The sequence below is a fragment of the Pleurodeles waltl genome, chromosome 6 (assembly GCF_031143425.1).
Source record: "Pleurodeles waltl isolate 20211129_DDA chromosome 6, aPleWal1.hap1.20221129, whole genome shotgun sequence".
In the NCBI taxonomy this organism is placed as follows: Eukaryota; Metazoa; Chordata; class Amphibia; order Caudata; family Salamandridae; genus Pleurodeles; species Pleurodeles waltl.
In genome coordinates this window covers 1161276022-1161348110 of record NC_090445.1, presented here as the reverse complement: position 1 = coordinate 1161348110, position 72089 = coordinate 1161276022, and positions in this window count along the sequence as shown.

Sequence of the window (72089 nt, the reverse complement as noted above, 5' to 3'; positions counted from 1 at the left end):
CGGGTGACCGCCGGTTTACCCTTTCTTCAGCCGCGGTCAGAATGCCCTTCGGAGCACCGGCCGCCAGGGTCAGAATGAGGCCCAATGTGTTGGAAACTTTAGATTTAAGTACCTTAAAACCTGCATGTTCGATTTATAGTGCCTAATTCTGATGGCCACTCTAATTACACGTGTTGTGGGTGATTTAAGCAGCGAAGGCAGGTGAGATATGGTGATAGAGGCACAATCGAAAATGGAAAATAACAATCCAATAAAAATAGTGAAAATAAATAAAATGGAAACGAGACAACTATGGGCCTGATTCTAACTTTGGAGGACGGTGTTAAACCGTCCCAAAAGTGGCGGATATACCACCTACCGTATTACGAGTTCCATAGGATATAATGGACTCGTAATACGGTAGGTGGTATATCCGCCACTTTTGGGACGGTTTAACACCGTCCTCCAAAGTTAGAATCAGGCCCTATGTCACCAAAGCTATCAACATAGTAATGGCGAACAATTTTTTCAAGCAATTGAAGCAACAGATATGGCAATGTGTGGTATTTACCATCACTACATGGTTCTCGCACATTATACTTCTGGTGGTTCAAAAGTGCCATGAGACCACTGTGAATTAAAGTTTTTCAAGTGCAATATTGATTTCTGAGAGATGAATCATCGATCAAATGAGTCTTTCTGTTGTTGGTGCAGCTTATATTATACCTTTCAGGTACCTTAACTATTTACACTAGTTCTGAGGCTTGTGTTTAAGCCAGAATCTGGCAATAGTTTGCATATGCAGATGTTTTGTAAGATTTGTACATCTTTCCCAGCACTGTTGTTCTTTGTGATCACTTCAGAAATAAATGTATACTTCTTTCCTTTCACAATTATGGAACCCCAACTTTAGTCAGAAATGCTTCTTATTTCCCCCACAATTTTCCTGATGTGCTAAGGTTTATCCAAATATTCTTTTGTTTACAATGCTCTGTAGATCAAAATGTCTTTTCTCTGGCAAGAAAAGATCTTCATGTCCTTACACGATCTATTGATCTGGTAAAAATACCTGCCTGTAGTTACTAGAGTTCAAGATAGACATAACATACAAAACAGAGTGTGCACATCATTAGATCCTCTCATAATCAAGCTACATGTCTGAGAGTGCACAGAAGGGTTATTTTCAATCTCTCATCCTATTGATCTTCTTAAGTTGACTGAGACGCCAAGTAAGTTACCAATACTAAACTATTCAAATTTTGTGAAGCCAGTTTGTTCACACAGTGAGGACCAGAAATCTGTGATTAAAGTTAAGTGTTTTATTATTAATCAGTAAGCAATCCAATGTAATAAAAAAACGATGGGATTACAGCTGTAAGCCAAAATTTTACAAATAGGTCAGTCTCATTAAATTAAGATACAAATGAATAACAGCCACTGCGGACAGAAATTGATAATTAGAAATAGATGTCCCATAAAGAAATTTAGTTTCTCTCTCCTGTACATGAAATTATTCTAAAATCATCTAAGTAAATATTAAGGGCATTTGGAAATGCGAGAAGGTATCAGCATAGTGAATACTTCTGTAAAAGTCTTCCAGCAAAGGAATAAGGCCCTGATTTATACTTTTTGGTGCAAAACTGCACTAGCTCAGTTTTGCACCAAAAAGTTTAGCGCCGGCTTGCACCATTTCTGTGCACTAGCCGGGCACCACATTTATGTAATGGTGCAAGCCGATGAAAGGGTAGGCTAGCGTAAAAAAAATGATGTTAATCAGGTGGGGCTGGTGGTATGGAACCAAAAAATGACGTTAAACAGGTGACAGTAAAAAAAATGACTCTAACCTGCCTAGAGCCATTTTCTGATGCTAAACCATCCATACCACATGACTTCTGTCTTAGAAAAGACACTGGCACTGAGGCCATAGAGTCATGCCCACCACCCCAGGGGCAAGCACAGGGCACCATGGTCTCCTGGGCATGGCCATTGCACCCAGTGCCATGTAGGGGGGCCCATTTCAGGGCCTCCAATGGTACTTTAAAAACATAAAGAATACTTACCTGTATTTACCTATACTTACCTGGGACGGTGTCCCCCATCCTCCGCTGTCCCTCTGGTGTGGATGGGGGTATCCCTGAGGACTGAGGAGGGCACCTGTAGGCTTATTCCATGGTGTTCCCTGCCCTGACCCAGGCATTAAAAAATGATGCCAAGCAAGCTTTGCTAAATTTTTTGAACCCTCCTCCCTCCCGTGTGTGATTTTAGCAATGGGGGATAAAGATGGCACTGAGGCCATAGAGTCATTTTCTGCTTGGGAATGCCCACTTTGCAACTCATTGATGTAAAGTAGGTTTCCAAGTCCAAAAAATGACTTTAACTCCATATATTTGGTGCTACATGGGTCTAGCGCCAAAGTATAAATATGAAGTATTGCACCGAAATTGCATAAAAAAATCTTAAGCAAACTTGGCGCAAAACGTATGCCCCTAAGAGTTTAGCATGGCGCTTCATATTTGCAAGAATAAAGAAAGCTGAGTTTGGTACCTCTCAAAGTCTGAGAGAATCTACCTTAACTTTTAACAGTGTATACATTCATCAAAACAAAAAGAACCTTCAGCATTAATCGTATCTCTTCCCTCCCAGCCAGGAACCGATCATCTCCTTGTCCATGAGTTACATTTGCAACATCAGTTGAATTTCTTATTCCACAGAACTCAGACAGTTACTACAACCTTGAACATTCCCAGTTATTGATATGTGACTTCAACTGCTTATTAGGTATGCATGTCGCGTGCCAAGATTTCTCTTCCCAGGCCTTATTATCAACATAACTAATACATATAACAATAGTCCTTTAACTAATGTATTTTTCAAATACACATGTAGAAGAAAGAGCACGTTTACCAAGCAAAATACATTTTAAAATCAAGGTCTTTAGTCATGCTAACTTTACCTAAACATTTCATGTGCATTTCGAATAAACGATCATACATGTACACATATAGCTTTCAGAATAAATGCAAGAAATGAATAGGACAAAGCAAATTTACTTATGAGATGTAAATATAAAATGTGAATTATGAATAGATGTAAATGAATATTTCTGCATACATTTATAAAGTGTCAGTCTTTTAGTGGTTACATTTCATTAATGAATTAAAGTGTTCACACATGTTAACTTTATTTAAGGCATACAGTAAATAAAGTGACAAATGAAGATGCGTATTTGCCCAATGATGATGTGTAATTGATTGAGTCTAAACAGCGTTGCTCCAATCCCCTCTTTGATAACGGTGTTAGCCATAACAATAACACACATGTGAATCTGTATCAGATGAGGTCAAGTCAAATCCTTGAAGTTTTCAACAACTTTAGTGTAGTATTTTCTAGGTGTTTCATATCATTATAAATTTTACACTGATTCTCCTTCATTTCCATATCTCTTCTAGTTCTTCTCAGTCCCTCTGAAAATTGCTTTCCTTCCTTGCCTTTACATATTTATACCTTGAAGATAATGAACAGACATATCGCATAGATGGCACTAATGTTGAAAAGTCTCAAGAAAGAACCCTCAATTCCTAGACTTCTAAACCATCTACCAATTCCAGATAACGCATCTCCAATTGCTTCTCAACCACTGGTAGCTTCGAATTTTTTCAATTATAATTTCAGATCAGTAATGTTCTTAATGTATTTCTTTAAGTCCACACTCTTGTCAGGGAAATAGGTGCAGCATTCCTGGACCATTAGCATTTTTCATATTCCTCCCTCTTTTGCAAGAAGGTTGTCTACTGCAAATGATTTTGCAAAACCATGGATTTCATAGCTATCATTTCAGTATCTTCTGCCAATAAGGAACTTGGTGGACTCATGGACAATTTATCTACTGTGGTAGATCATTTTGTAATCTTGAGATCATTCAAGATTACACCTACAGTTGGAATCACTGTACCAGAAATGTCTCCTACAATTTCATAACCACTAACACACTACTAACACACTCTTTTAGTTCTAGGTTTCACTTTCCACATAGGATCATTTAAATGTTGAAAATGATAGATCTTGCAGAAAATCACACCTAAATAACATACGATACAAACAAAATAAACTCCAGGAATAACAGGATCTCGCAAGAACAGAAGCGACATATCTCCATATACGAAAATATGGCCACAATCACTTTTACCTATGAACATAGTTACAGGTTGATTTATTCTTTCCCACATATAATTTCTCTTTGTGTAGCCAATCTAAAAGAAGTGCAGGCATTACTCCTAAATCTTGATGTTTCTCTTCTTCCTCATCCCACAGTCCTTTATATCGCTTTACCCATCCTGTTTTTCCCCTTTCATCTATTGGCCTCCACATGTCTTCTATTGAATCTAAAATTTCTTCTCAACCTCAGTTAAAGACCATGTCAAATTGTTTTAATGAGTATACACTGTGTCCAATTTCATAGCTGGTCTAAGGAAACTGCCAACCGGGTACATTTTTCTTCGAACAGTAATGATGTTTTAATTTCTTTAACAAAGGAACTTTAGAAAATACAAAATCATAATTTGAATAATAATATTGAAAATGTTACTCTCCATAAAACAGATATAAGAGGAATATGGTAATCGGTAATTCCCTCTGAGGCTGAAGCAGGTAACTGCGTTCAGATGTAACAGTCCTTTGCATCCATAGTGTCAACATATTCATAAATCAAATTGAAATAGGCATTCAAAGAATAATCTCGTCTAGATCCATCTACATGCCAAGGTTTTAGTCTGTGCAAACTCTTATCTGTAGGACTCAAAGTCTTAGGGATAACATTAGGTGTAAGCTCATTTACTGTGAAAAATGTAGGTGAAGATAATCATAAAAGGAGAATAATAAATACTGCAACAATGGCAAACATCACCCCTATTACTATATATCCATGTCTATTTGTGTTATTAATTTCCATGACTTCTCTAGGATCAGCCCGTTGAATAGAAATTAGCAGCAAACAAAGTCTTCTCTGCATGTTTCTACTTTTACAAATGACAAAACAAAGTTCAAATGATGTACAATGAAATTATTTACAATCTTCATGAATCTTCCCTAGCCCTACTCTTTCTTCTTCTAAATTACACCCTTGCGCTCCTTGTGCTGCCTTGGACCCGGAAACTCTTCTTAGTTCTTTTTAAACAATAAAATTTACAAATCAAAATTCAGCTCAAATGATTATGTCAAATCAAATAAAAAATGTTTATTTTAAGTTCAAGCGTCCTTAAAAACCACATAGAATACATGTGCAAAGTACATTAAAAACAAGATAGAATATTAAAAAGTCAGCACAATTGATTGTTTCTGCATCAAATAATAGGTTGGTGTTTATACATGGTATAGACTAATAATGATGGTGTTAATTAAAAGCTAATTCATGGAAGTGGAAGTAAATGGTACCCAACATTGCAGTATTGCCATCATCCTTCAACTAATAGTCACATTCAATCAGTAAAGTGGACAATTCTTGGGGACCCTATTACAGCCATCCAGCACCATCTTAAAAAAAAAAAAAAAAAGAAAACAGTTGCATTCCTATATCAAAAAACACCATAGTGCACCAACAGCATGTTGGCATAAAGTGACTCGTGCCTTAACAGACAACAAGCCTAAAAAGCTGGCTAGCGTGACTCAATATTGAAGCCTAAATCTACTTTGCCACCCCATTAAGATTGCCCAAAGAGAATATATACAATTTTGATTCTCTAACATAGAACAATTATTTCAATGAAGGGGATAAAGCAACCAAGACTATAGAAGCTCTAAAAAAGTTTCCTTGTCTTTGCCATTTTGCAGCAGAACAGCCATGTCCAAGCAAGAATTTGGAGACACAAATGTAGATCTTCCTTGTCAGTGTCCAACCTCATTATTCTCAGTGTGTGGTCAATTTTCTGTATACCTACCAAAAGGTACATGGGCCTCATCCATTTCTTGAGGGCAAATACATAGACTTGGCAAAGAAGAATAAGTGGTGTGGTGTTCCTATTCTTGACTACACAACAGGCTTAAAGTGCTGGTGCTGTACTGAGAAACCTATCTTATGCAGAAACCATTGATTTGTAGTGTACCATATTTAAAGCCTAAAAACTACTGTTTTGCTAAAGCGGATGATATCTTATCAAGAAATAGCTCAATCTAAGGAATGTGCTTATAATCCAATAAAAGTATCAGTACCAGTCCCCTGGTTAGATTTGCTGATCTCCACTTCCCAAAGAAAGAATTTCATTTTTTCTTTTAACATAGACCTAGCTATAATAGATGTGGACACTGCTGTATACCAAAAAATTTCCAGGTTTAATTTTGGGAGCATTTCCTCAATATGCCTTACTGTGAGATCTTTCTAGAGTTATTAGGGCACATAAGGTCCTCCAAAGAATTTCTGTAAGATGCCCAAGTTCTTTCTTTGACCATAATCTGCATCAGTACAGCAAAGGCCGCATTTTACAAATTAAGGCAATTGGAAGTATACTTATATCTATTAGCTGTGGAAGATGAGGGGTACTCTGGGGAAGATTCAGCAGAGTTCTTACAAATGTATTTCCCATCAAAGAAAGGCTTTCCACTACTTCCTGACCCCAAAGCTCCACACCATATAAGGCTGAGCCCTCAGCCTTAACATTGTACACCTCCACAAGTGGGGAAAGTGGTCTTGCTTTAGTTTTCACGATCCTCGCAAGAATCAGCCTTGACTCTTGCTGTCACTTGAGGAAACTCATGTTTGTGCATGTCATGATAGTTTGCTGGTAAATATAATCCCAAATATTAAAATTCCTGCATTTGCTTTAGCACGCCGTTCTGATTCTAATGCTACACATTTGATAACGTTCCAGTTTAAAAGCCATGAACTTGGTCTTTTGAGTGTTGAGTTACAGCCCTCCTTCTTTGCTGAAGGGTAAATACCTGTTCACTAAGGTATGCAGACTTGAGGGTGTCTTTGAGATGAGCAGGGTATCCTCCGCAAATAGCAGAGTTGGGATTGTTGTTCCCCGATTTTGGGTACATCAATGTCTGGAAAATCCAAATAATTTACTAATTCATTGATAGACAGCAAGAAGAATGTGGGGCTACAAATCAGCCCTGTTGCGCTCCCTTCGGAATCTCGAAAGGACTTGTCAGTTCTCCATTCCTACTACGTCAGACCCAGGCATATTTCTCTTCATCCAAAGTTACATTGATTGATAAAATCTCTTCTGAGGAACCCATTCTTTCCAAAATCGACCAAATTGTATATTTAGGAAGTAAATCAAAAGCCGATACAAGGTCCACAAATAGCACTTATAAGTGTCCCTCCTCTTTAACCACTGTCTTCCAATAGAGAGTACACAACATAAAGATTTGGTCCATAGTGCTTACATTCTGCTGGAATCCCCTTGAAAGTCCTAAAGTTTGTTATGTTCTTGGATCCAGTTGGCTAGCTTTCCTAGAACTTGCCAACAGAAATGCTTTTCTAGCCCATTGATCAAACTGATCGGCCTAAAAAAGACGATTGTCATCCTCTGTTGCCTTTTACATATATGAACACTATCTCTGCTGATTGCCATGACTTAGGTATGGTGCTGTATCTCAAGATGGAATTAGACAGAAATTTTAATATGGGGTTCTGCAACAAATAGTTTACCCTGGATGCAATCAGATCTTGGGGCTTAGCCAGGGATTATGACAGCTATGGCCTCAAGCAACTAACCAAGAGAAAATTTAAGAATGTTTTGCTGGTCCCTAGAAGTAGATAGACCCAGGTAGAAGGCATAAGTTAAATATGTTTCCTTATTGGATTAGAGCTATTCATTTTTTATTGTTGGAACACACAGCGGGTTACATGTTTGCAACACAAAAAACATGAGTACATCAATGTTGTCATACAGGAGAGAAAACGCATTCTAATCAATAATGATCATAGTTTGTACTTTTAGTGATCTCATATAAGATTCCTTATTTAGCTAACATATTCTCGGGGCCCAAGAGCCATTCAGAAAAGGGTGCCCAAGCTCTAGTGAGTCTTTTACCGGCCGCGGCTCCTTTTAGTTCATACAGTGTATTCTCCAAGTGATACATAGATAAAAGTCGTGAAAGCCATTGATTAAATCGTGGGGGGTCTACATCAAGCCATAAAGATGCTATGCAGCTGCGAAATACCGACATTGCTATGAACAGGAAGTATCTATCTCGACTATTACAGACTGAATGATCAACTCCCAGCAAAACCATTTGAGGTGTCAAATAGATAGCCTGTTTCAAGATTTTCTTCAATATATCAGATATCCCGGTAATCAAACTTTCCAGTTTTTTACATTCAAAGAACATATGACAGAGATCTGCTTTCGGGCAACCACATCGTGGACACATGATTCCCACCGTTTTACCCCAGCTCGCAATCTTAGCAGGTGTGTAATATAGATTATACAATACCAAAAAATGTTGAGCTTGCGGGCCCGCAGACAATAAAACAGTCCGTGCCATTTCCAGGAACTCACAAATTCCACGCTCAGTTCCTCAAATGATTTGAAGTGGCTGCCAGAATGGAAAAGGTCCCCGACTTTATGAATGCCACGATTACTCCACCTCAAACAATAGTGGTCTTTAAATATCGATGGAAACGTAGGAGTAATCCACAGGGGAGTGTAGTAGCAGATTCCTCCTATACCTATCTTGCGTTTAACCTGAGTCCATACCTTAAATGCAGCATAAATTACCTTAAATTTAACCTTTTTGTAGTAGCTGGGTTCCAGAATCCGCAGAAAGACTGCATCTGCTTCTTTACCCAAAATCAGGGTATATATCGAAGGGAGAACATCTTGCCCAGATCTATCCGTAACATAAAGTGTCTGTGCTTACTGCAGCACTGCTGCCAGATAATAAAGTTTAAAATTGGGAAGTGCCCATCCCCCTTTCTCTCTTGGAAGAGTCATATAGTGGAAAGCCCGGCGCAGCTTTGTATAGGACCAAATGAAACTATTAACTAATCCTTCTATTAGTTTGAACCAGTTTTGCCCAATCTCTAGGGGGATTGTTCTAAAAAGATAGAGTACTTTGGATAAAACACCAATTTAATCACGTTGCAGCGTCCCATGAGTGACAAGTGTAGATTGTTAATGCGAGCAAGATCTTTTCTAGTCTTCGTTAAGATCGGGGCCATGTTTATTTTCACCACTTCGTCAAGGTTTGCTGTGAGTTTAACACCTAAATATTGTACTTGTGTCAGTACCCACTCATCCTTAAAATCTACTGATTCATTCACCAACATTTGGCATTTACTTTTGTTCAACAAATAGCCAGATCTTTTCCCAAACTGCAGGGCTTCCTGCTCTATTTCCAATATAACAGTCCTGGGGTCCGTGGTCACCACCGCAATATCGTCAGCATATGCTAAGATCTTAGTACATCCCCCTCTCAATGAGACTGGAATGATCCGATCATTCCTGATCATTCTCCTGATCAGGGGGTCAATATATAGCGCGAAAAGCAATGGTGAATACGGGCACCCTTGTCGCGTACCTCTCTGAATACTGATTGAGGTCGACTTTAGCCCGGCAACTTTTATCGTAGCCATTGGTTTGTGGTAGAGCTGTTGAACTGCTTTAACAAACCCAGGGCCGATGTTGTTTTTACGCAGGACGGCCCATAAAAAGGGCCAATGAACCCGATCGAAGGCTTTTTCTGCATCTAACAAGATTACTGCCATGGGAAGCTTGACTGTTGCACTGACGTCAAGTAACATGACGACTCGTCTTATATGATCTGCCGTGCTCTTCCCCGGGATAAAACCATGCTGCCATGGAGATACTAAACCTGAGATTACCAAACTCAGGCGGCTAGCAAGTATTTTAGCATAAATTTTGGCATCGCTATTAATTAGAGAGATTGGCCGATATGAACCAGGCTGAGTGGGTTCCTTGTCCTTTTTCAGAAAGACTACTATCTTAGCCTCCCCCCGGGAGGCCGGTTGAGGAGCCCCTGCTTGTACTTCGACAAATAGGTTAAGCAACTGTTTACATATCTCCACAAAAAAAACTTTATAGAATTCTAGTGGAATTAAATCCCCCCCTGCCGCCTTCCCGCTTGCCAGGGCGCGAGTTGCTGTATCCAATTCTTCCAATGTCATAGGTGCTTCTAGAGCTGCCTTATCTTCCTCTCTTAACTGGTCTGGTATCTCATTGCCCATAGCATCGATCCCTTCCTCTTCTTGGGGCTGTTCTTCCTGGGTATATAATTTTTGATAGAATCGTCTAAAGACTTCCATGATCTCTGGACCGTTGTGTACCATCCGGCCCTCTTCATTCACTAGACTTTTAATGCTCCCAAATACCTGCTTTTGTCTAATTCTTAAGGCCAGCTGTTGGCCCACTTTGCCACTATACTCATAGCATTTCTGGCGATATACTAAGAATTTTGCAGCAACCTTATCCATAAAAATCTTGGTGGCTTCTGCCTTAATGATATTCACCTCACACAGAATGTCTGAGATCTCTACTCCGCTGCAGATCACCTCCCCTAGTCGCTGCTCTGCTATAACCAACTTTGTCTGAACTAATTTTAACTGATCCATGCGTATTTTCTCCTTTCTTAACCCATAACTCAGGGTTTCTCCTCTGACAGCAGCTTTAAATGTATCCCAAACTATCTGGCAAGAAGCAGAGCCCTGATTTATCTTAAAAAATTCCCGGATCCATTCCTTCATTTTTTTGATATACCCTGGATCGGCTAATAGTGCCCTATCAAATGTCCAAGATCTAGGCTGCGGGCCCTTTCTCCCAATCTCCATAGCCAAAACCAATGGGTTATGGTCCGATATGATTCTAGGAAGTCTGTTGACCCTTATTTGGTTTTGTAAAGAGGCTGTCACAAAAAAGTAGTCTAACCTGACTAGCTTCTTATGCGGGGCAGAGAAAAAGGTGAACCCTGAATCCTGCGGGCAACACAACTGCCAGGCGTCGATCAAGCCATGATTAATGGCCAATGACTGAAGTGCCCTAAAAACTTTATTCTTTCTACCCAGGTAGAGTGTTTGTTCCTGAATGGCTTCTTTATTATCTAAATGTATATTGAAATCTCCACACATTATAATAGGCGTTGCCCAAGTCGTAAGTTCTAAATTAAGCGATTCCAGTATCTCTGGATCATCTGTGTTGGATCCATAAATAGAACATAGAGTAAACCTTAGCCCCTTAACCGAACATTCCAACAGAACCAGCCTGCCGAGTTTATCAGCAAATTGTTTATGTATAACCAAAGTTCTGATCCGAGTTAATATCGCGACCCCTCTAGTCGTTGTATGTTGTCGTGTAAAAACCGCTAGATTCCACCCATAAAACTCCAATAGCTGCTTTTGTGTACCTGGAATATGTGTTTCCTGCATACAAATAATATCGACATTCCATGACTTAAAAACCTCTCCTACAAGCTGCAGCTTTTTGTTGTTATTGAGCCCACAGACGTTCACTGTGGCAATACGTATTTCACTTTCCTGCCCCATTTTTATGGATGTTGAACCTTCTAGCTCCCCTGTATGCCCCATTCAATTTTGCTGCTTTCACGACCTGCCCCCTTTCCCACTGATAAGAGCCATCCCCACTCCCCCTGCTGTGTGTTCCATTATCCTTTTTATCCCTGTGACCCCCCGCCCTCCTCTAACCCACCCCCCAACCCTTACCCCTACAAATGGAATCGCCAGGCTCCTGAGCCTGTAAGATGGTATTTGCCAGTCCCGTTAGCCCACCCATACGTAAAACACCTTCACACATCTATGGCTTGCCAATCCGTACCCGCAGCCTCTCGTCTTCACCCTCCCAATCAAAACCCTTGGCCAAAAACAATTAAAAAAAAGGCAAAAAGAGATACATAGATACAAAGAGAGAAAAATAGGGGAGTAGAAAACGGAGAGAAGGGGGAGTTTGCCAACCCCAAATCAGTATCACATACTTTTACATATAAATGGCTATTTACGGCAATCCATCCCCCCCTTCTCCCGTACCCCCTCCACTTGGCCGGTTTTCAGTTGCTGTACATATTCCTCTGCCTTAATTTCTGAGAGAAAAAATCTTGAAGTTATTTTATAAACAACTTTTAGACGCGCAGGGCTTAACAAGTAGGCTTCCGCCCCAACTCTTGGAATTGAGTAATCATCTGCCTGAGTCGCCACCGTCTCTCTACAGTGGCATGTGCAAAGTCTGGCCTGCTAAAAAATGATACACCTTCCACCATCACCTTTGAATTGGGGCGAGCCTTTTCAAACACAGCCTGTCTCAATAAAAAATTACCAAAATACACTATAATAGCCCGTGGATAGCTCTGGCCTCTACCAGTAGAAGTCAAGGCTTGTTTTTTCCTCATTAACGGAAAACGGTGTGCTCTCTGAATCTCCTTTTCCCAATCCCACCCGATCAGGTCTGGGAATGCTTTCTCGAAAAGTGAAACTATGTAGGCCCTAGTATCCTGCCCCTCGAGGTCCTCCGCTATACTCAAAATCCTCAAATTATTCCACCGCTGGCGGTTTTCCGCATCTTCCAGTTTCCATTGAATATCCGAGATCTGCTGCCCTTGTGTCGTCGTCTGTGCAGTTGCTGCTCTAACTTCAGTTTCCAACTCCTCGGTTTGAGTCTCCATGGTGGCAATGCGTACACCAATGTCCTGGCAGGATTTAACCACTTTTTTAATGGATAGTTGTAGCTGTCTGTTTGCTGCTTTCATTTTCCTGCTCTCCCTCTGAGCCTGTTCATGATTCTGAACCATTGTCCTGTAAATGAGATCCAACGAGGGAGGCTCTGCAGGGCCACCCATAGGAAGGGGCACTAGAATACTGCAGGCCATATCGCTTTTCGAAAAAGCCTGTTGGGTAGCCGTATAATCCCACTGCATTTCACCATCCTCCTCTTGAGGCTTAAGCGGGTCTCTCCTAAGCTTAGCCCCTGAACTACTCCTAGCCTCAGTTTGCTCGACTGATTTTCTTCTGCATGTTGAGTAGTTAGATACCCAGATACTTGCTGCGGAGCTGCTCTCAATATCTGAATCTGTTAAAGGAATTTCCTTGTCTAAATCTGAGTCTCTAGACTGATCAGAGAGAGAAAAAAAGCTTTCTGCTGTATCGAATGGCCCCTGGTCACTGTTTGGTGGTTTTGCCTCTTTCCCCCTCTGGACTGAAGCTGGTGGGATAGTCTCATATATCGTTGAGCACTTGGCCATACCCTCAGCCTGTTGCGTGTTTAACTTGCTGCTTAAGGCGCGAGGTTGTACTTCACATTTCTCTGGATTAGACTCCTGAGGCCCCTGATTTGACTCTTTGGGTTCCTGCTCAGATAGTTTATCACACCCCACCGGGGGGGGGACCACCACCTCCCCACTATTTCCTGGACTTATACTGATAGTCTCTCGGCTGGGTGGCTCCCTCCCCCCGCATCGCATATAGGAGTGAGTATTTCAAGAGATATAGGTGCAACAGGTACCTGCTCATCATCGACTCCTGGCACGCTGGATTGCGGGTCACATGCTGCCTTTTCCGTGGACCTTTGCATAAGCCGCATCATACTAGTAAATATTGTTGGAACCGAGTTCCTTGCATCTTTTTCCATATCAGTTGTTTTCTGCAGGCCCCCTTTCACATGCAAATTGCTGTGCTCTTTCAGTCCGGGGACCGGTAGCTTTTTGTCCTTTCTGGTTCTGCCTGGGTCTTGGTTCTGCCGTGCCCGTAGGGAGCGAGGGGTCCTGTTCAACTTCGGCGCCATCCGGACGTCCCGCACGCCCCACACGCCAACTACTATTGCCAGGAAACAGCGGGGATCGCGCTCGGTCGGAAAGAAAAGGAGCGCGGTCCTAGGGCGAGAGCCGCGCTCGCATCTTCTTGCGGGGCCCTCCGGTGCTTGCGGCCATGATCGTTGCGGGAGCCACCAGAAAGCTGTAGAGCGCCCGCAGCGCACGGCGTCCGCGGCATCCGCGGCTTTCGCGGGTGAATGGAAGCCGCGTGCAGTCTGGGGATGGGCTAGAGCGGTAGTGGCGATCAGCCGGAAAATCCGTCCGCCTTCTTGGATTCCTCGGATTAGAGCTATTCAAAGTGGTCAACCCATGATTTAGGTTTCATGAAATAATCAATGTGTTGTAGCAGATTTACCCCCATTAGCTATCACGTTCCAAAAGAGGTTTGTGTCCCTAGCTCTCACTGTGGTGACAAGGTCATCCCACAGATCAGACTCCCAAGATGATCTTGATTACTTTAGTTGTTGTTTATACTCCCTTCTTGCTTTTATTATTAGGTCTCTATTTTTTAATGTAATAGACTCTTAGCTAGTCTACGTTGGTTGGAAAACCATGGATACTTTTTCCCTACCTTGGTAGATGCTTTATGCTCTTTGTGGAAGAAGGTGCCCAACTAGTCAAAAACTTGTCATGGGGTTTTAGATAATCCACTGGGTTGGTTCTTTCAGGTTCTGGTCCAATCATATGCTCAATGGGATCAGTAACCTTTTCATATTTCTGGGCCATGATAGTGGGTTGCAGGAAACTGAGGGCCACTTGTTGTTGGTAAGAGAAAATAATTCTCTCTGCTGCCTAGACAGGGACTATTTTCCCTTGGGGAAAACGTTTACCTCCTCTCCAAGTGCAGAGCATTCTGGCCACTGTCAGACCTGGGGATGATCCTTATATTTTGTACCAATGGCCATAACTTCATGGAATCTAGGATATAATCAATTCTTGTTTAGTAGTAAACACTTAAACATGTGTCAGCTCCCCACATTGAGGGCATTCTGCCATTACATAATCTAAGACCTAATGATAACGTGAGCCTCAAAAGTCATGTTGCCAAGGCAGAGCGTTTCTTCAATAGCTCTACATCTAATTGTGGGATGCCCATTGCCTTGTCCTCATCCTCTGTAATACAAAAATCTTCACAATCAAGAGGTTCATATGTGACAATAAAACCACCTGAAACAATAGTTGATTCACCTGGCAGGATACCTGAAAGACACTCCTCTAAACTATTTAGAGTACATGATTCCTTGTGGTGGCCTCCAGGGTCTGTTACACACATCAATGATGTAAATAACCTTCCCTACAAAGGAAACCTGTTGTAACCCCAAAATGTCAGAAGAACTCAAAGGTAAGCTTAATATTTCACATTTGAGCGCAGCTTTAACCCATATAGGGGGTCATTTTGACCCCGGCGGGCGGCAGGAGCTGCCCGCCTGGAGGGAACCGCCAGAATACCGCTGCACGGTCAAAAGACCGCCGCGGGTATTCTGGGTTTCCCACTGGGCTGGCGGGCGACCGCCAAAAGGCCGCCCGCCAGCCCAGTGGGAAACACCCCTCCATGAGGATGCCGGCTCCGAATGGAGCCGGCGGAGTGGAGGATGTGCGACGGGTGCAGTGGCACCCGTCGCGTATTTCAGTGTCTGCAAAGCAGATACTGAAATACAAAGTGGGGCCCTCTTACGGGGGCCCCTGCAGTGCCCATGCCATTGGCATGGGCACTGCAGGGGCCCCCAGGGGCCCCACGACACCGCATACCGCCATCCTGTTCCTGGCAGGCGACCCGCCAGGAACAGGATTGCGGTATGGGGTGTCAGAATCCCCATGGCGCCGCAGCAAGCTGCGCCGCCATGGCAGATTCCCATGGGCAGCGGAAAGTCGGCGGTACACCGCCGGCTTTCCGCTTCTGGCCGCGGCTGTCGGAATGACCCCCATAGTGATCCCACCAGTTGGACGCTTCTTCCTCAAAACTAACTCATTAGATGAAAAATTTGTGAACCCTGTTCTAAATACAGGGTGTATGCACCATGTCTCTTGGAATATACAAATGTAGAAAGAATGTATAAACTATCCCCAATCTGGATCACCAAGTTTGGATTTGAGCCCAGCAATGTTCCAGGATAAAATGCGCAAATTGTTAGGGAGGCAGACTTACCTAGGGCCTGATTTTGTGTTTGGGGGACGGGTTATTCCATCACAAATGTGACGGATATCCTGTCTGCCGCATTATGATCCCATTTCAGCCTATTGAGATACAGCAGGTGGAATATCTGCCACATTTGAAACCGTCCCACCAAACTCTAAATCAAGCCTACAGTTTTCCCCAGTCGTTGTTTCATGTGTGGAAGTGCACATAGGGGGCCTGGCAGGGATTTTGAGTGAACTTCACATGCTCCAGGGGTACCCTGGGTTTCCAAAACAGGGAGAGTGATTGTACAGCTCAAGGGACTTGTGTTTGTTTGTGTGGTGGCCCTTCTATCCGCAACAGTGGCAAAGTCACACCTCCATATAAGTTGTAAGTCATTGTCCTCCATGTCCAAGAGCATCAGACAAAGGCTGAAATGCATCTTAAAACTTGTTAGAAAAGTGGGTAAAGGCTTGGTTTACATCATTTGTAAACAATTAGAAGGGGCTAGGAGTTTATAAAAGAAGCTCAGGGGCAGAATCTTTAGTGGGCTTGATTTTACAATACCAGCCATGGCTTGTGCCAAAATTTCCCCAGCGACCAAAGGTATTCAGAAGTTTATAATTAAAAAATCTCCAAGGAATAGTCTTGCTAAGAGTCCTTTGCAATCCAACTTGACATACAAGAAGGATTTCTTTTGAAAAATCACAATAGGATCTCACGTTAGTGTTAAGCCAATTTGTCACCTTGCTTTTTAGATCTAGTGTTGACTCAATTGACCCAGCAGCAAGTTTGCCACATTATGTAAAAAAGCTACGTATGGACAATAGGCTGGAGGGATGTTAATCACTGGAAGGGGTTCTGAGCTGTCTTGCCTCCCATTTGGTTGATTGCCTGTTCGTGTTGTGGTTTCAGAATGGCTGATGCCCCGACTTAAGTTGTGTTGTCCCAAAGATCATAACTTGGTATTGGGTGCCTGATAGGCATCCTCTATATTTTTGCATAACCAGTGAGGATTTTGAGTTCCCTGGCTTAAGTTTCCTGTCCTTTTCCTTCTCGGGGCCAGACAAGGGGACAGCAAGCTCAGAAATGTTTAGGCCCTCCCCTTCATTCAGCTCATCTCAAGTGCTACTACCATTGCCAATCCCTTCAGATAGAGATAGTACACCAGCACGGCCATTGGCCAGGGCATCACAGTGAAGATCAGCAGAGGAAAGCAGCATGGGTAGGCAGTATGTAGCTGTGTCACCAGCTATAAGGGAAAGCCTTTGATCGCCCAGCTTGATTCCATTGTAGGTAAAATCAACAGCCTGCACCAAGAAACTATCAATTATTGTTTGGAATTGGGCTTGAGGACCCATAATGACCAGAGAAGTGATCTTCCTTTTCCCTGTTGTGTCCAGGAGAAATACAGAAAAGTTTAAAAAGGCATATCACACAGTACTTTAGGGATCATGGAGGAATCCAACGTAGTAGTGCAGTTGCTGGAGAGCAGGAACTGAGCGGAATGGCCCAATATCCAGTCTATGACAGACTATGAAGGGCTAAGAGGGGCTAAAGTGGTCTTGGCCTGGGCACAAGACTGGGTGCGTCCAGCGTGCATCCGCAACTGCGGTTTTAAGCACTTGATGGTTAGCAGGTGTGTACAGGCAGGGAGCACCAGCCCACTCCTTCAGGCATGAATGCTGGAAGACAGAGCCCCAAAAACACACCATGACAAGAAACAGATGTCTGAATGTCCCACGCTGCAGGAATCACATAGTGCTTTTAAGCAGTTGATTGTTTGCAGGTGTGTACAGGCAGGCAGAGTCGGACCCCTCCTCCAGGCAGCAATGCTGCTGAACATAGTTCCACCCCAGTCACGCACTACAGCAAGAAACGGATCTCTGAATGTCCCAGTCTGTGGGAATCACATAGCTCTTTTCAGCGCTTGATGGTTAGCAGATGAGTGCAGGCAGGAAAAGTCAGCCCCTTCCTCCAGGCAGTAATGCTGGAGGACATATTCCCACCCCAGACAGGCACCACAGCAAGAAACAACGGTCTGGATGTCCCACGCTGTGGGAATTAAATATTGTTTTTAAGCAATTGATGGTTAGCAGGAGTGTGCAGGCAGGCAGAGTCACCCCCCTCCTCCAAGCAGGAATACCTGGGGACATAGTCCCACCCCAGCCATGCACCAAAGAAAGAAACAGAGGTCTGAATGTAAATTGTCTTTCAAATCAATTAATTTAATTAGAGTGGAAGTGTAAACTCAGCTCAGGTTATAATTTCAAGTTGATGGAGGCTCAGCTGGGATCTCATTCCTGTCTTTCAAATCATGCTTCTTTTCACAATCTTTATTAGAAAAGTATGTCTATTCAGGGAATGTATACCCCTGACATGATCTCCCAAGTGCAGGTTGTCACTGTCACTTAGGTCAAAATCTTCTGTATCCTCTGGGGCAGTACTCAGTCCTTGTTCGGTAGGCAATCTTAATCTCCCTTTTTCTTGTCTTCTGGGACAACAGTCCTCAGTCACTACTTGTGTGACACAGCACTAGGCCCTTCATAAGGGTATGAGTCTGTCTCAGGTAGTGTTTCAGGCCAAGACTCCTCAACTGTCAGTTCATCAAGACCCCTCTCAGCCTGAGGATGTGCTGTCCTAGGCTCTCCCGAGTCTCAGTACTCTGCACACCTTCTTCTTGTTGTCTCTCAGTTGTGAGCTGCTTGTCAGGAAAAGGTACTATACAGCATCAAGAGGAGATCCCACTAAATGAGTGTGTGCTTCACGAATCCAGTTGGGAAGGACCCCCCCCACTTAACAGCAGTATTCATCACTAGCATAAACTGGTATGGTCCTTGCGATCTAAGCTTCAGACACAGTTTTTAACATGTTTCTTCACCAAGACCTCCTCGCCAGGACTGAGTTCATGGCACTGCCTTAGACACGGAGAAGCAGTACCAACTTTAACCTGGGTGGGCACAGAAGGGACCACATCAGCTAGTCCCTTGTCAAGAACCATGTGATCCACAATGTTGATCTGCAGGAACTGCAGGCAGTCTCATGGCTCTCGCCGTTATTATCTGATTAAGGGGACAATCCTGTAATTCTGTCAGGAACACTGCAAAGACTCAAGTAGCACAAGAGGCAAGGCATCAGGCCACTTCAGAGATGTTGATGCACACATGTTGGCCAATCTGACTTTCAACATCTCATTTACCTGCTCCACGATGCCAGAAGATACCGAATGTAGTCTCTCCTCCACCTGTAAAGCTGCACACAACATTCTCAGGACCTCATTTTTTAAATGGGTCCCTCTGTCTGACTCCAGCAACGTCAAGAAAACTAATCTAGGTAACAACTCCCTCAACAACAATTTGACTACTGTGAAACTGTAATTTCTCTTATTTGGATAGGGCTCTACCCAATGTGCAAAGATGCACACAGTCACCTGGACATATCTCAGGCTGTTGCAGACAGACATTGTGATGAAGTCCATCTGCATTCTGTTAAATGGCCTTCCTCATCTTCCTATATGGCTCAATGTCACCGGAGTACTTTTCCCTATGTTTATCCGTTGACACATAACACTTCTGAGACACCCTTCTTCAGTCACCTATCAAAATTGTGGGTTAGAACAATGTTGTTTGAATAACTTGACCATGGCATCACCCCCAATATGTGCAGGTCCATGGAAATTTCTTGTCATTGGGGATAGCATGATGTCTGGCAACACTGGTCTGCCTACTTCAGAAACCCACATATCAACATCTCTCTTCAAATATCCTGCTCGGATCCAACCCTGCTGCATCTGATACTTTCTCCTGCTATCTTTTTACTTTCTCCCAGGTATTAGATTTGGACAACAAAAGGTTATAGTTGGTCTCACCTTGTGATTCATTCAGATAGTCACCAATGAAGGTTTGTGACCAATAAGCACAACATTGGGTGACCCCATCAGCATAACAGTTGCCTACGGTCACATCATGACCACTGCCATGAGCAGAGCACTTCACAACTGCAACTTGTACAGGCATCTGTAGTACTTCAAGCAATCGCATGACATGGTACCAGTTGTGAGTTGGGGACCCAGAAGATATGATAAATCCTCTTTGTGACCATAACCGTCCAAAGTCGTGAGCAACGAAGAAGTCATACTGACAATCTGTAAATATAATCACTATTAGCTGGTCAGAGACACAGCAAGCTCTAATAAGAGCTATCTATTCAGACCCTTGTGCAGTGAACAACCCCTCAAAGCCAGGAAGCTTTGACTACTCCTGAGACTGTACATACTGCAAAGGCAGCTCTCAAATTTCCCTCATTGTCTCGTAGACAAAACCCATCCAAAAATAGTACGTAATTGGATTCTACCAGTTGCTCATCTTGTATATCTGGTATCAACTTGGTGCATAGTTCAGTGACATCAAGACAATTACGCTCAACTTTCCCAACATAATTTTCGTTCTCCAGGAGAAGCATTAAAGTTGCGGAATTCAAAATAGCACACAGTTTAAGGGTCACGTTTTCAGCAGCAAGAATAATTTGTTAATAAATTTGTCAAGTTACTGTCAAATGTTGTGCGCGAGTACATGTCAACAGTATCTCAACTGAATGTGGCACAATAATAGTTAAAGGATGTTGCATCACAATACATTCACACTATTCTTTGCTGACAACAACTGCTGTCACTTCTTTAAGACATCAAGGAAGTCCTGTGGCTCCAGGATCAAGAGTAGCAAAGAAGTACACCACCGGTCGCCTTGTATGTCCATGCATCTGTGTAAGCACTGAAAGAGCACAGCTCTCTCTCTCGCTGCAGAAAAGAGTAAACGTTTTATTATAATCAAGCATTTTTCAGTACTGATGCACAACAGAGGCTTTTCCTCAGCTCTGGGAAGGCAATCAAGCAGTCAATATGCCATGGCATCTGATCAGACACATGCTTACATGTTAGCCTTTGTAAAGGCTTGGCCACTAGGGAAAAGTTGAACATCCACTGACAACAGCAGCCCACCATTCCCAAAAGTATACTAACTTCTCTCTCTGTGGTTGGGGGATTGATTTTAAGAATTGCAGAGATTCTTTCTTGTGACACCGTCCTTGCTCCTTTCTCAATGTTATGTTCAAGATACAGGACTTCCTTCTGACAATACTACAACTCACTCAGGTACACTTTGGGGGTTATTCTAACTTTGGAGGAGTGTTAATCCGTCCCAAAAGTTATGGTAAAGTGACGGATATACCACCAGCCGTATTACGAGTTCCATAGGATATAATGGACTCGTAATACGGCTGGTGGTAAATCCGTCACTTTTCCGTCACTTTTGGGACGGATTAACACCTCCTCCAAAGTTAGAATAACCCCCTTTATGTCTATTCTCAGCTAAGTGGTTCAACAATGCAATGGTATCCCGTTTGCAAGCATCCTGCATATCAGACGTCGCTAACATGTTATTGACTTACTGAATTAGGACAGAAGTACAGGACATGATTAGAGCCTCAAAGTTTTTTAGGATGATGTGCTTAAAGATTGAGGAACTCTCTGTGTACCGTTCTGGGGCTCTGCCCCATGCAAAAACACGTTCTCATTATTTTATCAACTGACTTATTCTGCTAACAAATCAAATCATCAAGCTAAACTTAGGTCTCAATACAGTCACAAACAGGGGCACAACATTTCCCATGTCACTCTATATCACAATGTCAAAGAAGGTATTTAAATCCACCCACAAGACTTATGAAATCTTCACAAATCGCTCAACCTGTTTATACCATTCCACTGGTTTTTCTCTCAATCTTGGGAAATCATTCATGAATGATGCAAGATCACTCTCACTCCAAGGCACATGGACATAATTTCCACAAGGGACTTCCCTGATGGGAAATTTGAAACACCTTCTCCATCTTTTAAAGATGGAGGCGGCAGCGTGACCATGATGGCAGCCACCTCAGTCGGGCTTTAGCAAGCTGGCACTCTCCATGGCTGAAGGTGCTTTGAGATCTTGTCCACTGGCCCACCTGACAAGCAGGCTGCTGTGCGGCCTTGGTGGCCTAGGAGGTGAGGAGCTGCACTTGGGGCAGAGGCGAAACCGGGCTGCCATCTGTGTCCCTGTTCTGCTGTGGGCTGCACAAGGCCCTGGGGGGCCCAATGGACTGTGCTGGGTGACTGGCTGGACCTGGTGAGAATCAGAGGAGGGTGTTCTCTGAATGAAGTCATCCCTTCCTGCAGTGCTGATGGTGCCTACTGCAGCCTGCGGCAAGGCAGCACCCCATCGTGAGCCAAGACCGGACTGCCCTCCATGACTTCCTGAGATCATTGTCATAGCCTGCCTGTTGCACTGGAGCGTGTGTCCCTGGTCTGCAGAGATCTTTTTGTTTCCTGGGGGTCATTGAGGGAGATTGGGTGCTTGAAGATGCCCTGATGAGGTGATGGATATTCATGGGGCCCCCCATGCAGCACATTGACACACTCCTGCACTACTGTCCATTAGGCCCTGGGGCCCACTCGGTGCCTAGGGCCTCAGGCCCAGGCCCACCCAACCTGGACATTAGGGAGCTGTGTGGACATTGCCTGTGGTTCTGAGGTGGGATACATTGAAGGACTGGTCTGGCTGCTAATCCCCCTGGAAGTGCAGTGTACTCTATGCTCCCCGGGTGTTTGATGCCTGACTGATCATTCTACTAATGGGACTGCCAACCTCCACCCCTCATCATGCATGCTCATTTGGTCCCCGGGAGGCCATGATGAACAGACTTGGCTGGTAATTCCTGAGAGTTGCTGACAGTTGATGCCACCTCATGGCACAGTTCACCCTGCTTGAGTACAGGGTGGACTGTGGCTGGAAATTTCCTTGTCTGTGCTGAGCTCACCCCTTTCAAGTTGGATACACCTCAGATCAGATACACACCACCCTACCTTCTTGTTTTTGCAGCCTACTGTGCCACCAGGAGGTCTTGGGACAGCACTGCTGTTGTCCTATTTCCTCCCTCACTCTCACATCCCCCTGGTATATACCTACTGAGCACAGTAGACCAAAGTGCATCAGTTAACAGCCTTCAGGGTAGCTGCAAGGGGTCACCCTCCATGTGGATATGCAGCAGGCGACAGAGGAGAGCCACAGGGACCCACCAGCACACAGATATTAGTATCAATTGAGGTGCCCAGTGCAGTGGTTCAGGCCAAGATTTCATTGGACATTGAACTCCTAAGAGTGGATCTCCATGCGGTGGCTAAAGATTGGTCACCATCAAGAAGCATGTGACCGAACTGCACAGAAGATTTCCTCATTGAAGGCAGCGCTCTTTGCCTTTTCTGCTAAGACAATGGCTCTGGAGCAGTGTACTGTAGATGCGGATGTCAGTTCCAGACACTGTAATCTTTGTTTTGTTGGCTTTCCAGAGGGAGTGGAGGGACGAGATCTTAAATTCCTCATTGAATGTTGGATTACGGAGACCTTCCCGGCTGCTGATTTGTCTTCTGCATTTGTTGTTGAAGGAGCTCACTGTGCTCTTGCCCCTGCACTACCTATTGGGGCCCCACCACATACGTATGGTTAGAAAGATACTCAGCTATAGAGATTCCATCCTCCGGCGGTCCAACAGACTGGGGAACCCGATTTTGATGATCATGAGATTTGCATATTTCCAGACTACACAGGCAAGTGCAGTAGATGCGGATTACTTTTGGGGAAGAGAAGTAGAAACTCAAGACAATGGGTCTCTGTTACATGGTTCTCTACCCAGCAAAGACAAAGATGCTCCATGCTGACTGTGCACATTCCAATACTTACCCATGAGGCGGTTTCGGACAGGGTGGAGGTGTGTGGTGAGGGCCGAATCCTGGCCCAGCCCCCCTGTGATGCTGGAGATCAAACGTCTGGAACACACTCCCCGTGACCAGCGTGGAGGGGCAAGGGGCATGGGGGAACAGTCCTCTGGTCCTCCCAGGGTGTGGTTGTCCATTGTGATGGCACCTTGGATCTTGAGCACCATTGATCTGAACATGAGGAGGTGAGGGCACAGCCTCCAATTCAGATAACAGTGTGGCTGATGTAGTGGAAGAGAACCTAGCAATGGGGGAATCCTGATATTTCTGCTCTGCATGTGAACTATTGTAGAGTGTGCCCCCCGGGGTGGTGGCACTGTCAGCCCAGCTGTCTCAGTGGTAGACTCACTGTTCCAGACTGGCCAGGGTCTGTGGCTTACTCTTCAGTTTTACACAATGACTAAGTACCTGGACCAGCCAACCCTCCCTCACAGTGGGTTTGCCTGCTGGCTCTAGGAAGTGTCTGTTCAAGTGAGTGATTGATTGGAGTAGTACTTGTATAGTATACTGAGTTCTTAGGAGTCTTAGTGTGATTGGTGCATGTATGCTGACAACTAGGCATGATGGGGTTCATCTAGGCAGTGCTGCCACTGTGGTGGGCACCAGGTTTGCCCCTCACCCTGGTACTTATTGACTCATAGTATATGTGTGGACCTGGCTGTATTATTTGAGTAGCTGCTGGTGACCTGGTAAGAAGTGGGGGATTCTTGACCCTCCTCCCTTTCTTTAACTTTTTACTACTTTTGGGGTGACAGTTGTTGCTGACAATTTATTAACATGGAGGGTACGGGAGGAGATAATGGGGAAGTACAAGTTGTTGGTTTCTTTTGTTCACCCAGGTGGTAACTGGGATTGATTTTTAGTTTTTGTATGTATGGTTCTCTTTCGGGTTTGTGGTTTCAGGACAGACATTGAGGGGTGTTATCATACTTTACATAGCATTTTAGATGGTATGGACGTATGCCTCTTGAATGTCTATGTCCCAAATGTGGATGAGGGTGATTTCTACCTTGCCTAGAGAAAAAACAAGTCCGATACATAGGCATCCCTCTGCAAAGGGCTGGGGGTCTTTAACTGCACACTGGAGGGGCAGCTCCACCATCATCCATTGAGGTTGCACACTAAGCCGTGTATGACTGATGCCCTGCCTGAAGTGATGAAACGTGCATTGTGTGACCAACCCTGGGAGGCGGGAATTCACTTGCTATGTACCAACCCCTGAGACTTACAGCAGGTGAGAGCAGTTCTTGGTGCCCAGTGATGTGGTGCCAGCCATTCTGCAGACCCAAATTCAGGGCTGGTTCCTATCGGATCACAAGCCATTGCTGTTGGACTGGGATGCCAGTGGCACTAGACCACAAGTTCCAATTCTCCGTGAGGTTCTACCGGCTACTTCGACACCAATTGGCTATCTACCTAGCAGTAAGGGCTAGGATGGGACACATTAAAGGTGGTGACATGGCACAAGTTGTCGTCTTAAACCTGAACTATCCAAGGCCGAGAGAGCCCTGGCAGGCTACCAGTGTACTAAGCATGAGGCGGAGGAGACAGGGAATCCTTGCTGGAAATGCAGCATCAAGTCAGCGACATATGGGAAAGGTTAGACCATCTGACCAAACTTGAATACCAACAGTGGCTACATAGAGAAGGTGATAATTGAAGGAGAATACTAACCTGGTTGCTGAGGAGGGAATGACCGGCCCTGCTTATCCTATCACTGAGAGGTTCTGATAGCATGGTAGCGGCCACATAGGCCAGCGTCATTTCGCTTTTGAGAGACCACATGGGCACTGTCTATTATGCCGATCCTGAATTGCTTTCTTGATGATTTAGTCATCTTGCAGATGCATGAGCACCTGCAGATAAGGGGAGATATGTTGAAGTGCTTGCTGGATGTGGGGACGTGCCTGGTGGCATCTTCTGATCTCCCCCTGCTGGCAGATCTGGGGGTGCCCACACTGAATGTGGCGGATCCGGCCTATGAAGTTTTGGATAGTGTGCTCACTAATGCTCCTAACCCCTAGGAAGCTGCAGAGTAGTTCCCCCCCTCACGGGTCTTCCATGGCCACCACCACCCTGACCCCTCCTCCTCCTGCCTATCAGGGTGAGGAACCCCCCCTCACCCACAAATTTGTGATACATTTTTTCACTGCAAATAGTTCATTGATATTATCAATGATGGTATCAAAGATGTCATGAGTGCCGTAATTTGTGGGGTAATTAGCAGGCTTGGTGAGAGCAAGAGTTATAGTTACCTTAGGGCACGACTTATAGTTACTTGAACTAACTCTAACTATAACAGGTACATTTTTATGGTTTTGTACATTTAAAATGTGAGCCCAACTATAGCGTCCCTGTATCCGTTGGGTTCATTAGTGAATTTTCATGTTTTTATAATTCTATATCCTAACTATAAAGTCCTTGCAACCTTTGTTTTTTTCAGTGAATTTCTAATTTTTTTTTATGTATAGTAAATTTTGTTACTATACGTTAATCCAACCACTGCCACACACGACCTTCGGCTGTGCACAGCAGCGGTTTTCTGCAGGGCCTGGTCTGTGACCAGGCCCTGTGACTAATCCCCTACAACCATCCAAACTTGTGCCGCATATGGCCTTTGGCCATGCGTGGTGCGGTTGGCTGCAGGGCCTGCGGCCAACCCCCCCAACCACCCAACCCTGAGAAAGAAAAGGGGAGAAAAAGTGAGAGACTGAGAGAGAGAGATCGGTGTAGGCTTTGATGTATGATGTACTTATAATGAGATATTTCCAGACAAATTGAAAAGAAAAATGTTTTTGTCAATTAAAAAGAGTGAGATTTCACTTCAGTATGTAACTTAAAAATGTATAGTTGAAAATAAACTAAAGCAGGAAAGGACCATAGCCTCACCTAGACTAGAACCCTAAACCTTTAGGCACTTATTTATGGATAGTTAGCATCGGATTGGCGCCATTTATTTTGGCAGTAAAACGGCGCTAACCTAACTCCATATTTATATTTTGATGCTAGACTGGTCTAGCATCAAAATATTGGGGTTAGCGCTATTTCTAGGATGCGCAAAATCACCTTGCATCAATGAGATGCAAGGTAGCCATTCCCGTCCTAAACACAATGCTAAAACCCTAGCACCATATTTAACTCCCCCCCCCAAAATGATGCTAACTAAGAAACAGACTCTAAAAATTGCGCTAAGTCTGATTGGTGCCAACTATTAACGCCTGGTCAGACCAGGCGTTGAAAAGAAGCTCACATACCACCATTCAAGGAAAACAGCGGGAGCTTTGGAAATGTCCAGGGCAACATAGAAGTAGTTCTGCTCCAGCTGGGTACACGCCACAGACGTCTGTGAAGACAGCAGATCCCTCCACCACCTCTGCAGCAACCCCAAACACCACTACAGCAGCCACAAAGGCAGCGCAGAAGAAGGGAGAAGATATTCAGACAGAGGACAACCATCCTTGGAATGAGAGGACAAGATGTAGTCCGGATATACAGACTCAACTGGGAGTCCATTGTACGGCTGCTGCACCATATTGCACCACACATCATGGCAACGGTGGAAACTCCCCATAACATTCCTCCCATGACAAAACTCCTCACTGTCCTCCATATGATGGTGTCTGAATCATTCCAAATGATGGGTGCACAAGTGGCTAGCATCTCCCAGTCATCCTTCTCTGTCTTTCTCCCAAAGGTCCTGGACGCAATCCTAAGCCTCACACCCCATCACATCTGCTTCCCAAACACCCAGCATCTAAAGCAGGAGACCAAGCAAGGTTTCCATCAAATTACTGTACCCATGTCCAACTGGTGCCACCTGCAGCAACAGAACACCTATATAAGAACCGCTAGCGCACACATTCTATCAATGTGAAGGCCATTGTGGACCACCGTGGGCTCTTCAACAATATCCTGGCAAAATGTCCCGGCATCATCCATGACGCATACATCTTTTTTCATTGCACCATCAACCAGAATGGCCAAAATGGCAATGGGCTACTCATAGGTAAGCCACCATACCAATCATTACACACAACACAACAACCATCTAGGACAAACAAGACAAACACCACACTAAATACACATGGACAGGGCCACAAAGATATACATGAACAACATATATGCAACATGCCACACTACACTGCACACATTGCATGTCAAAAACACATACACCCAAATGTTCCTAACATAGTCACACCCTGACTGGCACACCAAGTGTGGACAGTTGGAGCCAAGTTCCCTTTGCATACAGAAGCTGCTCACAAACCACTACAAGTGTCCACAGGTTGACAACTAAATACAGATCTCACACACATTACACCAAACAAAAAATCACCTGAATGGCATAGGCTATGGTCGTTTTGAGGAAGTCACACTTAGGCACAGTCCCACGTAAACCATGGTGTGCAAGCTTCTGGCAGAACCTAAATCAAATGCACCCAAGTGGTGCCATAACCAAAGATATATGTCAACTACACATACCTGACAGACCTGTAGTGTGCACATACACCTGTCTGCTGTATTGTGTTGCATGCATACAAATACAAAGTTACCTGCCATTAAAAACTATGGGGCTGAATTATGAGAAATGGGGCAGCACATACTCCAGTGCCCCCTGACATGAGCCCCTATTGACCCCTAACAACACCATGTTCCATTGCAAATAACAGAAACGGGTCAACATGGTTTTGATTTAGTAAAAATAACAATAACAATCATGTATTTGTTATACACACTCATGTACACTTGATGGCTGGCACAACCATCATCTGCTAGAAAGGGTCACAAGGTGTCACACTGCATACGTGGTGTAACATGGTAACATGGACGGCACAGGCTGGCATTGGAGGGCAACTATGGTGTTTCAACATCTGACACCATTGTGGTGGTAGGAGGTGGTAGGTTCAATCTAACAATAGAACACCACTTCAAATATGGACTACACAACACATTTACCTAAATCATAACCATCACTTTGGGATCAACATAAATTTACCCAGACCCTTGAGCCACTAGGCAAGATTGTCATGCCCATCAACACAGTCCAATGAATCATTTCACAAGAACAGGAAATAGCAAGTCTTTGTCACCACTCCAACTAAAAAGTACAACTGCCATGGCATGTTCCAAACCACTATCAATACTTACCAACAAATCTTCTGTCTATCCTTTGAATATAATCAAGGGTACGGCATATAGCCATGGGTGATGACCCCATTTGCCAATCCAACAATGGTGGAAGAGCAGGCCTACAACGAGGGACACAGGAAAACTCACAATGTGGTAGACAGGACATTTGGGCTCCTAAAATCCATGTTCAAGTGCCTGGCCCTGACAAGAGGAAGCCTTTTGTATGCTCCACCACTTGTTTGCAAGATCTTTCTAGCACGCGCAATTCTGCACATGTGTTTCTGGACAAATATCCCGTGGGATGAACAGGTTGATGTTCCCAGTGAGGAGAAGGATGATGATGAAGCCGATAATGTGGAGGGTGAACAAATGAACACTGCTGCAGGAGTTTGTAGGAGACTCCACATTGTGGGGAACTTCTAAATATAGCCACTGTACTGAAAACACATTGTAAATAGGAAGAATAAATTACTTTGTACCTGAATCTCCTTGGTCTACTTATTCTCCACTGTGTACACCATTGGAATGTGACTCAAACCTCAGTGAGCAGGTAACTAACACAAAGGTGACCAGTATGGTAGCAACATTGTGACATAAGAGGGTCTACTGCCACCATATCACATATCTGTGACACACAATTTGCGGCCATGTGACTCCTGAAGGTCTAGATCCATGCACCACTACATGTCTTGTTCTGTCAAGTGAGAAAGGTGTTAATACCTTTCCCATTCACCACAACAACACCATGCATAACAGGATGCATGCAAGGGGGGCATACATAAGGTAGGGGCTGTCAACAAATGCATATCAAGTTACGTCTGAGCTTAACACTGTCACAACTCATGATGACACTAGCTTTGCCTGCATAGTACATGTGTGACAAGGGTGGAATATCATTGCTAACTGTGGTCCTTCAGTAAATGTCCAGGGATTGTAACCAATGTCTGATGCTGAGCCTGCACAGTGTATTCATGGGAAAGTGTCCTGGCACTGCCAATGGGCACAACCCTTGCACCTGGTGGACTGTACCTCACGTATGGCACACACATGTTGGCTGTGGAGTGCGAAATGGGTTGCCTGACTAAATTATCAGCTATGGGTGCAGAATCACTGTCCAGACACATGACCCATAGTCATGATCCATGGATTTATTGGGACACTGCACCACCAAATTTTTATCTGGGTCGAATGGAGGCAAAGTGTCTCATTTTCACTATGTACATGAGGTGGACACTTGGCACACAAATCTGCTGTCTTGACACATGTCTAGAGCAAATCCAGGCAAACATGTGAAGACGGATATACTTCTACATGTCCTAGGTAGCAATAGGTTTGCCAGTATCAACAATTCTTGACGTGTCTGCATGTATGCATGTATACCTATTATGCTGTGTATAAATATATCACACATCACAAAGCAATACACACCACTCATTGCCACTAACATAACCGAACAAGTGCATGATAGCAACATTAACAAATTGCCCCATACATGTTGTGGCCTCTAACATCGCAATCAGGTGTGGGATGTGCTACTATGTACAGCATTTTTTAAAATATCTGAGGCACAACACCAATCTGAGTGTGAGTAGACCGAGCCATATATGTAGCAATTGGCAAATGTACTTTACAGCACTGAGATGATTTCACACCTCAATATCATTCAGTCATGGTAAGAGTTACCTAGGTTGTGGCAGCTAGAAGAGATGCATACCTATGTTCAATGGAGGTTGTGGATGGACAGCTTTGAGTCACCCACACATACTTACAAATATAACACAGGAGGTGAAATGGAGACAATACAAGTGTTGAGGCAGGAGTAATGTCGTGTGTGTGGAACTCATGACATCTCACAAATACCATGAATGGAACCATAACTATCAAGTAGCCAGCAGGAGGAGATGTGTACATCTTCCAATTACACAAGTCACATGTTGCATCATGTTGATGTATGACAAGACAAGTTGCTGTAGAAGATGTGTACAAAGTGCAAGCAGCTTAAAGAATGGGAGCAATCTAGGTGACAATACGTGCCTTACAAGTAGTCCAGGAATACACGGAGAAGGGCCACACATAGACCAATATTGACTATACAACACATCAATGTCTACATGTCAACATTTCACATATGTACAGAGAGGGTATGTAGGTCAGTACACAACCCAGTCATGTTGGGCAGTAGCATACTATGTATTTGCCCATCGCATGCCACCCTGACAGGAGGCTGTGACACACAACACCATCTGTACCCTGGCACGTTTCCAATATTGAAGTCACAACAGATACAAGCCCAACAATCTGCCCAAAAAAACTACTAAGGACATCAAATAATGTCACAGGTGTCACATGCGCAGGCACCCAAGCTCTGTACATGAGAGTGGAATGCTGACATCAAGTACTGCAGAGGAAAATGTGATATCCTCTTGTATATGACCACAATTGTGCATGTATCTGCCTGATGGGGAATGTGCATAGTTCTGCTGAGTAGCAATCATGAAGAGGCTGGGTCCCTGCTCAATTAACCCACACACCACTGATCTCACTACATTAACAAATTACATTGTCAGGGGCCTGTTTCATGTAGATAGGGGCTGAGTAAACTGGAGCTCCATCAGCTTGTCCCTTCACATGCAACCATTGGTTTGTGTTGCCATACAAACTCACACAGTTGTGATGATTAGTAGGCTGAAATCTATGCAAGACTGCAATACTGTTACACAGTGGTATGCCATTGTTTGTGACTGTCATAACAAACATGATGTGGACAAATGTTGGTGCCTAGTTGATGGCATACTCACATATGCCACATTGCTCAGCACACATGTAACACTGTAATGGCTCAGGCATGGCAATGTGTACGGATTCTGAGCAAAAGGCAACCTAGCACAATAGTAAGGGTATGGGTGTCACAAGATCAGTGACAGTGAGAAATTACCTTTACATGTGTTCCGACATTTGGAAACATAGATGGCACTGATGTGTCAACACATGCATTTGTCAAATGCCAACGTGTGCCCATGCAGGAAGATAGTAATATGAGGTTTCACATCCCATGAACACACCAATGTTGTCATATGTTACAGATATAACTAAAAACATGTCAAAATACACACATGGCATATAGCAATCTTCACCAACACGTGTACAGAACATCTCCTGCAACTAAGATGCATGGGGGACTAAATGGCACACATGTAGCAGAGCAGCCCAAAGTAAAATCCAACAACAGTGCACAGAGTTGCCACACATGCACCCGCAAATTGGCAGGGTTTATGTAATATCATTGCAGTCCATGTCCACTGAATACTGTGAGTAGAAACTGTCATGGTTGTCACATGCTTTACCATGTGTTGGACATAGGCCACTTTACATATTAAGCTGTAGGTATGTGTACATTTGCATCTCAGACATAACAATGTAGTCCACCCACAAATTAATATACATACACATGCGTACACACATACCACACATGTGCCAACATGTTTGTGGACACAGTGTAGCAACACATGCACATATGCACAAGGTATGAGTATTCACATTCAGCAGACTCATAAACAAACCTGTAGGTTCAACATACCATTGTCAACGTAATGACAGTCCTAGACATATGTTGCCATAACACATATACAACATTCTTGCACATACCATGTTACATGTTAAGTTAATCAGGGTGCACTCAAGGCCTACAATGCAAAAATCCACACAAATAAGTCATGCACCAAAAGTTTACGCAAACACATAAACCACACATTGCAACATATTTTAAATAATGCTTGGGCTCTGAGCGGCAATTACACTTACACACGCTTCAGAACACACCATGGTGTATAATCCACGCATGATTGTCGTGGGTCAAAATAATTTTACCATACCCCTAAGCTAAAAGACGCACAGCCCCTGAGCGTCTATCGCACGTCAACAGGCATTTTCATGGTAATGGTGAGTAAAACAAGACATGACCGTAATGCATAAACAAAAAACAACGCATGACTGGAAACGTGAGGCACACGCCCAGGAAATGATGAACCAGGACATCCTGCCTCCAAACATGGTACAGTGAGATCACTTTCACTTTCACTTCACAGTTTTATTGTCTGTGACTGAACGAGGGTGTGTGGAGGTGTTGTTGGAGTTGGATTGGTGCATTTTGGAGTGTTTGTAGTGTTTCTTGTGCTGTGTCTGGTAGGTGTTGTCCTTAGTTGTCTTTAAACTTGTCTTTTGTAGTGTAATTGCACTGTATTTTGTTTCTGGAATTTGTCTGGGGTAGAATAGTTGTTGGGGTAGTTGGCTTAGGGGTTAGGTTTACTTTCATTTTTTGTTTAGGGTGAACTGCATTTGCAGTATGTCTGGGAAGAGAAGGATGTGGCGGATGACTGCGACTGAGCTAGGGGTGGTTCATCTTGCTTGTACAGCGCTACTTCCCTTTCATGCTTCAACTGGGTGGCTGGGTGATCCTTGGATACCCCACAGAGGCATGGCGGCTGCAGTGGGGAAAGGGATCCACCACCTCACCAGGGTACTCGGCAGTGGAAGGAATGACCACCAACTAAAACATGGATGAGCAGAGCTGGTGATAAGGGAGCATGATCTGCTGTATCATCTTGGACTCGAGATTACTGGAGCAGGCGGTAAGTATCACATTTACATACTAAGGCCCTCATTATGACATTGGTGGTAAATCCTGCTTACCGCCACGGTGACGGCCGCCAACATACCGTCACAGAGGTGAACATCCGTCTGCCATATTATGACACACACAAACAAACCAACAGATTACTGCCACAAACACAAATCCACCAGACCAAAGGTAAGTGTTAAACTGTCAGTACGAACAACCATACCGTTATACCAACAAAACAACGCCCTCCACATCTCATGCACAAATCACCAGAGCAGACATTCAGCGGCGGTAAACCATTGGCGGTACACACCGGCGCGGTCATAATGACCACTCAAATACAAAACAACACAATATTGGCAAATACCAAAAACACACAACTGACACTAATGCACACACCACACCCACCCACCAACAGCACTATAAAATACACACCCACATTACCCACAATCCTTTTCTAATCCTTTGCAACTAAAGAATGCAATAGCTAGCCACGTAAATCACAGAGACAACTACATGTACAAACACCACAACCACCCATCTATCTGTCACGCACCCCACCACATTACTCAACACCCACTGCACAACACACACCACACAACACCCATGTCCCCACAAAGACACCCCCGTTTCACTGATGAGGAGTTGCGGGTCACGGTTGAGAAAATAGTCAGGGTAGAGCTACAGCTGTTTGGAGCACAGATCCAGCAGATCTCCATTGCCAGGAAGATGGAGCTATGGCGGAGAATTGTGGACCAGTTGAGCGCCGTGGGACAGCATCCACAAACAAGGGATGGCATCAGGAAGAGATGGAACAACCTATGGGGGAAGGTACGTTCCATAGGAGCAAGGCACAAGCTCGCTATCCAGAGGACTGCCAGTGGATCCCCACCTCGTCCCCCACAGCTGACAGCATGGGAGAAGCAAGTCTTGGCAATCCTGCATCCTGAGGGACTCACTGGAGTTGCCGGTGGACTGGACACTGGTGAGTCAATATTAACTACCTATCCCCCCATACCTGCATGCCACCTCCACCCCTCACCCTAAACCCATCACTCAACTCCATCCCACATAGTGCACCACCACAATTAACTAACCTAAATGCCAAGCCCTGCATGCCATACCCACTGCATGCACAGCCATCCCAGCCCTGCATGTACACCCACCACCAATGCATGCACAGCATGAAAAACTAAAAATCCCACAATACATCACCATACACAAAGGTGGAAGGGCAACAACAACAATGAAGGGGATTCTAGGGATGCAGAATATGTCTGAGACATGTAGAATAACACACCACTTACATCCCCACAGATACCCCAGCCAATCTCAGCGGCGAGGAGGTGCCACAGCTACCCAGGCCCCCACCAGAAGATGCCCCCAGTGATGACAGCAACTCTGGAGTTCTGGATCTGAATGAATTCCCTGACCCATCAGGGACCACTGGTCAGTCAGCTACCCCAGCCCACACCCACTCCACCACAGAGCCTCCCTCCTCAGTATCCAACACCACAGCAGCCACCCAATGTCCCCAGACCTCTGCCCCAGGACACGTCAATCAGCAGTGTGCCCACCTGTACAGGGACCCAGTCTACACCTCACAGGCAAGACAATGAGGGTCCTGGGGTCAGTGGCAGTAGGCACACCGTTCAGGGGACAACAAGCACAGGGGCCCAGGGACACTCGGAGCATAGCTGTGTGCCAAGTTGAGGACAGGCCCAGGGAACCGAATGGCCAGGAGGCACTCACCAATGTCGTGGGGGATTACCAACAATCCCAACAGAAGGCAGTCAGCCCTACAGCAGGGTGCATGATATCATATGAGAGGACATATCTTCAGTAGCAGATATGCCCCTGCTATGTCTTTGTCTATTCTTAAAGATAGTAAGTGGGTAGGGAAGCCAGTTTAAGTACATGTGCTGGACACTGGTCAATACGAGTTCCCCAGCTCAGGTGATAGAAATCATGCACGAGAACCAGAAGCTGCAGGAGGACCATCACCAGTAGATTAAGAAAGAATTGTAGGCCCGAACACCACCATGGTCTCCATAGCAGGGGTGCTGGGTGATATGGCCAACATCATGAGGGAGTACATATCACACCAGCGGGCCCCTTCCACTAGCCAGTCAACTGACCAGCCCTACACATCTGCTGCAGCTAGTGGACGGGGGGGCCCTGCCACAGGACCCACAGGCCACCAGCACCACTCCCCCTGTAGAAGGTGAACCACACTGCAAATTGTCCCTGTGACTCAGACAGACACCAGAGACACTTGCCAAGACCAAGACCACAGCCAGGAAACAAGCCCCTCCTGAATGTCACCCTTGTGTTCCACTGTGTCACCTTGTCCGCTTTGAACTGCCATTACTCTCCATCCTATGGCCCCTTGGATACTGGACCTGTGCTACAGACTGGCCCACTACAATGGACTTTCCTCTACCATCAACCCATTCCATTTCACTGTCACTTCATAATTTTCACTTCAATAAACACCCTTGAACACAACTGGAGTAATAGTGCTTTATCTGACAGAAAAATGCAATGTATTGAACTTTGTGACTCTATCCAACAAGTGGCCTGTAGCAGTTTGTAGTCACCACATTAGTACACAGTTGTAACCACACCAACATGTGCAAAGTTGGAAGGCATAGATGATAGTCAGTTGGGATGCTAAGGAAGTGACTGCCATCATACTACAGCCACACAGAAAAATAATTTATTAGATGAATAGTCAGTTCTACTGTCTTATCTGTGTGTCATTGGAAGAACTGCTATATGACTGATGTCCTGTTGTCCACATACTCATCTTCTTCCTCCTCCTCCTCACTGTCCTCAGGGTCCACTGCTGCCACTGGAGCATTTTCACCCTCCTCTTCCTGCAGATAGGGCACATGTCTTCAGATGGCCAGGTTGTGCAACATGCAGCATAGAACGACTATTTGGCGGACCTATTCAGGGGTAGCAGAGGGATCCACCTGCCAGATGGAGGCCCCTGAACCTGGCCTTTAGGAGACCGAAGGTCCTTTCAATAATCCTCCTGGTACGCCCATGAGCATCATTGTACCTAATCTCAGCCCATGTCCTCGGATTCCTTACAGGGGTCAAGAGCCAGGACAGGTTTGGGTAGCCAGAGTCTCCTGCAAGAATTGAGGGACAAACATTTACCTTGCGCAATGGCATGCAGGATGACTCGTGAAGGCCTACACTGACATACATTGGGTGGGGACTCAGGCTCACCTATAAGCCACACTTTGTGCCTCCGTAGTTCTGCCATCAGCTGTGGGACGCTGCTATTTCTCAGGAGAAGGCGTCATGCACTGACCCAGGACACTTTGCAGTGATGTTAGAGATGTACTGGTCAGCAAGGCACACCATCTGGACATTGAGTGAGTGGAAACTCTTCCAATTCCTGAACACCTTTCATTGGCCGGGGGGGGGGGTGACAAATCCTATATGTGTTCCGTCAATGGCCCCAATAACATGTAGAATATGTCCCTTTGCGTGGAATCCAGCCTTCGCAGTGGCCAAATCTTCTACTTGAGGGTAAAGTGATGTAGCTGCCAATTTGTTTGAAAAGGCAGTCAAAACCCTTACCAGCACTATTGAGAAGATTGGCTGTGACAGTCCCGCAGCCAAGACCACTGTCACATGGAAAGAGCCTGTTTCCAGGAAATGGAGCACTGATAGGACCTGCACAAGAGGGGGGATCCCAGTGGGATGACGGATAGCAGATATAAGTTCAGGCTCCAATTGAGCACACAGCCCTGTGATAGTGGCCCTGCCCAGTCTATAGGTGAGTATTATGTACCTGTCCTGCAGTGTAGCCAAATCCACAAGGGGGCTGTACACAGGGGACTGCCTCCTCCTCCTATTCCTCCACAGTGGTAGGTACCTAAGGGACAGAGGAGTGAGAAAGGAGTGACAACAGGAAAAATGGATCCACCACTTCAGTGTATATAGAGCATGTATGTATCTGGACACTGTAAATGGCTATGTATGTACAATCGACACCAATGATGGAGTTTTTGTTCTAAAATTGTGTACCAGCACTATAACATGGCAACCGCCTTTCCTGTATGTATGGATGGATGGAAGTGATCTCACTCCTCCGCCGTTGGGCATCATGGCGGAAGGCGGTCTGCACTGCCATGCAATTCCTCATTGACTAACATAGGGCTCTATGGAGAACAGTATCCGCCGCAGACGTGACTGCCATTTTCAGACTATAACCTCTCTTGATTCTGGACTTTCCACAGGACAACACCTCCACTGTGTGTGCTGGTGTGACCTGTATCTGGAATCTGCCATGGCCTGTGCGACAGGGGAAAGGGCCCCATCCTTCACTTCGGAGGAGTTAGAGCGCCTGGAGGATGGGGTCCTACCCCTGTATGGACAGTTTTATGGGCCTCCAGACGAACAGGTGAGTACACCATGGGGACGTTGCATGTGACGAGGCTGCATGGAGATGTGTGTGTGTGCTGGCAGTGTGTCATTTGGGTGGGGTGGGGTGTCTGGTGGAAGTGTACATGCAGGGCTCCGGGTCATGTGTGTTGCATTTGAGGGGCAAATGATGTCTGAACGCCATATATGTGACAGGCTAGATATTCGGATTCATGGTGTCCCTCTGTGTGTGTTTTCCCTGCAGATCAGCGCTCATCGGAAGAAGGGCTTGTGGCATGCCATAGCCAAGGAGATGCGGACCCTGGGGGTTTATAGCCGGTGGAGCACCCACTGCAGGAAACGGTGCGAGGACCTGAGACACAGGCACGGAAGACCACAGAGGCCCAGCTGGGGCCGGCCTCCTGCCGAGGAAGGGGTGCCCATCAGAACCTGACCTCCCTGATGGCCGGCATACTGGCAGTGGCCTATCCAGAGCTGGATGGGCGCTTGAGGGAATCACAGCAGCCACAAGGGAGTCTAGTATGTGTGACAACCATCTTTGTTGCCTGGCTTGGGATTCTGGTGGAGGGTTTTAGTCAGTGAATGCCCCTTTATGCCAGCTCATTCATTGCTGCATGGTCCAGCTTAGGGTGATTTGGTGAATTGCCAAATCTGGATAGCTGGATAGCTAGCTAGGTGGCTTTCCATGTTAGACAGGGCTTAGTAGGTCCAAGGAGGGGTGCAAATGGCAGTGTTTGGCTCTTAACTGCTGTGGTACTTAGCCAATGGTATGCCAGTGCAGTGCATACTGCTCAATTTTGGTCCCAGTGTGAGATGGTGATGTGTATGCCATCTGTGGTGTTGGTGCTGTAATGTACCCTGTGCTTCCTTTCTTTCTCTCCCCCTTTTTTCTTCTGCCATCCTGTCCATGTGTGCATTACCATCATCTGGTGAAGGAACAGGGGCATTGACAAGTGAGGGAGGTGCAGCCCACAGGACGAAGGAGGGATAGCCCACCAACACCCAGTGGGACAGAGGGCGAGGGGAGCACCACAGTGGGGACTGGACGTGACAACACTGACTCTGAAACCTCCTCTGATGGGAGCTCCCTGGTGGTGGCTCCCTCTTGGTGTTGGACACCTCTGGAACCACCCAATTTACAGGTACAGCCGCCAGACCTTGTACCAGCGCTGCCCTCCCAGTAGACCCCCAGTGAGTTGCCCGTGCCTGCTCACCCAGGAGAGTGGGCATCTCCTTTGCCCTAGGCACCTCAGGCCCTGCCCCAGTGAGCCCTGCTACCCTCAGTGAGGAGGCTTTGACCTCCTGAGAACCATCTCTGTGGGGCAGTCAACCATAGTGAATGCCATCCAGGGGCTGGCATCCCAGATGCAGCAATGCATTGCCTTCCTGCAGGGTATTCACAGTGGCTTGGCAGCCCTACAGAGATCGTTTCAGGCTTTGGCCTCCTCTCTGATGGCAGCCAGTGTCCCTGGTCTTACGGTCCCCCCTCCAACTACCACTTCCCAGTCCTAGTCACCTCAACCCCAACCCATCCCATACACACATACAGACAAGCATGCACACAAAACATCACACAAGAGTGGCACAGACAAACACAGGTACCACACTCAAACAACAGACAGATGCACACACAACAACATCCACTGCCTTCACTGTCTCTCCGTCCTGCTCCATCTCCCTCACAGTCACATCTGCATTCACACCAGCATCCACTGCATCAACAGTCCCAGACCCTGTCACCTGTACACACTTACCCACAGACACCACAAGAGAAGACCTGCAGACATGCACCCCACATACCACATGAGCAGTCACCACCACCACATCACCACCTCCTGCAGCACATCCACCTCACTTGCAGACACCACCACAACATCCATCCACACGTCCTGTTTGTTCTCTCCCACCCTGTCCGCCTCTTCCAAAGAAACTCAAACGCTCGCACTCAGACCCCAACAGCAATCCATCTCACACATGCACACTATCCATGCACCTGCACCCTAGTCTAGCACACCTACTCCTCCTACTACCACTCCCTCTACCTCCACACCCATTCCTCCTCCCACATCCCGCCCCAAGGTCCCTAAGAAGGTTTACCTTGCCCATCTTGACCTCTTCCCTCCCCCTTCCCCACCTGTCCTGCCCATAAGTGCAAGGTCCCAACCACCCAGCCTAGCACCTCAGCCAACCAGTCTGCAACTGCTCCCACCCAAACATCTGCTGCTGGCACTAAAGGGGCCCCTGAGTGGGACGACAGCCACTTCCAGCAAGGACACACCTACACCTCAAAAACTGAGGTCAAGGGTGGTGGAACCTAAGGGACAGAGGACTAGATCAGTGGAGGTACCTCCTAAACCTGGAGGCAAGGACAAAAGTCAGATGACAAAGGCTAAAGGGGTCCCTCACAGGAATGAACCAAAGGATCCCCATCCACCACCTGAGGGCAAGGAGCCCCCTCCAAAACCAGTGGATAAGGTACCCCCGCCAGGGACAGTGGGCAGGGTAGCCCCCTCTAGAGACTGTGGCCTAAGACTCCCCTCCAGGGACAGTGGGCAAGGATTCCCCTCCAGAACCAGTGGGCAAGGAACCCCCTTCGGGGAGAGTGAGCAAGGAGCCCCCACAAGAACCAGTGGGCAAGGAGCCCCCTCCAGAGACTGTGGCCTAAGACTCCCCTCCAGAACCAGTGAGCAAGGAGCCCCCTCCAGAACCAGTGGGCAAGAAGCCCCCTCCTGGGACAGTGGGCAAAAAGCCTCCCCCAGAACAAGTGGGCAAGGAGCCCCCTTCAGAGACTGTGGCCTAAGACTTCCCTCCAGGTACAGTGGGCAAGGATCCCCCTCCAGAACCAGTGGGCAAAGACTCCCCTCCACGAACAGTGGGCAAGGAGCCCCATCCATAACCACTGGGCAATGAGCTCCTCCAGGGACAGTGGTCAAGGAGCCCCCTCCAGAACCAGTAAGCAAGGAGCCCCCTCCAGAACCAGTGAGCAAGGAGCCCCCTCCAGAACCAGTAGGCAAGAAGCCCCCTCCAGAGACTGTGGCCTGAGACTCCCCTTCAGGGACAGTGGGCAAGGAGTCCCCCCCAGAACCAGTGGGCAAGGAGCCCCCTCCAGGGACAGTGGGCAAGGAGCCCCGTCCAGAACCAGTGGGCAAGAAGCCCCCTCCGAGACTGTGGCCTAAGTCTTCCATCCAGGTACAGTGGGCAATGAGGTAGAAGTCTGCCACATCTGAGGCAGCCCCAATTGCTATGGGTGTTACAATGGGACAGCCACTGCAACAACCATTGTATGCCCCTTGAATGCAATATACAATGTCAAGCAGGCCCATATGGTCATGGAGGTATAGAGATAAAAGACACCTGCATGATAATGGCATGTATAAATGGTGCAGTGAGAAGCACCGCAGGAGTGTCAGGGACAGTGAAGGTTTGTAGTTGTGCGGATCTACATTATCTGAGACTATGTGTGATTGACTGATCACAGATGTTTGTCATTTGCACTGACCTACCACTAGGGTGACGTACTCACTCAGGCTTACAAGTTAACCGTATACAATGTCATCCATTTCCTGAATTGTACAAATCACACTAACCAATGTTTTCCATCCATGTCTTGCAGGTGGACCTGCACCCTATGCCGTGGGAGAGGTTGTGCGATTCAAAGTCCCTGATGCATCCAATAAGTTTCATCTTGTGTCATGGGTGCTAATCCAGGATTTGGTGTGAGTCACTCTGAAGTGTGGAATGCCATGAAAGATGGTTGTTCCAGACCAATGATCTGATATAATTCAAGAATGAATGGTGACATCATATATGTTGGAATGATGTTCAATGAGAATGGCTTGCATGTATTTCAAGGGGCAACATGTGCTGGCATGGAATTGTGTGAAATGGAAATTGTTAAGGTTGGCAAGTTAGTCATTGGTGTCTACCATGATACGTCTACCATGATATGTACATATCATGCCTATTTACAGCCACTTTGTCCCCGCACCATTGTCAGCACAGTGTGCCACACATAACTTACACTTACTGACAAGACGGTACAGATGTGGGTGACATCTGCAGAGGTCTCTAGGGGGCTTATGTAGGAGACACAAGGACTACAGATGCCTCATTACCCTTCAGATGTAATGAGTCTGTAGTACTGCAAGGAGCCATCAGTAGTGTGCACATTTAGTAGCCAACTAACCTCGAGATGGTTGTGTGAAAAGTCTATGATTCTCCCAGCACCAGATCTCAAGCAGTTTTCACAACATGATCCTGCCACCATGATATATGTGTGTGATATAGGTCACATCACATATGCATATGAAGTGAATGCTGTGTGCGTACCTGGTACTTTGATGATGTTGGACATGTCTGTGCAAATAATGTGTAATGTTTCTGAATACTCTTGCAGCACCCACTGCAGTGCCAAACTCACCGTGGGCCTAAGGGATTCCATACAGGCACCATGTGTGTGCCATTTAACACATGTAGCACTACATTGCACAGGGTAGGGGGCTTCAGTTCTGGAATGTGTTGACAACTCTGATGTGCAGCTCAGGCTTAAAGCCAAACTTTCTGGGAAGTTTCAATCAGTTGTACATGTGGGCACATTATGGGCAATGGCGTGCCCCCTTCTTACTTATGCTCAGGTCAGGTCTTACAACAGGACATATTAGTGTTGATTAACCAAACCTTTGAATAGCAGGTGGAAAGTTATCTGACCCCCTATCATATGGCCCACACCTTGCCTCCAGGATGAATGGGCATGCATTGATGTTTCGCCAGGTGTGTTGAGGTGATGCAGTGCATGCACAACCCCCCTTATGCACAGGGGCGCAGGAAATCCAGACTTGTTGGGGCATGTGATCCTCACAAGTTAGAAGACCCAAATGTTAATCATGGACAATTTTGTCCACTCAGCTCTGGGCCCTGTTGTTTCAAGTACATTTCTAATATCATGATACTGGTGGTGGCTGGTAGGAAATAGTCATAGATAAGGAGTTTGTCATTTTGAGGAATGTGTTTTGGACTGTATGTGTTATCTGCAGTTGCAGTGTATAGTATATGTCTGTACACCCTCCACCCAATGCTGATACTGATGCTTGCTTCCCCTCATGTTTCAGCTGCCAACATGACTGAGGCACAGAGGCGAGACTTCCATAAGACGGCGAATGATATCACCACTTAATGGAGGTTGATGATGCCTACCGCCGAATGGGCAGGAGATTCTGTAGGGAAAAAGCATCAGAGGAATGGCGTACCTTGCCCCATGAGATACCTCCCAGACCGTCACAACAGAACACTGGAGACAAGCCATCAGGGGTGCAGGGGGCCACAGCTGGACCACAGCCCTCAACATCAGCTGCACCAGTGACAACTCAGCCACCACCACAGCCACTGGCAGCAGTAGTGCCCAGTCAATGTGAGCAGGTCATGAGGAGGGGCATTGGCCAGGTTTTGGCAAGACTCACCAAATTGGAGCAGGATGCTGCAGAGGACCGCAAGTGTTTGAAGTAAATCAAGAAAAAGTTGGAAAAAAACAGAAATGAATAATTAGCTTGTGGTACAACATCCTAGTTCATTCCCCTTCCTTTTACTGTTTTGTATGGTTTATATGTGTATTTTCAGATGTGTAGTGTTAGGTTAGTGTAGGATAGGAATAGGTTATATAGTGGGGGGTGTTTTATTTTCTACATTTTTTCATTGTTGGTTTTGGGTGGGGTGTTCTGTTAGGGCATTTATGTATATATATATATATATATATATATATATATATATATATATATATGTATACATATATATATATATGCATACATATATATATATATATATATAAATATGTATATATATATATGTATATATCGGTATATATATATATATATATATATATATATATATATGGCTAGGCCATAGGATAGGTTAGTACATGCGCAGTCATAGTTTATGTTGTCCTACTTATATCTCACCTCCTTAGAATAGGTTAGTTCGGTGTCGTCATTTTCATTTCCTTGATGGTTTTGAAATTAAATACTATTCATCTTAGCCTAATTAGTTTTGTAATTGATTGGGCCTGGGGCTTGTCATGAGTGCACTGGCCAAGTTGGGGGAATGGCCTAGGGTTTGCTTACTGTCTTGATTTCCCAGGTTTCCCATATGCACCCCCATGACCAAGGTGCTGTCAAAATGGCAGTTGCATAGGCCCTCATTATGAACTTGGCGGTCAACACCGCCATGCCAGTGGTGGCGGAATTTACCACCACCGGCATGGCGGTATCGACCGCCACATAATGAAGGCAATGGGGACTGCCACAGCCGGCCTTCCACCACCGCCAGGCTACCGCCAACAAGCAGCCTGACGATGGCGGAATTCTTCATCTGACAGGGCAGCGCTGCAAGCAGCGCTGCCCTGACGATAAAGAACGCTTGTTCTGCCAGCCATTCTTTGGTGGGTTCACCCACCAGGTAAAGTCTGGCGGAAGGGGTGCTCTGGGTCTCCCCTGGGGGCCCCTGCACTGCCCATGCACTTGGCATTGGCAGTGCAGGGGCCATCGTGCAGTGCCCCATCGCGCAGGTCACTGCTCAATTTATGGACAGTGATCTGCAAAACGGGTGCTGATGCACCCCCCACACATCAGCATGGATGACGGCTCCATTTGGAGCCATTGGCAATGTCCCGGCCCAGCAGAATGTATATTATTCAGCCGGCAAGGTCTCAGGGGGGCTGGCGGTCTGTGATAAGACTGCCAGCATGAACACGGTGGGTATTCCTGCCGTGTTCATAATGACCCCCATACTGTCTACTAGTGCATACATGCCATCCTATTCTCCAGCTATTCGAATGTGTTTGTAATCTTTATCTTGGAGAGCTAAACAAGGAAATTCACCTGTAATTGGTGGGGTCCTGCTATTTCAATGTTTGTAAGTGTGGTACATCTGACAAATCCCAATTTTGGAACTGTATTCTGCAACACGGACAGGTGGCCATCACTGATTAGGTTAGCTTTTCCTGTTCCACACAAATCAGTTGTATTGGTACTCCCATCTGGGTTAATTATAAATGATTGGGTGATGAGCCATACATGCCATATATATACTTCAAAGTATATGGCTTCCAAAGCATTCAGTAAACACAGTTAGTTGGTTGTTGCCCACAACACCATCATTCAACTTCCTCTTGTTTGGATCCTTGTGTGTGGCTTAGTGTCTGACAGTCCTGCACTCATGCACTGATATTCTGTACACATTGACATGGATTGACACATTGCAAACTTTTAGCTGAGTAGATGAATCACAGTAAACGTAGAAATGCTACAGGTGTACAAGGTGCTTTATTTACAGGTGCAATAGTTACAGTGATTTCTATACAATATCCATTTCATAGGTCCCATGAGTGAATGTTTGCCATATATAGCACAATCAGAGTCCAGGGTTGAAGGACATGTCATGAGACATGGTTAGAAGTAGTGTGCATTAGTGAGGAGTGCCTGACATTGCCACTTGGTATGGTAGAGACAATGATAGCACATAGCTGACATTTCTACAGTGGTTAGGTGAAGAGGGCACATTTCATACTGTCACAACACTGGCATGATCTTAAGCCCAGAACCAAGGAGAAAGTGTCCGTGTGGCACACACTGGTGCTACCAGGTGCTTCTCCTTGTAAATGTTATTCCTTCCACATCTTCATCTTCTGATGTGTGTGGTGCTTTCTGTGCCTTGGATGATGCTTTAGAGGTAGAGGGGACCACACACACTTCAGGGGAAAGAGATGTGGAGTCAAAGGACCCAGCAGCGGTAGGTTTGTAGCAACACATAAGGCATCACTGCTGCAAGGAGGAACTGCTGAATCTTCAAGACTGCTACAACATCACGGTGGTAGGTAGCAGAGTTCTCCCTGAGTAAGGCCACTTCCTGCTGTATGGAGTCCAGGGTATTCTACATGCTGCTAGCACTTTGGGAGGGCATTTGTCATAGCCGCTCCTTCATTACAGCAGGTATGTCTACCAGGGACTGCTGGACTCCACGTAGCTGGGAGTGGGTGCCTCTGATGGCAGCTGAGGCACGTCTGCACTCCTTCTATGCTGTCTGCCATGGTCTCCATCCCCACCTGAACCAGTTTTGCCAGCACACGCTGGTTCTCTGGGTCCTTGGAGTCCACAGCAGTGTGAGTACTGGCTGGTGACGTGTGTTGTTGGCTGGGTGGTTTCTGTGAGTCCTCCCTGAAACTGGAGGTGGCGTATGGAGTGCTCCTAGAACATCCTGGAGGGTCTGTTCATTGAGGCTTGGCGGCTAGTCATCCATGTCATCAGGGAAATCTAGGACCGGCAGGTTGGCAGGAGGTAAGCCATTATCCTTTACAATGAGATAGTGTAAATTAATATTGTATTGCATTAGCTGTAGACATGGGACATCATGTATTTGCCACTGGAGGCTCACTGACATGTCACTGACCCAAAGTTGTGGTTGTACTTATATGTAGCGTTGTGCATCACACATGGGTAAAGATCACTAGTAATGGAATATGATGGAGCACATGGCTGCGTTCAGAGTGGCAGCGCCCCATTGCATCAATTGCACAACACAGGGATGCACCGTATTCATTTGCATACGGCGCACCCCTGTGTTGTCCCCTGCACTGGCACTACATAGAGCTGCCTAGCAACAACGCATGCATTCTTGCACCATTGTACAAGGATGTCTGCATTGTAAGGTTTGATTGTTTATGTGTGGGAAGGTGTCCATTCCTGCACATACACAATCACTCATGACAATTTGGCTCCTCTGTGTGTGCTGCAGAATGCAGCACACATAGAAACATGTAAACAAGGGGAAATACATTTATGCCTCCTCGTTGGGGCTTGCTGGCACCACCCCTGGGATTGCCTTAGATTTTTGCGCTGCCACATGTTCACTGATACTCTTAAATTTGAGGCAGCCTCGAAATGCAAAGGGTGTTGCAGTGGGCGTACCACAGCAATACCCATTGCATTTTGACAATGCCTCAGATTTTTGACTATTTGTATTCCAGATGATGGCCCAGTATCTGACACCAGCACAGTAGTGGGTTTCGCATGTCAAGATCTAGGAGTAATGCTTACATTTGTACTGTATTTCTTGCTTTTGCTACGTGTGCTGAGTTGTGCAGCACACAGAGTAAGAGCAAATCACACTTTCAGGTTGTTGTTGGGCAGGACAGAGTTCCTTTCAGCACAGACACATACTCCCCCTCAACAAAGCCATCCTTACACTATGGTGCAAGGGTGGCTGCGCTGGCGCACAACATCTGATTACCACTTGCACAGGGACGTATACAGGGGAGCAGTGTATTCTCATGTATATGGTACATCCCTGCCTTTTTTAATACAACGGTGCTGATGCTGCCTAATTGTGCACAGCAGCACACACCTTCATTTTCTGTTTGAAATTGCAGCCACTTGGACAGCTTCACACATGATGTTTCCATACATGCACAATGTGTTGTATGCATTTATTATGTGGCCATTCCATTGTGATGCATATTGTTGTATGTGAGTTGTTGTGGGTTCACCCTGTATGGGTTGTGTTCCACAGGCTGCACGCTTTAGGACAGATATTTATTAAAATGTGTTGCAGTACATTGCAGCAGTTTCAATATGCAGTGATGTGCCATATTTCCCCTGCAATTCCCCCTGCACAGATTAGTTCTCCCTGCAGCAACACTGGCATTGTTGCAGCATGATGACAGGGTGTCTGCCTTGAAGTGATGATTTGGACATGTGCAGGGAGGTGTCCCTTCGTGCAGATGTACAAGCTATTTTGGGGGAGATGTCATTTCAATGTGTGCTGCAAGATGCAGCACACATGAGTATAAGCAATGCGACGTTGAGTTAGGGAAGCATTTTGGCCTGATACTCCTCCCTGACACCCCCCTTGGGGTGGTATTGACTTCCATCCTAGTCTCTGATGTCTACGTTGTGTTCGGACAGGGGCTTAGACTAAATGCAATGGGTGCTGTGATGGCACAGCCACACTATTTGCCTGTGTCTACCAGGCAATGTGGTGCATATTTGCATGGTGGAGTATAGCCATAGTGATGGCCTATGTTGATGTTGTGTACATGTTGGTGTGCATAGCACAACCACAGCGTCAGTACATATGTAGCCTGGTTGAGGATGGTACGTCTTTACTCAGAGCCTATATGTCCGAATGCAACCCTTTAGCGTGCATTGAGTATGTCCTATGGGCCTCCTCCTTTTGCCATTAGTGGAGTTCAAGATATCCCCCTCTGCAACTTATTTGTGGTGGTTCCTGGTAGTCTGCTCTGTCCTGTGATTCCAGTGACCAATTCCTCTGGGATGACCACTGCAACCATATCCTCCAGCTCATTCAGGTCCTCCTGTGGTGCAGGACGCCCACCTCCAGTCTGCAGTGCTGCCTTACAGTTCCTGGTAAGTTTCTCCTTAGTTCTGCGCTTGCAGTCATGCCAGCTCTTTTTGACCTCAGTGACAGTTCTCTTCACCTCTGTGACACTGGTTATTTTGTCCAGTATATGCTGCCATATAGCCTCTCTCTTCCCAAATGGCTATTTGGAGGTGATGAATAGCTGATGTTGGTGCTCTGTCAACTCTCTCACTAGGATGTTGTGCTCCTCCTCACTAAAGCAACATTTGCTGTTAGAAATGGGGTCAGCAGTCAGGCTATCCCCTGTCCAAGCAAGGACCCTCACTCTAGTCAGAGCAAAGGAGAAACACACCTGGTTAACCCCCACTTACCCCCTTGGAAGCTAGGGACGAGCAGGCAGGCTTAACTAAGAAGCAATGTGTGAAGTATTTGTGCAAAACACACAGTAACACAGTGAAAACACTACGAAATGGGCATCACACCAGTTTAAACAACTAGGCAATATTTATCTAAATCAAACAAGACCAAAATGATAAAAATCTGACAAACACAAGTTAAAATATGAATTTTCAAAAGAATAAGAGTATTACTCCCTAGAAAACAATAGAAATGTTGATTTTCCACAAACTACCTGGTTAGCATAAAAAAAAAGCCTCACGACCCAGCGTGTATATAAAATGGCAGCGATGCATTGTCTTCTTCACAAGGGAGGCCGTGAGTCATTTCTTCTTCGGTCGGGTTGGCAATATGTTGTTTTTCCCCCTTGCAAGAGAACAATGCATCGATTTACGAACGGGGCACTTCGGATCCGCACAGTCAGGTTGTTTTTGACACCCAGGGACGATGCATGGAAAATCCTGTCACATATTATTAGAAAACCGCGCTGCATGGGGTTTGCATCGTTATCAGCAGCCGCAAGTGAGTGTTGCACATTGTTTTTTCAGCCGCAATGCATCAATCTCCCAGCCGCGATGCAGGTGGAGTGTTGATTTTAGCCATGAAGCCGGCAGCGCGTCGTTTGTCAGCCACATTGCAGAAGGTGTGTCTGGATAGGGCACCACTTGTCAGAGCAGGAGTCTCAGGAGAGTCCAGATGTTAGCAGTGGAAGTCCTTGATGGCCCTGAGACTTCAAAACAGGAGGCAAGCTCAGTTCAAGCCCTTGGAGATTCTTCACAAGCAGGAATATATCACAAAGTCCAGTCTTTGTCCATTTCACAGGCAGGAGCAGCAACTGTAGGATAGTCCAACAAAACACAGTCACAGGCAGGGGCAACACTCTTCTTCAGCACTTCAGCTTTCTCCTTGGCAGAGGTTTCTCTTGATTCCAGAAGTGATCTTGAGGAGATCTAAAGTGTGGGGTTTTGGGTCATCTACTTTTAACATTCTCTGCTTTTGAAGTAGGGAAACTTCAAAGGAAAGCCTCTCTTGTTTACAAGATCCTGTCTTGCCCAGGCCAATCCCCAGATACACACAAGGGGGTTGGGAACTGCATTGTGAGAGGCAGGCACAGTCCATGTAAGTAACCACTCCTCCCTCCACTCTAGCTCAGATGGCTCATCAAGATATGCAGGCTACACATCAGCTCCCTTTGTCTCACTGTCTAGAGGGGATTTACAAACAGCCAAACTGTTAGTCTGACCCAGACAAGTAATCCACAAACAAGCAGAGGCACAGAATTTTTAAGCAAGGAAATGCCCACTTTCTAAAAACCAACTCCACTAAAAGATGTATTTTTGAATTGTGAGTTCAGAGACTGCAAACTCCATATTTCTATTTGCTCTCAAAGGGAATCTACACTTTAAGAATGTTTAAAGGCAGCCCCCATGTTAACCTATGAGAGAGACAGGCCTTGCAAAAGTGAAAAAAGAAATGTGGCAGTATTTCACTATTAAGACATGTAAAACACATCAGTATATGTCCCACATTTAACACAGACCACACCCTGCCCATGGGGCTACCTAGGGCCTACCTTAGGGGTGCCCTACATGTATAAAAAAGGAAGGTTTGGCCCTGGCAAGTGGTAACACTTGATAGGTCGAATTGGCAGTGCAAGACTGCGCACACCGACACTGAAAGGGCAGGTCTGAGACATGTTTACAGGCTACTCATGTGGGTGGCACAATCAGTGCTGCAGGCCCACTAGTAGCATTTGATTCATAGGCCCTAGGTATTCTAGTGCACTTTACTAGGGACTAACTAGTAAATCAAATACGCCAATCACGGATAAAACAATCACCAATACAATTTACACAGAGCATATGCACTTTAACACTGGTTAGCAGTGGTAAATTGCCTAGAGTCCTAAAGCCAACAAAAACAAGTAAAGAAAAACAGGAGAAAGGAGGCAAAAAGATTGGGGATGACCCTTCAAAAGGGCCAGGTCCAACACTTGTGCTTTCACTTCTTCTGTGATTTTTCTGTACCCTCCTGGCTGGTACTTGGGTGTTGGGGGTATCCTGGCCTGTTGAGTCCTTCTTTTGTAGTAACTACACTTTTTCCTGCTTTTGCATTTTATTTTGACGCTAATGCAATGTTAATATGGAGCTAGTCCTTTTGCGACAAGTTTACATGCTGCAAAACAGTGTTGCACCATTTTTGCAGCATTAATGTCATTTTTACTTACGGCATTGTGCAGCGATTAGCACCTTTTTTTGCCACTATCCATTCCTTAACGCCATCCTACGTCATTTCATAAGTGTGGCACTAGGATGGCTCTAAGGAATGACAATAGCCGCTGTTAAGAAAAATGATACAAAACTGCTTTTGTCCATCATTTTTCACAAATGTTGGCCTTAGCATGCATGTCTGAGACCTTAACCACGAGGCCAGAGATGACTCCTTATTGTGCAGTGTCCAGACTTAGCAATGACTTTCAAACTACAGATTTTGGGGGGAAAAAGACTTCAATGTTCCATCACTGGAAATGTTTAACAGTGAAAACACTAGAAAATAAACAGAAACACAGCCATGTGATACTAGGATTTGAACCTTCAGCCTACTGAGTGACAGCACAAGACCTTGACAATTAGTTCAGAAGTGATTCTGTTCTGCTCTGCATCCAAACGTAACAATAACATTCATACGAAACATCTTGCTAGTCTGATTCTTTGAAGTCATTGTATGGAGATACCAACGCAAAGGCAATCTCTCTCTCTCCTCCACCCCATTATGAGATAGAAGAGAGAAACAGTGACAGGACTGCAGTGGGAGGCTCAAGGCCCCCGTGGTCCTAGCCTGCTCCCCGCATCCTGCAGAAATTGAGCAATGTTGTCATCTGTTTCCCTGCACATATATTTGCGTGCATGAAAACAGATAAAAACTTCACCTTCTGTAAATGAGATTTGTTGACAGGTCTCACTTGCAGAAAGTGAAGTGCTTGTTCTGAATTTGTGGGAGCTGTCAAAGCTCCTGCCAAGTCTGAGCAAACAGCTATGTCTCGGGGTGAGCACCCTGGGACATAGCAGGAGCCAGCCCTGGGGGGTTGGCAGTCCCCAGGGCTATCTATGTCTCCTCGAGGGGGGTTGTGTGGCCCCCTTGTAGGATTCCATTAGCCCTGGGGGTGGTGGTGGTCCTGCGGTTGTGGGGGGCCAGGTGGCCCCCATGTTTAATTTGTTATTAGCCCTAAGGAGGTGGTGCTTTGGTGGGCTGCCGGGGGGGGTCGGGCAGCCCTCCTGCATTGTATTTGCCAATAGCCCTGGGGAGGTGGCAGTTCCCAAGGGCTCTGGAGAGGTTGTGCAGCCCCCCATTGCATTTCATTGGAGCCCTGGTGAGGTGGCAGCCCCAGGGGCTGTGGGGGCCAGATGGCCCCCTAAATTGTAATTTTTATTAGCCTCAGGGAGGTGGCAGTCCCCAGGCTTGTGAGGGGGGCCAGACAGCCCCATTGCATTGTATTTGTTATTAGCCCCAGTGAAGTGGCGTCCCCAGGGCTGTGGGGGCCAAGCGCCCCGTACTCAAAATGTCAAAGCCCCAGGATCTTTCCGACCCTAGGGATTCACTGATTTTTGTTGTATTTAAATTTTTAGCAGATCTGTAGACCCTCTGCATCTCCACAGTTCTGCCATCTCCAGCTGAAGTTTTTTTTTTTAATGCTTTTTTGCTCTTGTGGGGGTACCTCTGAGACCCTAGCACCAGGGGCAAGGGGTCAGCGTGTCCCTACCCTGGACCCTTTTCTTTTTTTAATCTTTTTTCCTGGGACTTGCTGAAGTCAAATCCCAAAATGGCTGCCAACACTTTCTTGCTGTATTGCTGGCAGCCAAACAGATCTCATCACAAGATCGGGTGGGGTCGTAGAGCCTTCGCTTCCTTAAATATACAAATATATGAGAAATTGACCAGTAACTATGACTCATGCCTCCTCCAGTTGTTTTTTCAAATATTTGAATGATAATGTTTCATTGGTATTTTTTTGCATTTATTTGTCATGAGTGATGTAATATCTGAGGTGATTTGTAGTGCATGGTGAGGGCACAAATTATAGTTGCCTTAGGCCACGAGTTATAGTTACTTAAAATAACTCTAACTATAACTGGTAACTTTCTCTGGTATTGTGTGAGTATAATGTCTTTGTAACCTTTGTTTTTTAAGTGAACATATTTATTTATATATATATATATATATATATATATATATATATATATATATATATATCTGCAGTTGAAATTCTGCCCCCCTGAACCTCAACAACACCATTAATTCACTCCTTCTTGAAGAAACATCTTAAGACTTTAGTGTTCCAAAGTCTCTCCATATGACTATTACACTAGCTCAATATATAATTTTTACAGTTGTTAGTAAACTACCAATCACAGTCAGAATCTTTCTTTAAATATCTTCTGCTTATATTCCCACGAGAAACGCTGCTGCTTTTATGTTCTACCTTGCAACTATTGTACACTGAAGTCATTCAATTGAACTTATTGAGCATACATGCCTAAAAGATATGAAACCAATCCCCCTTTGCTTTATAGTAATGCCCTTTGTGACCAATATTTACTCTAAAATTGCCACGTTCTCAGCTATCCATCGGCTGCATCAGTTTTGCGGAGCATTTTCTTTTTTCAAAGTTTAATAGGCCCATGCAATTTATTTACACCTTTGAAACTCATCATCATGATCTTCAACTTTACTTTGAATTTTTTAACAAAAAACAAAACATAAAAACCATAATACGTTTAAATCATAGAAATATATATATATATATATATATATATATATATATATATATATATATATATATATATATATATACATATATACAATACACATCACTCAAATTGTGGAGGTTGAAGCCTTAATTAAAAATAACAGAAGTGTTACATAAATATATAAAACCCATAAAACAATTCAGTCATGACATATTCAGAAAACATCCACAACAGGCTTTTCTTAATAGCTCCCTTTAAAAGACATAAGATAGAGAAAAATATGTATTTGTCATGCAACAGCTGCAAAAAGCACACAACTGGTGAAGCTTGTTTGAAGTGATGACCTTGCAACAACAATGTTGAGAAATTCCATCTAAAATTACTATAAAGCCCACAAAACAAAAAAAATAGGAGTGTAGTGTGGAGGCACTGAGCTGCAGGCACAGGGGCCTCAATTTTTGACTTACTTCTACCACTTGGGCAATGGCCAATAAACAGCACAAAAAGTTTAACTGAAACTGTATTGACAAATTGTGATCATCGCCTTCGGTAACCAATGAAAGTTAAGGTTTTGAATAGGAGTTTATATTTAGAATAGTATACATGTGAACTGATGCTTTAATCAATTTGCTGCATTCTCTGTCCTTGCATCTAAGGGAGGGAAAACCTTTTTTTTATCCATGTGATGTCACCTTCAGTTATTGAATCTGGAGAATCGAATAGATCAGGACCACCTAATGCAATTATTGAAGTCTGGATATATTTTGTGAAAATGCAACAACCTGTAAAGTCATAGACAGTCCCTTAGTATTGCCCTATTTAGGCTGATTTCCTGTTTTAATCATACCACGCTACATCTTAAAAGGAGCTTAAAAGGAGTTGAAGATCAAGAACATCCGAAAGATAGGTTAATCCCAGCTCGTGACGAGTAATATAAGATGAAACACTATTGGGTAAGCACAGCAATCTTCTGCTGAATTGATTTTCTAACATTTGCATTCATAAAGGAAAAGTCAGTGTACCCCCAAATGTCACAGCTATAAGTAACTGCAGACACACACTTAGCCTGAAAGATCTTCACCATGCCTTGAACAGCTTATTTCCAAGCTCGGAAGCAAAATTAAAAACAGACTCAGTGAACTTTAAAAAATATTTCTTTCACAGATAATAAGGGGGATCACATTTCTGCACAGTCCAACAAGTCTCCCAAATGTGGAAATCAAAATCTACAAAGCCTCACACTCAAAATAATCCTGTCTTAGTAGATCTAGGGCCGCCACCATAACAAACAATTTACTATAATTAGGAGACAACTCCAAAGAGTCTACAATTAACAAAGGAATCCAAGTGCCACTGTAGCGATTCTAGCCCATAGAACAACATCAATCACATAATAATGCTGGGATAAGGTGACTCCCAACACTGGGAAAATCAAAACTATTAGATAATAGTATTGGTTGCAAGTAATGTATATATTATGTAAAAAAAAAGAGGCAAGAATATACCCTTCTCTTACATCTTGTTTGATCCTCATTAGATCTAACTACTGCAAATATATTAATGAGCAGATCCAGTAGCACATTGTTAATGTCCAGATCTACTACCATGATCATTAACATTTTTCCATAAACTTTGACATAATTTATCCTGATTAAATTGGACAAAAACGGAAGTAGCATTGATGTGGATGGATGGAATCAAGTTCACCTTCTGCATACTTGTTAAGAAGAAAGTACCGATTATGGTGCTGATCAATAGCATCCAACCCAGGCCTGAATCCATATTGCAAGTCAGAAAGAACTTGAATATCTTCAACCCAGGCCGTTAATCTGCTCAAGATCACCTGCCCTAGGACTTTAACTACTGAATCAATGAGAGAAAGAGGTCCATAACAGTGAGGTTTACACTGATCACCCTTTTCAAAAAACAGAATGTTATTGAATTGTGATCAATATGTCAGGATCACAGTTTTAACTGAGGCTTTCATAGTTTGGTTAAGAAAAGGGACACGAACTTGAGGATATGAGCTATAAAGATCTGATAACATCTCATTGAGGCCTGACACTTTATTTTTGGAATACCACAAAATTGCTTCAATGACTTCTTCAAACAAAAGCAAAATATTTGAAACTCCTTCCAAGGGATTCATATCAACTGAAATTGGAACTGAAGTGGTACCACTGTAATTACCTTCAAAATTCTTTCTTCAGGAATCAGGGGAAATATGTGAACAAAGGGACCTTCCTTGGTTTGTGCAAATATCATCTGTTTAATAACTAAACTACTGGAAAGTGAACAGGTTTGAAGAAGCTGGTCCCAGTCTTTCTCTTTCAAAAATGTTGGACACATGGCTACCTTTTTTTTCACAAGGCAATTTCTTTGCAAATCACAATGAGACCTATAGCACTCATTGTCAAACCATGTGGTTAGCAGAGTAGAATTGGTTATGTGAGGTATGGTAAAAGGTAAACAATCCTTTTGAAATATGAAATTGAAAGCACTAAGGGGGTCATTATGACCCTGGCGGTCACTAGACCGACAGGGTCACGGTCGTGGTCGGACCGCCCCCAAAGTAGCAGTCCGGCTGTGACATTATGACCGCGGTGGAGCCTCTACGGGCAAACCGCCGACCCTGCCAGGTTGCCGCCAGCCTGCAGCCTGGCAGTCCTGGTGGTTGGAATCTTCGCCGCCCTGGGGATTACGAGTCCCCATCCGCCAGCCTCTCCATGGTGGTAAACACCTCATGGAAAGGCTGGGTGTATGGGGGACATGGAGGGCCCCTAAGGTGCCCTGGGGCCCCTGCAGTGCCCATGCACTTGGCATGAGCAGTGCAGGTGCCCCCATGCGCAGCCCCTTCACGCATTCCACTGCCAGAATTACGAGCAGTGGAATGCGCAATGGGGGCTGCTGCACCCACTGCACCGCCACATTGCCGCCTGCTCCATTAGGAGCTGGATGCAATGTTAAGGCCCTGTTCCCCAATGGACAGGCGGGCGGAAACTGTGTTTCCGCCTGCCGGCCCAGCGGGGAAACCATAATAGGGCCGGCGAGATTCAGGCCGCACAGGCGGCCTGATGGCGGGATGACATTGGCGGGCGGCCTCTGCTGCCCGGCAATTTCATAATGAGGGCCTAAATAATTTGTACCTGCCGTTTCATCACTGAAGCGAGAATGGAAATCAGGATCTCTGGAGAAAAAGAGTTTACCCTTAAAGTCTTCCAGAACCACCATAGACCGTTTTAGTCCCCTGTCAGTTGTTTTCAAAAGACAACACTCTCCCTGTAGGGGTTCCTGATTAGCAAGTCCTCAATTAAGGGAAAAGCAGATGTGGTATGAACACTAAACCTACACAAGGAATTTGTATACCACTTGTAAGACTAAAGAGAGAGGCCAAAACAAAGATGAAATTGATGAGGGAGGAACATTTTTCATAAAGTTTGGTGAATAGAATATTGGGAATGGGAAGCAATCTTTTCAGGAGAAAAAAAAAACAAAGTCAAAATCATGACTAAAACTATCTAAAACTCCTTTTGCCTTAAATGTTCCATATGTAGTGCTCCGTTAAGGGCACAATTAATATGTGAGTTAGAATGTGGAGAGACTCCCCCCACAGTAGGATATTAGAGTAACCCATTAAGACATAAGAGGGTATAAGTGTACAAGATTCCTTAACTATTAATTTCTATTATAAACGTTATCAACAATTTCAAAGATTTTGAACAAGATAACAATACAACTTGTAAACTTTGAGACTGTTTGAATTGTCAGCCATTTTTGTTTAATAGAGAGCAATACCAAGCTCATCAAATCTCCTTTAGCTCTGCCACAAAAGAAAGGAGTGCCTTGCATGTAAAATGATATACAACCATCCAGACAAAATGAGTTAATTTTGTCCCCCATTTCCTGAACACATATTAATTCAAACTTTGACATAAAATGTACATAAGATCGTATCCCATGCTACCCCATCCTGTGGCATTCCAGCATAGAATATCTAAGCAATTAGACTATCTTTGATAATATTTTTGCCATGTTTTCTGGTAGGAGGAGGAGGATGAAAAGCATCCTTGTAAGGGGTCTGTCCGTAGCTACTGTCCGAAGAGCACAAACCCTCAAAATTGTTGCATGTTTTAAAATAAAATTTGCAGGAGGGGCATATCTTTGGTTCAACTGCAAAACAGGAAGAAAATGCTTGGGTGCTCAAAAGCAAGGTTTATAAAAAACAATAAGTGTAGTGACGGTATTGTGGAAAGAGGTTTATGTACACTGGGTGTTTGAGCCAGCAACCAACCAGCTACTCAAAGCTGATAAAAAGTTGCAACAACACAGTCTCATTTGAACTGCTTTGGTATACACATCCTGTTTTCCAATGCAGAGATGTATTATCGAACATGTAACAATTGATGAATTGAAATATCATCAAAAGCATGTTTCTGGAATGTGCTTTTATTCTCTATATGTGTAATGAAATATGTTATGAGGTTATGATAAGCAGCGTAAAAAAAGCATATTCGATGACTGTTTACTGATGGCTTAGTTCAGAAATTATTCCAGGGGTGTCATAAATGTCATGACTGTTTCCCTCCATAATTGTTTTATTTTATCTATTTTATTCTCTTGTTTTTATTTTAGTTTTCAGTTCTAGAGCACATAAAAGCATACTGCATTTTGTGCAGTCCGAGGTTGCATTTTGTCATAGGCCTGTCTAGAAAATGGCAGTGTTTAACTTCCTTGATCTAAAACATTGTGGTATTTATTTTCCCAAAGAACTGTGAATATGTCATATCCTTTTGAACTCTAAATGTGTCGTATCCTCCCATCAATAACATAGACAAAAGCACCCAGTATGGGAATGGTGACTTTTATAAACACAACCCAAACAATGTAGTCTGTATCTATGTATTTTTACATTATCAATAGACCTTCTGATGTATATGATTATGTCAAGAGATTGCTCAAGAGAGATAAGATAGGTTGATAAAAGTATAGAAACTCCGTGCGATCTATATCAAATTGGAGCGAGAAACTTTACCCCGGTTATGGATCTTAGATCCAGAGGAGCACAGCAGCAGATTCAATCTTGACTAAAGAAGCCTCCAGAAAGACTCTCCAAAACTTTGTGAAGCATTCCATTCTGCCTTCACTAACTGTTGCCAGGATTCTGCTCTCGCATAGATGCAATCTTTTTGCCCTTGTTCTCAAAATATCTGGCAAGCTATTCCAAGCAGACAACAAATCATGTTGTCTAGGTATGTGCATTAACTCTGAAACTCAGGCTTATTATTTATTAATCTGCTAGAACTAGAGCAGCCCTTGGAGATTGCACAGTGAGGGTGTTAAGGGCTACAGATTGTGATGTTATGATTTTTCCCTGGTTTCACAGTTATTGAAAAGCTTAACTGCTTTTAATTCTTATCATATCATATCTTATCATATTGTTATCAATATTGTCTGCACTAGATCCCGGAACGTTAAAATAAGTACATTAAAATAAAGATTTTGAAATACAAATTCCGTTTCTAGTGATCTTGAGTGTGTAAATCATTCATGAATAAGCATTTGGATTATCATTGTTGCATGTTAATGACCCAAATGCATTGACACTACTTCAACTATGTTTGGGTGGGGTTCTGCAGAACTAAAAAAGCCTTTCACATTCCATCATTAGTGAATTGCACTAAGTTCACTTGCGTCACCTGTGGTTGTGAAAACAAACCTTGTAGAGGTAAGGCAAAGATGATATTTCATGCTATATAATGTCTTCCTATATGACTATCAAGCCAGAGATTAGCTTTGTTTTTTAACTAGGAGAAATTTCCTCTATTTCCCAACTTCAGTGGGGGACATTCCCTAAGACCCCATCATAAGGGGTGGCTTCGGAAGAATTTTCATAGACAGAACATTTAAGTGAGGAACTGGTTTTAGACTTGTCACTGCCATGATCATTTCAGCATGACCTTTACCGGAGGTACTATGAAGAAGAAGGATAGAAAGGAACACATTGCCCCATAAGGATTAGAGGTCCTACGGGGCTTATTTACGAGCCCCTTGTGCTTCTGTTGTGTCATTTTTATGGGTGAGTGCAAAGCGATCCGTCCCATTCTGTAATCTCTCTTTGGGCTTCAAACCACGCCCATGTCACGTCACTCACTTACATTGGTTCGTGGTCTTGCCTTTTAAAATCCGCTTGCTTTCATTTGTGAAAGGCATGCATACGTCATGCCTTTTCCGGTGTTTAGCCCACCTACACAGCACCGGTAAACTACTAAAAACATACGAGGCTCGATGTTTTCAGCCTGGTGTCCGGACTACTTTATCTCTTTACTTTCCACACAGTGCGATCACGCTGCACTTCCCTCCCTCTTCTTGATTTTGATTCCCTTCACTGTGGCTGGCGCACGCTCCGCTAGCATTTCCTATTATTCACAAGTATTGTCAAAATGTTAAAAGTGTTATAGATTCCTCTCCGCCTCTCTTCAATTTTGGTCTTCTCTCCCCCTCCTGCACCCCCTCTACCACTCCTCTTTGCCCCTTCCTGGCTCTTAACTTCTCATTACTTTTCTCTGATGATTTAAAGTTTTAGAAGTTTCTCCCGACACTGGATGTCTGAGCCTTCAGGCCATACCTCCCCCAGGCGCTCTCCTTGCAGACACAGGATCAGTCTGTCTCAACAGAGCATTTTCAGTCTCGAGAGGGCAACGTCTCTCAGCCCCAGGAGGATACTGTTGTCCCTGTAACCCTTGGGAGACTGAGTTTATCCCAGGAGGGCATTCTGGCCTTCATTACAACCCTGGCGGTCGGTGTTAAAGAGGTGGTAATACCGCCAACAGACCGGAGGGAAAAAAATGGGATTACGACCACAGCGGAAACCGCCAACATAGACAGCCACTTTAAAACTCCAAACGCCACGGCGCTACAAACAAACAGCGCGGCGGTAACAGCCAACAGACAGGCAGAAGACAATGTACCGCCCACCCTATCAAAAGATGCCAATCCGCCACCTTTTCCGGGGCGGATCCAATGCGAACAAAAACACGGCGGAAACAGTACACAGAAGGGAAAACACTCACCTCTCCACACCCCACGAGGAACCAGGACGCCATGGAGCCAGAACTGCAGATACTGCCTGCGCTGGTCTTCCTGCTCCTCTATCAGGAGCTCCAACGACGGCGGCGACGACCACGGTGAGTACTGCACCTACAACACAGGGGAGGGGGGAGGGAAAAGAGAGTGACACACACACGCAACATGCAACACCCCCACCCCCACCCTCACCCACAACACCATTCACACAAATACATGCAGCAACATTACATATACACCCTCCCACCACCCTCTTGAATAACGCAAGGACAAAAGTAAATGAGATGAACGATTGTAATTAATAAAAATCCAGTAGTCAAAACTCTAAATACAGTATATACAATTATGTACACCAACCACACAAGTCCGGATAGTGCACCAATCATTTTCCGTGGACCACTGGGCCCAAAAAGCATGGGCGAGGCCCACACTTGATACCTGACTTCAAACGGAGAGAACACTGGAGGGGCATCAGATCAAAATGAAACAGGCACCTCAGGGGGAGGGGGGCACCTCAGCCTGATGAATGCACAACGCCACTGCTCCACGAGGGGGCTCCATGCCCTCTGCTGTATCCTGTGGAGTGCCATGCCACAGTCTCTCAAGTCTCTCCAGTGGGTGGTTTGCCCACTGCTTTATCCTGGGGAGCGGAAAGCCAGAGTCTCTCAAGTCTCTCCAGTGGGTGGTTTGCCCACTGCTTTATCCTGGGGAGTGCAAAGCCACAGTCTCTCAAGTCTTTCCAGTGGGTGGTTTGCCCACTGCTTTCTCCTGTGGAGTGCAAAGCCACAGTCTCTCAAGTCTCTCCAGTGGGTGGTTTTCCACTGCTGTATCCTGGGGAGTGCAAAGCCACAGTCTCTCAAGTGGATAACAGTTTCCACTGGTTCTGGAGGGGGCTTTGTGCCCAGATTGCTTCATCCTGCCAAGGAGTGAGGTAGTGGATGTATCTCTCCACTGGTTCTGGAGGGGGCTTTGTGCCCAGAGTGCTTCATCCTGCCAAGGACTGAGGTAGTGGATGTGAATCTCCACTGGTTCTGGAGGGGGCTTTGTGCCCAGAATGCTTCATCCTGCCAAGGACTGAGGTAGTGGATGTCTCTCTCCACTGGTTCTGAAGGGGGCTTTGTGCCCAGCGTGCTTCATCCTGCCAAGGACTGAGGTAGTGGATGTATCTCTCCACTGGTTCTGGAGGGGGCTTTGTACTCAGAGTGCTTCATCCTGCCAAGGACTGAGGTAGTGGATGCCTTTCTCCACCGAAATTGATGCTTCATGGAAGCTGCCTAGGCTCTTGGAACTCACCACCAGCCTCGGACGACTGAACACCGGGGATGGCAGCCATGTCTGTGGTGGTGCCACTGGCTCAGGATGTGGCGGGACCGCTGGCAGTGCTTGCGGCGGTGTCAGTTGCGGCGGTTCTGGCTCTGTGACAGCGGTGCTGGCGGCGGTGTGGCGGCGGTGCTGGCGGCGGGCTCTGTGGCAGTGCAGGTGGCGGTCTTCTCCGCCGTACAGGTTGGCATCAACGTGGACAGAAGGTGTGACACTGGTCCCTCAGTTGGTGCCACCATGCCCTCTCCTGACCTGCCCTTCAGTTTCTGGCCCTTCCCCACCTCGGATGGTGGCACAGCTGTCTTGCCACTATCCCCTTTCGTTTTCCCTGAGCCCCTGGTGGCAGGTGTTTTCTGCTTCTCCCTCTGGGATGTGGGCAACTTTTTTAGTTTTGCAGGTGGCAGAATGTTCTTGCCCTCGCTCCGTGGCACACTGGCAGCCCTGATGGTTGGCGCACTCCAATAGCCTGCAGTTGCTGGCACCACTGTGCCTGGAGATGTGGTGGCTGAGGTGCTGGGTTGGGACCTGGAAAGACTGGCCCTAGGGGACGGACAGAGGGGAGGTGTAGCGAAGAGGTCAATATTAGCCAGGAAAAGTTTTTTAGACACACTGGGATGGGTAGATGGAGGGGGTTTGGGAGTGGAGGAAGAGGTAGTGGTTGTAGGAGGTGTACGTCTGCTGGATTTGGGTGAAGGTGCATGGGCTGGAGGCTGTTGTGAGGTGGATGGCTGTTGGGTGGGTATGTGCCTGCGTTTGTGTACCTTGGGAGGAGGGCTCACAGACACACTAGGAGAGGACACAGGGGATGTGTGAATGGTAGTGAGGGTGGTGAGTGCACGTGAGCGGTGTGTGGTGATGGGTGTGTTGGTGATGGAGGTAGTGCCTGAAGATGTAGTGCATGCAGGTGTGAGTGGAGACGAGACTGGGAGGGAGGAGGGAGACGTGGAGGAAGGGGACACAGTGGAGGCAGTGGATGTTGGTATGTCTGCATAGGTATGATGCTTATGTGAGTGCCTGTGGGATGTGTGGTGCTTCTGTTTGCCTGAGCCACTTTTGTGTGTTGAGGTGGGTGCATGCTGGTCTGATGGTGTGCTTGGGATAGGCTGAGGTACAGAGGATTGGGTCTGGGTGGAGGAAGTTGGAGGGGGAGGCTGGACACAGGGACAATGGCTGCCATCAGTGCTTAGGCCAGAGCCTGGAATGCTCTCTGTTGGGCTGCCAGGCCAGAATGAATGCCCTCCAGGTATGCATTTGTTTGTTGCAAATGCCTCTCAACACCCTGGATGGCATTCAGAATGGTAGACTGCCCAACAGTGAGGGATCTCAGGAGGTCAATAGCCTCCTCACTGAGGGCAGCAGGGCTGACTGGAGTAGAGCCTGAGGTGCCTGGGGCGAAGGAGATGCCCACCCTCCTGGGTGAGCGGGCACGGGACACACGCTGAGGGGCTGCTGGGAGGCCAGTGCTGGTAGGGAGGGTGTCGGCTGTACCTGTTGATGCAGGGGGCACAGAGGGGCCTGCCACCGCAAGGGAGCTCCCATCAGAGGAAGAGTCGCTGTCACTGCTGTCATTGCTGTCACCTCCTGCCCTGCCGTGGAGCTCCCCTCACCCTCCGTCGCACTCGTGGCTTCAGACTCTGTTGTTTCGTCCTCCAGGGCTAAGTGGGATGCAGCTCCCTCCTGCTCCGGTGCCACTGCTCCTCCGCCTGATGATACTATTGCACACAAGAACAGGGGGACCACAAAAAGAGGGGGGGGAGACAGAAGAAAGACATGTTCAGGGCATGCAACACCACTACCGTTGGCGGACACTACAGACACAACAGACCTCTGCACTATGCCATGCACTTATAGTTCCTAGATTATTCACAGGGCCATGGGGTACAAGGCCTATGCCCGATTGCTGCACACATGGAAGTCACAGGAGCCTGACTAGGTGTAGATGGCACTAACTACTAGTGGGGTTGGGGTGCCACTGAGCCATGCTTTACAAGGGACCTTGCCTACCAAGCTCGCCCTGGCCTAGGGGAACCCACTGACCACCTCCCCCACCCAGAAACCTTGTAATGCGCGTAAATTCAGATGAATGTGGCTGTACTCACCCACTTGTGGCTGCTGTGATGCCCTCAAGCGCCCATCCAGCTACGGATACGCCACCGCCAGGATCCGGAACATCAGGGGGGTCATTATGCGACGGGCACCCCTCCCACGTTGGGAGGCCATCCCCAGCTGGGCCTCCGCCATCTTCTTGCTCCAGCGGCAAATGTACTCCCATCTTTTCCGGCAGTGGGTGCTCAGTCTGTGGTGGACCCCCAGGGTCTGGACATCCTTGGCGATGGCACGCCAAATATCCTTTTGCTGGTGGGCGCCGACCTAGAGGAATAGTACAGGGGAAAAGGAAAATCTTTGCCCGTCCGGACCGTCATAGTCATTGGTCCACGTTCACACCCTTTCCCTGATGCACATACACTCACCGTTCGCTCAGTCAGGCCTCAGTCCCCCCCATGTATCGTCCATCCACACAACTCCAAACAGGCATTGCCCATGCAGCATGCTCACAGTGTACTCACTTGTTTGACTGGAGGACCGTAGAGTAGCGTGTACTGGGGGAGGACCTCATCCACTAACTTCTCCAACTCCTCCGAAGTGAAGGCAGGGGCCCTTTCCTCAGACACATGAGCCATTGTCGCTTCCAGACTGAGGTCACAGCAGCACTTGCAGTGCAGGTCCTCTCCTGTTGAAGGTCAGGTATCAAGTGAGTGAACAGACAGAAAATGGCGGTCACGTCCGCGAAGCTGCATATCGTCACCACCGGCGTACATCGTCATTGGCTCCTGGGACCCATAGGGTCCAATGTTAACCAATGCAGGATTGCGCCATGGTCTTCGACCGCCAACCGCCAACCGCGACGGTGTAGAACCCCAGCGCAGTTACCTCATATCCCCTTGTGCCACCTTACAGGTCAGGCAGCCGCAATTTCAGGGGGCCACATGGCATTAATAATAACTGCGTCACACCTATCTAGGCCTTGCATACACACAGTAACAGGCACATTGCGGATTAATAAATGTGTGCCAAAGACATTTTGTGATATCTCATCCACAGGGCATGTCCGCTGGGGCAGGTGATTAGATGGCGGCATCCTCCGGTGAATAGACCGCTGGTGGACCTGTCGACAATGGAAGAGAGACACGTAATAGTCACCTACAGACTTGATCGTGCAACAATCCATGAACTGTGTGCCCAGTTGAAGCCAGACCTGATGTCAGCTATCCGCCATCCCACAGGGATACCCCCTCTAGTGCAGGTCCTGTCAGTACTCCATTTCCTGGCAAGTGGGTCTTTTCAAACAACAGTGGCCATTGCATCAGGGATGTCCCAGCCAATGTTCTCTAATGTGTTGTCCAGAGTGTTGTCTGCCCTGCTGAAACACATACACATCTACATCGTTTTCCCTCAGGTGGAGGATTTGCCTACAGTGAATGGAGACTTCTATCTCCTGGGACATATCCCCAACATAATAGGTGCCATTGATGGGACACATGTGGCCTTGGTACCCCCCGCAGGAGTGAACAGGTGTACAGAAACAGGAAGAGCTACCATTCGATGAATGTGCAGATGGTGTGTTTGGCCGACCGGTACATCTCCCATGTGAATGCCAAGTTTCCAGGCTCAGTGCATGACGCTTACATTGTGAGGAATAGCAGCATCCCTTATGTGATGGGGCAACTCCAGAGGAACTGTGTGTGGCTAATAGGTGAGGACAAGGACCCTATACCCTGTGAATAGTGTCTGGAGTTGTCCCTATGGGTTAGTGTGAGTCTAACAGTTGTCCTTCGACATTTGCAGGTGACTCTGGGTACCCCAACCTGTCATGGCTACTGAACCCAGTGAGAAATCCTAGGACAAGGGCAGAGGAACGCTACAATGAGGCACATGGGTGAACTAGAAGGATTATAGAAAGAAGCTTCGGCTTCCTGAAGGCCAGGCTCTGGTGCCTCCATATGACAGGTAGTTCTCTCTACTACTCACCAAAGAAGGTGTGCCAGATTATCGTGGCCTGCTGTATGCTGCACAACCTGGCTTTGCGATGACAGGTGCCTTTTCTGCAGGAGGATGGGCCAGCTGGAGGTCTTATGGCAGCTGTGGAGCCTGTGGACAGTGAAGAAGAGGAGGCAGAAGAAGAGGATATCGACAACAGAAACAACGTTATCCAGCAATGCTTCCAGTGAGACACAGGTAAGAATATATCACTGCCTCACACATTTCATATTATTGTTTGACCTATCATAAGTCTGTCATTTTCACCCATTGTATTGGCCCTGACTTGTCACTTTGCCTTTCCATTTAACAGATGTGGGTCCCACTTTGTGACCTCGGCTATATTTCTTCATGGACTAGAGCTGTGTTACATCGGTATGTTGACAATTAAATTGACATTGCTCTATTCCATAGTTATTGCAATTACACATTTGTGAAAACACAGACTGACTCCAGATTGTTTTGTGATTGATGTGTGTTTATTTTTGTGCAAATAAGTGGAGGGGGTTCTAAAATGGGCAGGGGTGATGGTGGAGGAATGTCCATGGCAGAGTCCAGTCTATTTGTTTCACAGGTGCATTGTTCAAAGGGGCATAGGAAGTGAAGCAAGGGCAGTTTAAGGATGGACAGGGTGACAAAGTGGGACAGAAGGATGACATTCAGGGAGGTCTAATTTCCTGGCGGGGGTCTTGGCAATGTTCTCTGTCTTGTTCCTGGATCTCAGGATCGTTTGCGGGGTGGCTATCCATCTGCAGGGGGTGGGGTGCTGGTGTCGTGGTCCTGTGGCAGTGCCTCCTGTCCACTAGCGCCGGTGGAGGTGGTGGGCTGTTCATCATCCAGGCAAGTATCAGGGGCGTGGCGAGTGGGTTGCCTGGGCCTGTCCTCCCCCGTCGCAGAGCTGTCCTCCCAGTTCCCCTGTTTTCCTGTGCCCCTGTCCCCTGAACTGTGTACCCACTGCCATTGCCACTGCCCCCAGGTCCCTGATTTTCTTGGGGTGGTGGGTTTGACTGGGTTCCCTGTAGTGGTGGAAACACTGCTGCTTGATGTGTCCTGGGGACAGAGGGATGGGCCCGCTGGGTGGGTGCTGTGCTGGTGTTTCCTGAGGGGGGAGGCTCTGTGGTGGCTTGTGACAGTGTCAGGGGAACCGACTGTCCCGAGGTCCCAGATGGGCCAGGCTGGTCATCTTGATCCAGTTGTGCAGAGCTGCTGTCATCACTGTGGGCCTCTTTTGTGGGGGGACTGGACATGTCTGGAACCTCCTGTCTGGTGACGTTGGGTAGGGGTCCTGCAGGGGTGTAAAGGCATGATTATTGCATCTGTGTGTGCCACTGTGTGCAGTGGGTGAGTGACCCTGTATTCCAGTGCTTGCATTCTTGTCTAAGTCCTTGTGTGATATTTGGTTTGGGGTCTGTGTGGGTATCTGTTGTGGACATGCTTTGGTGTTGCATGGAGGGCTTGGTGTTGGGAGGAGTGGGTTGTGATAGTGGGACATATGTGAGGTGTTGGAGTGATGGGGGTGAGGGTGAGGGGGGGTATGTGATGGCATGCAGGTAGGGTGGGGGATATAATAGTTAAGAGTTGATTTACCAGAGTCCATTCCTCCTGCTACTCCTGCGAGGCCCTCAGGATGAAGTGTTGCCAAGACTTTCTCCTCCCATGTTGTTAGTTGTGGGGGAGGAGGTGGGGGTCCACCGCCAGTCCTCTGTACTGCAATCTGGTGTCTGGAGACCACGGAACGCACATTCCCCTGTAGGTCGTTCCACCACTTCCTGATGTCATCCCGTGTTCTGGGGTGCTGTCCAACTGCGTTGACCCTGTCAACGATTCTGCGCCATAGCTCCATCTTCCTAGCAATGGAGGTGTGCTGCACCTGTGATCCGATTACCTGTAGCTCTACCCAGACGATTTCCTCCACCCTGAGCTCCTCCTCAACAAACCTTGGGAGTCTTTGTGGTGCCTTGGGTTGGTGTGGGTGATGTGTGAGGTGGTGTGTGCTGTGATGTATGAGGGGATGTGTTTGTGTGTGTTGTCTGAGGTGCGTGGATGTTGTGTGAGTGATGATGTTGTGTGTCTGTGGATGCTAGTGTTGTTTCTGGTGGTGTCTCTCTCTGGCCTTCTTTCGGAATTTTGGTACTAAGGGTTTGTGGGTGATGTGGGTGTGTGTTTTATATTGGATTGGGTGTGTGGGAGTGGTGTGTGTATGTGTATCAGGTGTGTGTATTTCGATTTGTCCAGTGTGGTTGTGTTTTGTAAATGTGTGTGTATTTTGAGCGCGGCGGTGTGTACCGCCAATGGAATACCGCGGTTGAAAGACCGCCGTGTGTGTATGTGTATCAGGTGTGTGTATTTCGATTTGTCCAGTGTGGTTGTGTTTTGTAAATGTGTGTGTATTTTGAGCGCGGCGGTGTGTACCGCCAATGGAATACCGCGGTTGAAAGACCGCTGTGTGGATTCGTGGGTCGTGATAGTGTAGGGGTGTTCCTGTTGGCGTGACGGTGTCGGTTTTGTTATCGCCAGTTTATCACTGACCTTTGGTGTGGCGGACTTATGTGGGTGTCTGGATTTTGGCAGATTCCGAGCTGAGGGTCGCCATAGCTGTACCGGAATTGCGCCGCTGCAGCGGTGTGTTGCCACTCTTCTGCACGGCGGTAAGCGGGATTTACCGCCAGGTTTGTAATGAGGGCCTCTGTCTCTATTTCTGTAGGGCGGTTTGTGCGCGAAGAAACAGATTTGAGTGCCTCTCTCACAAGGCAGAAGCCTATCTCTGTTCCTGGTCACCTATTCACTTGCAGTGGTGAATACACTGCTGTCTAGAGACCCCGCGACAGTTCTGTGCTTGCGTATAGGAGCGTTCTCTCCTTCGGATATTTTCACACTACAGATCTGGTCTCTTTCAGCTGCAGGATTATTGGCTGTGTGGTTTACTCCTCAGGACTAAGAGAACTCTGATTTCGTACAGCTCACCCGCTCCAACGATTCAGGAATAGTCTCCTGACACCACTTGCAGGTCATCAAGGGAACCGTAGAAACTCCCAGCTGGCAATGCACCTGGGTGCATCGGTCCCTCTAGGGTGGACTCTATTAATGCATGTCTTGGGAAGCTCTGTATATCTACCTTACTCTAGAACAATCTCCCCTCCTTGTTTCTCAATGCAGTCTCTCTTTAACATGGTATCCAGAAGCGTAAAGATTATCTGTCCTGTTTCTAGTTCAGTCTCTCACTACCTAATCCTGAGAATCCAGTTCTATCTGCTCTGTCTCCTTAAGCAATTCCCCTCCATCTCTTTTCTTTAGAAGGACTGTCTTTACACATTTCTAAACGCAGCCTCCTCCCTATGTATAGCTAATATAAGCGGTACGTGGAATACATCTCTGACTACCTGGACCACCTCTTTCCTGTTTCCTTGTCTCTTTCTCTAAAGCTCTCACTTTCTCTCTAGGCTTGTTTAGTGTGTAATCACATTGAAGTTAATGAAGGTGAACATTGTTTGGAGGTAAGGAATGTTTGCAAGGTGTATTTTCTGACTGGGCAGGGAAAGCATGTAGCATTTCATGAGGGTGAAAAAGATTCCAAGAAGGTGATATTGTTTAAATGAAGCAGTAGTCTTTGAAACTTAGATATATAAAAAAACAATATGACCACATAAACTAAAACAAACAGGTATGCAGAAAAGGGGGAGGTGTCAGAAAAACAAACAGAGATGTCACTGCCGGTCAAACGCTCCTAGATGGAATGCATTGATATATGTCTGTCAGTGAAATATCCGCAAATCGTAATTAGTAATTCTAGCTTTTGCTTCTGACTCGCGGGCAGTCACTTTTTGAATACATATTTCTCTAATCCTTTTTTTACCAAAGATTGGAGGTGCTTGAAATCATGGTAAATGCTGGTAGTAAGAGTGTGATAAAAAAAACTGGAGCCTAGTAGATATTTAATTTTTCCTTGGGGAGACAGTACCTGATCTCCCGGTATACTCACTATAATGTGGTATAATGGGAATCTTAAATGCCTTGAAAAGTGTGCTCCTGCTTTGCAATCTTGGTTCTCCTGCTGGACCACATTGTGTGATCTTGGGCGAATCATATTCTTTCTGTGACTTTGTCCCCTTATTTCTTGCTATATGAGAACTTCAATACAGCCTCATTACAGTAAATGCGCATAAAAGACATATTACCGTATTTTCATAGCTAAACGGACGATAACCATTAACCATTAATGAAGCACAGTAAAACTCTACTTAGTTTCAAGTGCTCTCTTCTTACAGTGGTGGAAAATAGACTCCAAACTCACAAAGTTGCATGTTCTTTTTTTACAGACAGTAACATTGGTCTGACCTTCTGATTAGAAATGGTGACTGGCCATTAACTAAAATTGAGTTAGAAATTTACAACGCTGATAGTTTTTGGACAGAACCTTTATGCTATCGACCAATCTCTTTGTTGGACAGTTCAGTTAAAATCTTAGATCGGGTGATTTTAAATAAGTTGGAAAACTGGGCAACTGAATCTAACTGTCTTTCAGAATTGCAATTTGGCTTTCGACCTAAGTTGGGTACAGTAGAACAAACACTCAACCTGACTCTTATAGTCCAAAAATATACGAAAGTCAAAAACGGGTGTGTACATTTAGCATTTATGGACCTGTCTTGTGCTTTCGATACAGTCAATAGAGAGAAACTGTGGACGGTTATGTTAAACATGGGGGTGGACAAAGACATGCTTGTACATCAGCCCGAGTTCGCTACTCTCAGGAGGGTGGTTTAACAGATAAGTTCCCCTCATTAAAGGGGGTTAGACAGGGTTGTGTGCTGTCCCCCTTTCTTTGTCTTCTTTATATAAATAGGCTAGAGAGATCTCTTTGTGAAGTGGGGAAGGATCTGCCAATTATTAATAAATCCTCAATTGCAGTATTATTGTATGCGGATGACGCTGTACTCATTTCAAGAACAGCAAATGGTCTTCAGATTTTATTGAATGCTTTTAATACATTCATTGGAAATCTTGGTCTTAAAATTAATAGATCTAAGTCATTTGTGATGAAGACTAGGCCAAAGTTAGCAAAAACCAAAAAAATTGTTTTGGATGGGGAAGAAATACTAAAGGTCCCACATTTTACGTATCTGAGGGTTCCCATTGATGTAGGTTTTAATTGGAAGTTTTTAGTAAATATACTTTCAATACAATTACAGAAAGCCATAGAAGCAGTTTTTAGATTTGTGAAAAGGTTGCAACACAAACCTGTAAAAGAGATGATGATTGTCTTTTCTAGCAAATGTCTCTCTTTTGCATCATTTGGAGCTGGGGTTTGGGGATATGCTGAATGCTCGAGCCTCCAGATTGTAGAAAATACGTTTTTGAGAAGGCTATTAGCAGTCCCGCAATCAACTTCAGTAACGTTGTGCCATGAAGAAATAGGCCTGAGATGTATATCCAGCTATATAAAGCTCCAACCCATATTACTTTGGATAAAAATTTGGTCAAAACCGGAAGCTTTTTTTATGTAGAAGGGTGATATAGGATTGCCTTTTATTATCACGACCACTGGACATACCTTGGCTTAGATATGTCCACTCCTCTCTTCTTTTTTTAGGACTATGGGAGTTCTTTTTTAAGCCAGACCTTCTGACAAAGCGGGATACCAAAAAGGTAAAGGAAATATATTGGCAGAAAATGAATGATTTGAAGCCGACTTTGGCTATAGATAGAACCCAGCCGAGGAACCAGATACAGCAATCACCACCCAATGTTATACTTGACTTTTATCAGCCTTGAGCGGCATAGGTTCTTACTTACAAGGCTACTCCTGAACATATTACATTACTTGGTAGCATTTCCTACACGTGGAACTTGGTTCAAGAATTTTCCGCCATGCTGCTCTGATGGAAAGGCATCCCATAGTACCTTGCACTTTATACTCTTTTGATTTTTATTACACCCCAAGAAAAAGGTTTTTACATCTGTTATTTTTATCTAAAAGTATTAGAACTACCCAGCTTACTTACCTTTATTTACATAACTTGGGAAATGTAGATATAATACAGGCTGTGTTAAATTTTATATATGCTGCTTTTGGAATTCTAAATATGTACCTGTCATGACTTACGTGCTGCTTTAAGCTGGAGTCCGCAGAACGAGTGGCGTGGATCTTGTTCTTGAATGTTCGGCCTTGGCCCAGGTAGTGGCGACTCTTTCTGGTAGCCACAGTGCTGCAGGCAATGGGTACGCCAAGAGCAGGCCATGTCCCTCAGAAGTAGTGCCAGAGGGAAAAAAACCCTGAAAAGGGGTAAAAACTTCCAAAAAGATAGTTTCCTG